Raw genomic sequence first — 60,948 nt, 5'->3', positions numbered from 1 at the left:
AACTAATCGCAACGAAAAAATTTGCCATCTTACCCCACTGCCTTCTTTTCGTCCTTTTGTTGTGATAGAAAGACCTTTGTTGGGCCTACGCCAGGTCATACTTGATACTGTTCTCGCCTTTCCAGCTGGGTTGGGCTTAAATGCAAATCCAATCCCATCCGAATAAAACCCAATCTCCTTAGTCCAGTACACGGCCGGCAGATTTAACTGTTGCCTAGCAAACTTCGTGCGAATGGATTTGTCTTTCACGCTTAAAAGTCCTTTTTTCCTTGATTGACAATACTTGTAACCATGTTTCTGCAAACAACGTCGTATGTCTCTGTTACTTATCTTCCAGCCGAGTCCTGCTGTCTCTTGAACTTTCTTCGAGGAGAACTGTACCCCATTCCGTCGCAATTGTGCCACAGTCCTGACAATTATTCGTTCCATACGGATAGACACCTTTCGAGGGCGACCTTGGTTTTCTTTCCGTGGATCGAACGGGGCAGCGGCATCCATAGGTTTTTTTGCATGCCTGTAAATGGTCCGCTTTGCAAACTGTTTTCCATAACGCTTGACAAGCTCATATCAACTCAGACCGTTCTCCTGATGCAATATCCTCAACTTCATGGAAGTTTGTAGGTCCATTTTTTGATACTTACCCCGACTGTTTTTTGGAGACATTTTGATTTTGCGCTGGTTTTATGTTTATATATATCTTTCTTTTTTGACTCAATATACATGTACCCTTTCATTCTTGAAAAGGTATATATATATATTTTTTGCGCGTAGTGATTTTCACCCAAAACATTTTGCGCGTTGCTTCTGTACTAAATTTTGCGCGCAAATAATTTTTTTTCGCACAACTGCGTCAAAATTAATACCCACAAAAATTAGTAACAATAACGTATTCATCTAACTACAATTTTTCACGGAATATTATAATGTCTCGCGATTATCGAAAAATGCCCCATTCGCCTCGTCATCTATTGTTTTAGCATTTCTATCGTTTCCAATTTTAGCATGGCACAAAAGAAACAATGCTGGTACATACTTCAAAACATATATATAGTATCCACCTTTGAATTAATTTAAAAATTTAGTCAAAAAAAATTACTGCAAAAAATTGCCGAAAGAATTCTAAGTCTAAAATTTCAGAGACAATCCCGGTCAAAATATATTGGCAGTAAGCTACAAAAAGTGCAGTATAATCCTTTCTTACCCCCTCTCCCCCATTATCAATGTTTGGAAACGCGTTAGCACAACTTTTGAACATTGATACTGGGGGAAAGGGGGCTTTGTACTTATCAAGCTCTTGCTACACATGAAGAAAGGGTTTACTGCCATTATTTTTGACCGGGATTGTAGGTGATAATAATACAAACTTTGCAACACTCCTGTACCGTGTTGCAACACGGTACATGAGTGTTTCTTATATAGAGCAAATAAATTTAGAAGTTATTGCTGCTACAGCTGATGGTGCTTCACCAAACCGTCGTTTTTTAGAATGCACAACTTATTATGTCGGTAGTCAGAGAAAAATGTAGTGTATCGTTCCATTAACCTATATGCTACAGATAAATGTTTTATATATTTTTTTGCTGATGTACCCCGTCTCATTAAAACAGCTCGCAATTGTCTGTCCAACTCTGATTCTGGTAGAGCAACACGGTACATGTGGAACAGTGGGTTTTTTGTACTTTGGAGTCACATATCTCAGTTATATCATGAAGATCTTGAAAGTGACTTAAAGTTAGTTCACAAGTTGACAAATGATCACATAAATTTGACACCTTATTCTAAAATGAGAGTCCGTTTGGCTGCACCAGTACTAAGTGAAACAGTTGGAAATGTAATTAATGAGTTTGGTCCACCTGAAGCAGATGGCAATGCACCATTTTGCATTATGATGGATAAGTTTTTTGACTGCCTTAATGTTAAAAACACTGTTGACCATGAATTGAATATAAAACCATTTTCAAGACCATATGAATCTATCGATGATATCAGTTTCACCTGGCTGGACGATTTTCTCTCTTATTTCCAATTATGGAAGGAATCGCATAAAGAACGCAATGATCATCCTTATACTGCACAGGCAAGATCGAATATCTTCATCTCTTGGCAGACGTATGAAGGATTACAAATGACTGTACATTCCTTTAAAAAAGTCTGTAAATTCTTACTTGAGCATGGCGTACGTTATATTTTGTCAGAAACATTTTGCCAGAATTATTTCAAAAATTATTTTGGCAGACAACGTGCTATTGGATTACGCCGATAGTTATTGATGATAGTCCATTGCCAAAAAGAAAGAAAAACTCTCAATAGATGCTACATCCTGGACATGGATTAAAACTGTCAAACTGGCTATTTTTATAGCCACAATTTTTTAAAAAAATATTACACTGGCTATCAATATTTTTGGTCACATTATTCAGTCCCCTTTATACTGGGACTGGAGGGTTCTAGCAGAAAACAAAGTTTTGTAGGCACACATTGTATTTACTTCACCTGGATCTTTTTGCAACTCTACAAATTGAAAAATATTTCGAAAAAAACTTACTGAAAAAACTTAATAAATTTTGTATTGCTCACTGAGAATATTTGGCGTTATCGACAAAACCTGTGAATAAATGTCGTTCCTAATTTTTGCACTCTAAGACAGGTTATGCAAGAATTTGTCATTGATTTCTTAACAATAATAAAGTTTAAATAAACAATGTAAAGAAATATGTCAGGCATATAGAATAAAACACATAAGTTAAAGCCAAAACATGTTTTTTTGAAAATTTGTGGCTATAAAAATAGCCTTTTTGAGAGGTTTTTAGTCCATGTCTAGGGCCTTATTAACAGTCACGAGTCATATGTTTTCTTTTTAGAAGAGCTGAGATAAGAATATTTTAACCGTAATAAGTCAGCAAGGGGGCTTGACTACACTCAGTCTTGTCTTTGGAGAGTGACGACTCCACTTATTACCCCAGTCAAAAATAAAACAAAATAAAATAAAAATTAAGTTAGCAAGGGGGTTTGATCATACTAGGTCTTTTCTTTGGAGAGTGACGACTCCACTTATTACCCCAGTTAAAAAAAAAAAACGATTAGCAGAGGGGTTTGATCACACATGATCTTGTCTTTGGAGAGTAACGACGCCACTTATTACCTGAGTTAAAAACAAAGAATAGCACAGTTGAACAGAAAAAGGTCAAAGTTTACTTTAGGAAGATAGGGATGTCTGGTTTCTGCTGATGACCGTCCGCGGACGTCTTCGTGGTGACCCAGCTAGACTACTTAGGTTCAGAAATATGGGTCGAAACCTACCTGCCCTTGGTTAAAGTTCTGTTCATCTTTTCAAATGTGTTGTGTCCTTTTTATTTTTTTTATATATTTTTTAATTAATTCCTTGTAAAAAGGGAGAATTGTGCTTTTAGAGGCATTTTCTCTAGAGGAATACAACCTCTAGCTTATTTCCAAAGACCTAACAGGTTGAGTTTATCATTGCGGTGGCTTGTCACCTCTTTGTAAATTATTTTCTTTCTTCCCAGTTCTTTAGTATTAGCTGTTTTCTTTAGTTCAACTCTCAAAGCACGTTTTTTGAATTCTGTTTAGCAGCCCTGTGTTTTTCACGAATATCCTTAGCATATGAAAGGTGCGAACTTTAGTAAGCAATGTAAACATATGCTCCAACAAGTTTAAACTAATTTCTTTATCAACTTGTGGCTCCACTTCATAACAGAATAAACTTTTGAGCTCTTTTTTTTTGAAATTTCTGTGGCCTGTAGGTTTTTGGGTGTATCTTTACCAATGCCTGATAAATGGGTCAACATATGATTTACCACTTCTGCAAGCAAAATATTCCTAAATTGTGTTTCTTCAAATTTTGATGGTAGGATATTTTCCTTCAACATGCCATAAAAATACATGTAAAAATCTGCGGCATCCCCATAATATTTTCAATCATTGGTCTGAACTTGTTCCATAGTTGAAAAGCATCTAATATTTTCAGGCAAACACAAATCTTTAAAGCATGAATCAGCACATATATTTACTATTAATTTTAAAGTTAAGGGGTGAAATTTCTTCAAACATTGTTCTTCCTTTGACAGCTGTGGTATGGAAATAGTAGAGTCACAAGAATTTGTTGTGACAGTTGCTCATGTATGTTTAACATTGCAGTGCCTATAAAGACCACGTTGTGATTTACAATTTATGTCGCAATGTTGACAACGATAAACAGCTTTATTTTTTTTCGTTATCCATTACTTCCAATTTCTTGGGGGAATTTGATCGACGATCGCTGTACCCATTCGGATAGCTCTGTTTCTGAAGTCTTATCGTTTTGTAATTCTCTTTTTGAAAAAGTGCAACTTCTAGAAGACACTATCTACAATGAAGCAGCCCAAGTTTTTGGTCACCCTGTTTACAACGGTGGCAAAAACCTGTCAGGGAAGAATCGTCGAACAATTTTTTCCATTAATTTAATAAAAGAAAAGAATCACATCTTAGGCAAATAAAGGTTTCTTGCAACCTAATTCAAAGGATGGAGGTGAAAGCTAAAATTACACTTTTGAGCCGAAGTGAACGGGCTAGGAAAAAGCGCCGAAAATTCAAGAAAGCTCAGGACTCCTTTAGGAACAACCCTTACAAAGCAGGAAAGGATCTGCTTGACCCAAAGTGTTATTCTATTTTAAGGGTTGATCAAGAAACACTTGATAACCATAAAGCTTCATCTGTGAAAGACGATCTTTACGAAGTTCCCCTAGGCAATTTACACGGGCTACCACCAAACCCTCCTATTTCACAACCCTTTCCGGCATCTGCTTTTAAATATAAAGATTTTTTAAAGATTCTTGCAACCCGACGAAATGCTTATTCACCAGGCATCAATGCTATACCCTATAAAGTATACAAGAAGTGTCCTAAAGTAAATTCTGTATTGTTTAATATGTTTAAGACTTCTTTTAAAAATTGTGTTGTTCACATTCAATGGCGTTGTGCTAGTGAAATTGATATCCCTAAATCAAAAACTCCTATGGAGTCTAATATTAAAGATATCGGTCTATCGCCTTAATAAATGTAGCAGGCAAGCTTTTATTCAGTCTTGTATCAAGACGGTTAGAAGCCCACATAATTAATAACAACAAATTTATCAATACGTTACTCCAAAAAGGTTGTATGGAAAAGGTTCCAGGTTGCTGGGAACACATGTCGATGGTTTGGGCTGCTCTTAAAGAAGCCCGAGTTAACAAGTCAGACCTCGCCACAATATGGCTGGATATTGCAAATGCATTTCCTTCAATTCCACACAATTTAATATTTTTTGCACTGGAGAGATATGGAGTTGTTCCACGCTGGATATCGTTCATCAAGACTTACTTCGGAATTGATAGGTAATCTGTTAGTTGTCCTCACCAAGCAACTGGCACAGGCACATGCGTGGCATTTTCGCTGGGTGCACACTTTCGATCATTTTGTTTCTCGCTGGTATCAACATCATCCTTAAATACACTCCTATCTGATGCCTGCAATTATGTTACTTCTAAGAAGGTATCCCTAACAGTAATTAGAGCTTTTATGGACGATATCAACCTCATGTCATCCTGTGTTTCGGGAACTCAAGAACTCCTAAACCGATATACTACTGGTTTGGACCGTAAGGCGCAAAGTCAATCGGGGAACTGGAGAATAAGTTAACAACTGGGCTTACAATAATAAATAGTTCTTGTTTCAAAGGCACTCAGAAACTCTGGATTCTACAAAATTTACTTATCCCTAGAATCCAATGGCCACTGCTTATTTACGAAGTTCCCATATCTCGGGCTTCAAGGTTGGAACAAAAGACATTTGCTTTTATCAGAAAATGGCTTTCAATTCACCCATCCGCTACTAACATCTGTCTGTACAGCTCCTGTTCGCCTTGTCCCCTGCCAATCAAAAGTCTGCCATCACTACTAAAGTCCTCCAAAATTAGTGGCCATCTGGTTTTAAGAGACTCTAAAGACCCACTAGTCTCACATAGTGCCCCCTCCTTAAAATCGGGTAAATGGAAGGTTAATGACGCAGTTACAACGGCAGAGACAGAAGTGACAGTTCGATCCATGATAGGTACTCCCCAACTAGGTAGAGCTGGCCTAGACATCCAAAGATGTTTGAAGGTTCCCACTTCCAAACAGTCCTACGCTTACAGAAAGTTGATATCAAACACAGCCAGAGATATAGACGAGGAAGCTAACATGAGTAGGACCATGCAGTTCCAAGTACAAGGGCAGTGGACCAGATGGGAGAATTACATCCGAAATGACCTGTCCTGGAAATCCATTCTTGCTATGCCACCAAACTTGCCTTCTTTCTGTCTAGCTTCTACTTATGACGTTTTACTGTCACCCAGCAACTTAAATCGTTGGAACATTTGCACTGAATACAGTTGTTCCTTGTGTGGAAAACTTTTATGCATCACAGCACGTCTTAGGTTCTTGCAAGGTTGCCCTTACTCAAGGCCAATTCCCTTTCCGACATGATTCTGTTCTTTGTGAGCCTCAAAAAATTGTGCCAGAACTTAAACCATCTCCGAAAAGTAAATTGTTTAAGATACCATTTGTTAAAGCAGGTACATACACCTCTGGGAAAAGATCAAAACCAACAGGTCTATTCCATCACGCCAGTGACTTGGTGATACTGTCTGACTTAAACAATAGCTTTGTGCTCCCTGGTCACATAGCTGTTACATCACTAAGATCAGACATTGTAATGTATTCCAACTGTTCCAAAATTGCTATTCTCCTAGAACTTACCTGTCCTTGTGAGGAGAATATGGAGTCCTAGCACTGTACCAAACTTTCTAAGTACTCCTCTTTAGTCGAAGTAAAACGTAGAAACGGTTGGTCTCCACATCTTTACGCTGTTGAAGTAGGTGCTGGAGGTTACTGTTCTAGGTCCCTTACATGTTGTTTAAAGACTCTCGGTTTTTCCAACAAATCTGGATTCATAACTGCACGCAAACTTGGTGACATATGCATGAAAACATCATTTTGCATCTGGTTTGGTGGAGATTCCCTGCAATGGTCCCAAGAATGCAGTCCAACAACATCCACAACCTCAAACGATCGTATGTTCCAAGTGCCTTCTTTGGCATCCAACGCTTTTGTCGATAACGGTCCGTATCCAGCCACATCATTGCCAAAGCCCGCAGTTGCCTTAAAGATCAAATCCAAGCAGAAAGCTAACAACGCCCATGCCGGTTTGATAAACAAGGGTAACACATGCTATGCAAACTCTATCCTTCAAGTGTTAACTGTCCTTCCAAGTCTTTTGTCTCAACTGCCATCAGAGTCCTCTTTGTTATCGCCACTAGTGAAGTCAATAGACTTCATCATTGCGGTGGCTTGCCACCTCTTTGTAAATTATTTTCTTTTCTAAATATGTCCCTTTTACATCGCTCCCGTTCGGCTACTGATCCTTCCAATTTCTTGCGGGCTTTGCAAGGGGGATTGATCATACTAGGTCTTGTCTTTGGAGAGTGACGACTCCACTTATTACCCCAGTTAAAAAAAAATAAAAAAATAAAAAAACATTAGCAGGGGGGGTTTGATCACACATGATCTTGTCTTTGGAGAGTAACGACTCCACTTATTACCTGAGTTAAAAACAAAGAATAGCACAGTTGAACAGAAAGTGGTCAAAGTTTATTTTAGGAAGATAGGGATGTCTAGTTTCTGCTGATGATCGTCCGCGGACCTCTTCGAGGTGACCCAGCTAGACATCCAGGGTACTTAGGGTCGAAACCTACCTGCCCTTGGTTAAAGTTCTGTTCATCTTTTCAAATGTGTTGTGTCCTTTTTATTTTTTTTATTTTTTTTAATTAATTCCTTGTAAAAAGGGAGAAATGTGCTTTTAGAGGCATGTTCTCTAGAGGAGTACAACCTCTAGCTTATTTCCAAAGACCTAACAGGTTGAGTTCATCATTGCGGTGGCTTGCCACCTCTTTGTAAATTATTTTCTTTTCTCTCACTGTTAGATTAACAACAACAACATCTTGTAACACTTGTTTGTGTTCCTCTTCTAAAGAAGATAAGGAGACAATTCTTACTTTACCAACATGCAAGTCAATAGGGGACTCTTCCAAGGCAATTTCGCAGTCGCAACAGCTTGTAGGTGACGACAGGTGGTTTTGCCCCCAGTGTTCATCACACCAGAAGAACACAACTGAAACACAAATTTCCAGTTGTGGCGATATCCTTGTTGGTCAGTTACTTAGGTATGCGTCAGTTAATGGTTCTTCTTTCAAAGATACAAGATCGGTGAACTGTCTGCCTACGAAACACCAGGAGCTAATCGTGCTTTCTCACCCTACTGATGAAATTTCCTTTAGCAACAAGTACAGATTAGTCGCCACCATTAACCATTCAGGTATCTTAAAAGCAGGACATTACTGGGCGTTTTTTAAAGATCAACGAAACACTTGGCTTAAGTGCAACGACTGCTGCGTTTCAGAAGTCAATTCATCTAACTCGAATAATTCATCCTGTTACATACTCATTTTACAGCTAAAACGTTTTGCCAGTGCCAACGGCCTTGTGTCAAAAATTGCCTCTCGTATTACTGCTTACCCTGGTACCCTTTCCATACCTTTTACCGTAGATTGAGAAGTAAAATTTCGTAAAAAATTTTCAATTAAGGGCTATTATCAACCATTGCGGCAACTTAAATAATGGTCACTACACAACCATAGCCTTCGACCACATGGTTCACAGGTGGATACATTGCAACGATAGAGCAGTAATTTTCTGTGATGACCGCCTTATTAACAGTCACGAGTCATACGTTTTCTTTTTAGAAGAGCTGAGGTAAGAATATTTTAGCCAGAATGAGTCAGCAAGAGGGCTTGGCTATACTCAGTCTTGTCTTTGGAGAGTGACGACTCCACTTATTACCCAAGTCAAAAATAAAAATAAAAACAAAATCAAATAAAAATTAAGTTAGCAAGGGGGTTTGATCATACTAGGTCTTGTCTTTGGAGAGTGACGACTCCACTTATTACCCCAGTTAAAAAAAAATAAAAAAATAAAAAAACATTAGCAGGGGGGTTTGATCACACATGATCTTGTCTTTGGAGAGTAACCACTCCACTTATTACCTGAGTTAAAAACAAAGAATAGCACAGTTGAACAGAAAGTGGTCAAAGTTTATTTTAGGAAGATAGGGATGTCTAGTTTCTGCTGATGATCGTCCGCGGACCTCTTCGAGGTGACCCAGCTAGACATCCAGGGTACTTAGGTTCAGAAATATGGGTCGAAACCTACCTGCCCTTGGTTAAAGTTCTGTTCATCTTTTCAAATGTGTTGTGTCCTTTTTATTTTTTTTCTATTTTTTTAATTAATTCCTTGTAAAAAGGGAGAATTGTGCTTTTAGAGGCATGTTCTCTAGAGGAGAACAACCTCTAGCTTATTTCCAAAGACCTAACAGGTTGTGTTCATCATTGCGGTGGTTTGCCACCTCTTTGTAAATTATTTTCTTCTTCTTTTAGCAGGACTTTCCCTAGAAAGAAATTTCCCTAGCGGTTCTAATTTACCCCAGCTAATCCTTGGCCGGTTAGTTTACCGTGATATAGGAGTTTGGTCACTCCCTTCTCTCTCTTGAGATCCTGTAAGAAACATAGCAAGGGGGCTAGACTTTTTGTCTTGTATTTTTGGGTTTGACGGTCCCACTTGTTACCCCAGTCCAGTTGGGAGGCAGAGTTTGCGCACTTTGCCTTCAGGATTGACGATCCTGCTGCCCTGAGTCTTTGATATTCTTGTCTTGTCTTCGTGGTTTGACGCCCACGCACATCACCCCAGTCATGACAGGCTGGCACTGTCATTAGGTTGACCAACGCAGCAATGATCTGTGTAAGGCAGAGTGTTGGGCGCCCTTAACACGTGTAAAGCTACAGCCAGGTTCACAAGTCCTGGCGCACAGATCGTTACCTACTTTAGTTTACATTTGTTCCATTAAAAATTATTCTCAGATTTATCCGTTTAAAGATAGTTTCTTCATAATAAGTTTTATTTATTTTACGTGTGCCTATTAATTCAGTTTGAATTGCCTAATAGTTTTGTTTGTTATTTTTTTATGTTCTTTTATTAGTGTTTTGTGCTTTGCCAATGTTTTACGCGTCCTGTTTAATGGTCAATGTATTTTTTCTGAGAGAATCCTTGTTAAAAGGGAGGGTTTTGCTATTATGCAGAATCTTTGGAGAGTTACAACCTCTATAATATATAACCAGCCGTCATTAGACAAGCTATATCACAACGATTTCATATCTGATCTTCGTAGTGTTACGCCCACGCATATTACCCCAGTTACGACAGGCTGGTACTGTCATTAGGCAGGTCCACAGCAACAATTGTCTGTGTAACTCTGAGTGCTGGAGCTTCGTAACACGTGGAAAGCTACAGTCAGGGTCACAAGTCCTGACGCACAGATAGTTGTGTGCTTTAACTTACACACATTCGTTAAGAATAATTTCAAATTTATCCGTTTAAGAATATTCACGTTATAATAAGTTCTATTTATCTCATGTGTACCTATTTAATTCATTTTGAATTGCTTTAATATTTGTTGTTTTGTGTTGTGTTCTGTCGCTGTTGTACTTTTGTGCTTGTTACGGTCAATGTTTTTATAAAAATCCCTGCACAAAGGTGATGCCGTAAAAACCATTGCAGCAATTGGGACATGTTGTAATGGTAGATAAGATTGTGCAAACATTTTTAAACAGAACGAACCGACATGCGTGATGTGTTCGACGTTTACTTTGCAAACATGGTTTCAGTTGTTGTGTACAAGCTGTAAATTGGCTTTTTTAGCACTACAGTATTGAAAGCCTTTCGTATTAATTTCTTGTTCATACAGTGCATATGCATAACCTTCAAAATGCGAAGTCATACTTGTTCGTCGACCAGGATGTTGTTTTGGCGAGTTTTACACTTTCTTGTGATAATATGCTTATTTGGATATAGCTGTGCATAGCCTTTTCTTCAAATCGTCATAATCTCTGTTTTTACAGTGCTCTAACTACTTTTGTAATGGTTTCTGTGGCTTAAAGTTTTCTTTGACATCAAGCTTCGCAGTTGATAAAAAACTCTAACTTGCCGTATGATGCATTCGCTTTCTCCCACAATCTTTTTGAAATAGAAATTATGTCGTGTTGGTGTAGGTGTTGATTAATTGATATTATGGGAAGTTCATATGCCTTTTTGAAAAACCTAGAGACCTCAATCTCCTTCTTTCTGAAGTGCATATAATCGATTACCGTCAGAGTTTCGATGAAAGTTACCAGTCAATTCAATGTTTTTCTAGTTTTTATAACAATCTGGATTTCGTGTTTAGTCCAGTTCAGAATGTGATATGTTGGTGTTAGGACATGTAAAGCGAATGAATTGTGAGCAATGTATTTGTTATGTTCGCTAAGTTCACTACACCATATTTTTCGAACTCTCTTTAAGTACTTACTTTGGATTCTGTTTTTGTTGAGTGAGCCTTTGTACGAAACATTCTAAACAACAACTAGATACTTGTTCGTCATATTTTCTGCTATCGGTTGGATCTTGACACTGTTTATTTCCATTATTTCATTTATGCATTCTTATTTTCCACGTTCAAATAAGTTTTATACAACTTGTAGACAACAGACATGACATGACAGTTTCTCAGTCTTCAAAAACTATAACTGTTTTAGAAGGCATTTCATTTAAACTCTAATACTTTGGTCCCATCCTCTCTTTGCTTCACTATAGTGTTTAATATTACAAATCGATAGGATAATACCAAATGTAAAAATGTAAAATCTTTAGAGAGTATAGCCTCTACATGGCAACAACCATTTGTCTTAAGACAAGTATATCATTACAGCTTGGTTTTCTATCACCTCGTCATCGTTATATGCATGTATTCTTAACTGTACTGACTTGTCATAGTTGTAACTGACAATTTCAAATTCACTCCTACAGTAAATCAAATTGATTTACTATAGTTTCCAAGATCAGATAACATAACATGTTCTTCAGTATTCAATAACTTTTGCTATTCCAGAAAGTAATTCATTTCATAAAATCTAATACTTTGGCCATACACTTTATATATTTCACAATAGTGTTAAATCTTCAAAATCAATAAACTAATACCAAATAATATCTTCATATTTTCAAATGTATTAAATGTACTGACTTTCCACAGTTGTATCTAACTTTTCTAAAGGCCCGTTTCCACTCCAATTTTCCGTGGACAGGAAAAAGTTCCACGGAATTTTTTCTACCGGCATTTCCACAACGCGGGAAAATCAGAAAACGAAATCGAAAATAAAAATTACTGCAATAAATAGACGCTTGCTTTTACTAATTTTGCTGCGATGAAGATTATCTAGAGCAAGGCAAAGCAAGCGATGTTGGGTTCGTAAAATACTTTCCGAACGTACTTTCAAAGGTGAATATCATGTGCTCATTCAAGAAATGAAATTGTTTGACCATGAGTACTTTTTTAAACAATTTCGCATGTCACCAACCCGGTTTGAGCATTTGTTGTCACTGATTGCTCCAATTATTACGAAATGTTCATTGCGCAGGGAGGCAATTAGTCCGTCAGAAAGACTTTGTTTAACATTACCCTATCTAGTGACTGGTGATTCTCAAGTATCCATTGCATGTAGTTATCGCGTAAGTCCGACATCAATTACTCGCATAGTTGCAGAAACGTGCGAAGCTCTTTGGACGATGTTATTGAGAGAAGGCTACTTGAAATGTCCTACAACGAGTGAAGAGTGGAAAAAAATATCCCAAAAGTTCGAAGAATTATGGAACTTTTTAAACTGCGTAGGTGCAATTGATGGTAAACACGTTATGATGCAAGCACCTGCATCATCTGGCTCTACTTTTTTTAATTATAAAAAGCATCACAGCATAGTTCTGTTAGCTGTATGTAATGCCACTTACGAATTTACGCTAGTGGACGTAGGTCAGTCAGGACGGAATAGCGATGGAGGAGTGTTTTTAAATAGTGACCTTGGAACGGCAATAAACGATCAAACGTTGGGCATTCCTAATGCAAGAATACTTCGTGGAACTCAAGAGAATTTCCCATATGTTTTTGTGGGTGATGAAGCATTTCCCCTCAAGCGATTTATGATGAAACCATATGCTAGAAGCAATCTTAATAGCAAAAAAAGAATATGTAACTACCGCTTTTCTCGAGCACGGAGGGTTATAGAGAATTGTTTTGGAATATGCGCTTCAAGATTTCGAATCTTCCGTCGACCAATAATAAGAAAAATAGAGACTGTTGTGAAAATAACAAAAGCTGTGGTGGCTCTCCATAATTATTTAATGAAACACGAATCGGCTAGTTATTGCCCCTCAGGTTACCCTGATGTAGAGGCGACAAATGGTATAACACCTGGAGAATGGCGAAGTGAAACAACAGATTGTAATGGCTTATTACCTATCGCTAACCAAGGTTCTAATAATTTTAGTAGGTCAGCAGCACAGATACGAGATCAATTTTGCAGATACTTTAATTCTCCGGCTGGTTCATTAAGTTGGCAATGGGATATAGTAAATACAACTGCAGATATGTGATAACTTTGTAATATATACATAATAAGTCTATATATATTGTATATGATGTAACTTGTTCTTCCTCTGTCAAGTTATAAAACAATTCACTTATCTTCATTTTCGCATATTGTTGTTTTCGGTTTGATAACTCCTTCGAAGTATGTACAAAACTAAGTAAAAACGAAGTTTCAGAATCATTTTCAGCTTTTGAAGGAGTAACTTCCTTATTGTTGTCATCACTTAATGCTTTTATTAACAAAGCATCAACACTTATTTGTAAATCTGCTTTTCTTTTGGCAGATTTCCTTCTTAATGGCTCAACGTTCTCCTGCAAATCATCGTCAACAGTTTGACTTTCAATAGATATGGGTAAATTTGATGCAGTTTTTCGAAGCAGTGAAACGTCTTTCAGGAAATCCAGCTCAGCAAAAAAATTGCAAGTGGGCAGCTTTTTGTTGCCTGCCCCTGAACGTGTCATCTTCTCTCTTCGTTGAAGGCACTTCCGATAGTTGTCACGCAACTTCTCCCATTCCTTTTTCAGATATTCCACTTAAATAAAATAAATTTCTTAAGATATATATCTCGGGCAACTTACGTCGTCTTTAATTTTTTCGGGAGAAGCACGTGTATACCGCGTTTCTTTAAATTATTTCCCACGTTTTGCTGTTTGACGTGTTCTTTTGACGTGCTGATTTTGTGGGAGGATACATCGCTGACATGCCATTATTTTTAATCAATATCTTATATTAAATAATTATAAACTTTACAAGTGACAAGAAAATAGCTAGCTAAACAGCAAAACAAAGTTCTCCGTTTCTCAGACTGATATAGTACAGGCGATTGTGCGTAGTATAATCGAGTTTCAATATATTGAAACATAAAAATTTTAGAAAATCTCTCAGTTGACAAGTTGGCTCGTTGCATTTGATATCTCGAGACAATCAACATCTACTTTTATCAACCTTCGTTTTGTATTTCTTGATCCTCGAATACAGAGTATTGCTGAACGCAGTAAACAAAATGATAATTTCGTCCGAAGCCAGTTTGTAACGGTACTTTGTTCTAGATTTCTTTTTTCCGCTACTTTATGCGACAGAGTGGAGATAAAATGTTCTGTCTCTCGACTGGACCCCCCATATGGTGTGAAAATCAGCGGTGTAAATGATCCGTGTTCTACTTCTAGCACTCTTTGTCCATATGCACGTTTCTTGATGTTTTCATTCGATTTGAATGCATTAGGCAGTTTCTGATTGAGGTATGTCAAAGCGAATGGGTTAAATACCCTTACGTCAAAAAATGCTCGTTGACCTCGTTGCCAGAATCCTCTAACGCTAATGTCGAGTCTAGCTTCATCTGTGGAGTTTGCAGAATTGCTTAATTTTTCTCCAGTCAGCTGTTGTAAATGCGGTTCTGTTTCTACATCATTGGAAATCTCTTCAGATATTTTTGCCAAAGTATCTCTTAATTCGTCGTGACGTTGATGAATATAGCCACCCTTGACACATGACATAGCAAGGTCAATCGTGAAGCGTTTTCCACAGACACAAATTGTTGGTAGGAACTTCAAATCCCACCGATATCTCATTCGTATGGCATCATAAAACTCTCTTTTGTTGAGTGCATAATTCTCAGATTTTATTGGGAGTGCTGACAACCAAGTTGAAGCACCTTTCCTTGTCGCCAAATCATTTGCTCGTAATTGCTCATTCGTCATGCGTTGGCGAATTTCTTTCAGCTTTTCGTTGTGCAACATTTGTTTCTGTGTAAGGATTTTGCTTTTGATATTATTGTGTAACTGTTTGTCAAGTTTATAAGACGTTTGCTGTAGTTTAATTCTTTCTGCTAGTTGTTTTGTCATTTCAACAGAATTTTCATGTTCTCTCTTTGATGATTCGACTAATATCACAATTCCCATACCACCATAGCGAATTGGTAAACTCAGTAATATTCTCTCGTTTTCGGTACATTTATGTCCCTCTGTCAATGCTGGGATCAATGTATTGTCGATAACATCGTCCAGTACTTTGATATACTTGCTCATATCCCCAAGTGTCCGGATAAAATAGTTAAATTTGTGTTGAAATCCATTTATGTAAGCAGCATAGGCAGCGTGTGGTTGAAAAAGTGCAATTGTAGCTAACTTCTTTATCTGAACAATCCATTCATTTACCAACCCAATGATGTACTTTTCTTTCTCATCTTGTGTACCTATAAAGCTGCCAAAATATTTATTTCCAACTGTAGTGATGTTTATCTTCGTGTCACTGAAGACATCATCAGCTACTAATTTATGTTCATCCTTTACTATTAACCATGATTTTGTTGCTTTAGGATAATAGCCGAATAATGGACCATAATGCTCAACTTTATCCCACCATTTTCTTAATTCAAATATTTTTCCGGCACCTCCCAGATCATCAGCATAAGCGCAGTGAGTTATGTTCAACTTTCTATCTTCCACGTCATTCTTCAACAGCGGGAGAAGAGGAACAATTCCAACTGCATAAGCTGGCATAGCGAACGGGTCACCTTGAGTTGTTCCTTCTGCCGATAATATTTCTTTCCCACCCATAACAAACAGCCTCGATGGTGAGCTATAACAATTTTGTATATACGTAGACATAGCTGGACATATGTATCGGATATTATGAAGTAGCACTTTCCGATTAAGTGAGTTAAAAGCATTCGTAGCATCTACTAAAAGTAATGCGTCTGTTCCTTCTTCTTCAAAAATTGTTGTCATGGCATGAGCAGCTGCCTCACATCCAGAAGGTAGACCAGCACATAATTGGAGAGAACCAGCGCTTTCAAGTATTTCCGGTTTGATTACTGATATTATGGACTTTCCAATCACCCTTCGAAGAACCTCCCCCACACCGATAGGCCGCACACCAGGTTTCTTATCTAGTGGTATTAACCTACAAGCGATGTATGCTTCCAGTGAATTGCCTTCTGTGTGATCAAATGCAGTTGTACAAAGATTTTTCGCGAACCGAGCCAAAGATGATCTCAATTCCACGCCGATCTTTCCAAAATTCTTTGACACTAATATACGTCTCCAGCCATCTGAATTCATTCCTGACGGTCCTGCTAAACCTTTTGTACGAAGTGCGGCTTTTAATATTGTTGTTTCATCTATGTTGTTGTAAATAGCAGGATCGATAAATGGGATTTCCCCTTTGAGAAGCACAGATTCATCAGCGTCAACAGGATTTGGATGTTTCAACCTCAGTTCTTGGAGTGTCTCATCAGTTAGATCCAGTACTCCACCAGACATCTTATCATCCAATAATCTTAGTGCAGCATGTATCTGTCCTTGAAGCATTAGTTTTGCGAAATTTTTAGCGCACTGCTCTGGAGTATTCAGGGAATTTGGTTTTGGGATTTTAGATTGTATAGTCCTCGATTCTCTCATCAAATCATCGAATCTTCCTTCCACCCAGAGATTTAATCTACGGTTAAGACATTCAGAGTGATCCTTCGCTTTGGACTTGTATGATGGTTTTTGTAGTAGAAGCATCGGCATCGTCATAACTGCTTTGATAGAAATCCCCTTTAATAAATCTACTTGTTGGTTCCAGATCTCTATGAGTCTTATTGTTTCAGTAATATATCTCTTCCCTGCTGCACCTGTTGGTAGTAAAAACAATTTTCTTCTCCAGTGCACAACTTCGTCGTACGTGGCATTGAAGATTTGTATCACGTCATCTAACATATGATCACCCCAAATCTTGATTTGTGCTTGATTTCTATTTATAACAGTGGTTTCGTAATGATTTTCCAAAGTTTTGACACCTGAGCTTTGCGTTGTTGACTTCAATTTAATGTTTTCCTTTTTTGAAGTTTCCGTTAAAGACACCCCTGCAATGACTTCTTTAATTTTCCTTGTATTTTCTGGGTTTTTTATCACCAGGTTTCGTTTACAGGCTTTCAAATGCAATTTAAGTCCAGAGGAACTCTTGCATTTCTTCTCACAATGCGTGCAATTGTAGTTTTCAAACCATTTTGTGTTGGGTATAGCAGTGTTTCCAGAAGATTGATTTCCTTTTTCAACCATAGAATTTTCACCCAAACTTATTTTTCTTTCCTCAGAATCATTGTCTTGTGGTGGTGGTTGATCATTATAAAATAATCGTTTAATCATTCCATCCATGCTGTTTCAGTACAATCGATAGACGCAAAACAAATACACTAAAACTAATTTCTCTCCTACCTCAAAGGACCCCGATAAGGAGACTGCCTTTATAATGCGCCTTCTTTAAATCTTAAATTTGATACCAAACACTCTTCGCAAACACCAACTGTCAGATAAGAATAAATTTTAAATTTACTGGGGTACCTAAGAGGTCCCCGATGAGGAGGGTGCCCTTTTAAAGCAAATCTTTAAACAAAACAAATCTTTAATTGCGTAAAGTCTTTTCAGCGTTGTGTTGGATGTAAGCCGTGTGTCAATTATACCATGAATTCCAGTTTAAACAGCAGTCAACAATGTCAAGAAGTAAGTGATTATTAATTTGTTAATCTTTTGAAACCCGTTTCGTGTCTTAACACAAGTTTCGCGTAGATGTGTTTACTAATTAATTACTTTTGGTTTTTTGTTTATGTTTTCGTGCCGCCATCTTTAACGGTTGTCTGTTTGCCATTATTTTTAAAGTGTGGGAAGAGAGGAGGGCAAGAAGGCAGCCATCTTCTTTACGAATGTCTTTTTGACAGAAATGTTTGGGACGTATTTGTAACAGAACACAGAAAAAAGCTATAGGTAAAATTATATACATATATATATTTTACTAAGAACTCCCAAAAGTGTTTACCTGGTTAGCTAAAGTTTAAATTTTTACCATCATGGTTTGACAGCTAGCTAGCTATACCTATAGCTATAGCTATATAAACAGCAATATAAACAGTAATAAATAACAGTCAGTCAAAAAATACAAACTCTTTATGTAGGTCTTAGATCACTGCAGATTACAGATTAGCTAGCTAAATAGTCGTGGGTGCAAATCCCGCCTCTGTACAAAAGATTAGCTTAATTATTAGAAAAGCAGTTTAGCTAGCTAGTATTCTCTTGCATTAGTAGGGTACGGATATATGCACCACATAATGAACCGTAATGAGTGAAAGTTTTTGAGTGCTTTAGAAAAGATTTTGTTATTTTATTTTTAAACTGATCTGAACTTGTTTCATGGGCGTACGTCTAAAAGTCCCTTAGTGGTTGTTAAAAACAATATATCTTTAATTTTCTAAATCAAGGATAGCTAGCTGATAAAGTATATACAAAAGTTATATTTAATAAAAGCTGTTGAAAATAATATGTTTATACTCACAAGTTTTAATGTTTATGTTTTAACGGGAGTATTGCACAGGTTTAAAAAATCGACAGGCAATTAAAATGCTGACTTAGAAAAACTTATTTCTTGTGTAAAGTTAAAACAAGACCAGACTTGTGAGATTTGACCTTTTTTATAAATATTGTCCTCAAAATCTCTAGAATATAATATTTAAAATATAAACATTGTTTAACAATATATATATTCTGAAAAAACAAACACTTTATATCTTCCTCCATTGATCTAAAAGTTTCTGAGCAATGTTATTTATTTTATATTTTTCCCTGCAGGTGTCATTTAACCGCAAGTCATTTATACTTGGCACCTTCAAATTTTTGTCTACAAACTGTTTTTCCCAAGTTTGAATACAAACTTGTGCTTCCTGTTGAGCATCCATAATCAATTTGCGGAAATGAAAAATTAAATCTTTACACCTTTTTCTTGAGTTTTCGCTTTTTGTATTTTTAAATAAGACATGATGTTTATCAAACTCTTGCAATTTTACTGAGTGTCCAATAACATGTGCAATCATCTTACCAACGCTAGACACAAGCAAATCGCTGTTCTGTGTAACAACCATTTTTGTTACTAACTTGGAAGAATGATTTTCCTTTACCTGTATAAATTTTTCAAAATCGACGGCTTTATCATCCATGTCAAGTATTCCAGGTTGTCCTCTAGTGAAACTTCAGTAACTTCATTGTTATCTTCGCTTCCTGGTAAGTCAGCCCTGTTTGTTTCGCACATCTCTACATTTGCTTCCATATTTGTTTTGTCTTCTACCATTGTTTCCTTATTTATTTTGCATATGGAATCCTGAAATGTTTTGCACTTTAAAAAGTCACCATTGATATCAAATAAATTAATTTGTTCAATTGGTAACTCAATGTTACCTTCCACACATCTTTCCCAGCAAATTTTAATATGCCTTGCTATGGATGGAAGGTTGTCCCTTTTGAAGTGGCTCATTAGCGGTCCTTCATCCCTGACATTATCATCCTCCTCTCCATCATGAAATATTACTCGTTTTTTATCTTCATCCATGTGCCACCAAACACCAGCACCACAAACTAGAAAGTCTGCCAGTCTTTCTAAATGAGCTTGATATTTCCGTGTTGGTAGATTTATATCAAAACTGCTTCTTTTCCCTCCATCTAAAATTTAACACGAGACTTTGTGCTCATTAATTTCGTATAGGAAAAAAATGTGGATAATTGTTGTATATACACTATTTATGAAGGTTACAAATTTGAAGAACGTGTTTCAGATTCTTTTTTCAATTAAAGAAATTTTTCTGGATTTCATGATTTCGCAAAACAATTTAGCTTATTAAAATCTCACGATCGAAACTTTTTATTGACTGATTTGGGAAATTAAAAAAATAGCTTTTATGATATATATTACGCCTAATTAAAACTTACCAACAATAGACTTGTAAAACATTGATATTTTAGAAGTGCTGGAAGATGTTTTTCTTCTAGCATTCTTCATATTGAATTTTTGCTCTTCTTGAATGCGAACGATACTATTATCACGTATAGACTCCAACGTTCTTGATGATGTTCCCAAGCTGATTTGATTTATTTTACTGAACAACTGCTCTTCATTTTCTGAATGTAAGGAGCTTGGAGCAACAATTCTTGACACCTCAGGCAGGTGAGCGGTCAGGGAATGAAAATATATGGCATAGAGTTTTTCTTTTGTTATTGTTTTCAGGTTATTTCCAAGTACAGACTGACATAACATTGCATGCTGAAAGGTCACATTATGTATGCGTAGAATAAATTTTGGTGATCTTTTTTGTGACTTCATGTAGGCTAAACGTACTATCTCCATCAAAGTGTACAAAAGGTCTTCAATTTTGTTCCTGCAATTGTTTTTCATTGCTTAAACCGCTATTGTTGACATTCGGTAGTCTGATCCTCTGATTTTATCTTTATAACCATATGTGGCATCCAAGGATTGTTGGAATATTTTATACTCCTTAGGTATTAAAATCTCAGGCAGGACATCCCACACATTTTTTATATGCCCCTTGCAGTCATGTAGTGGTTCAATTGGCATAACTTCGTATTCTTCAAGATTCAATGAAGCCATGGTATCATGCTCATTACCATAACAAAGAGCTGGGGCACGTGAGATTCCTTAACATAAAGAAAATAGTAAATATATGAATGACTCACTCAATTAAATAAATAAAACGGTTTCACATATATATATATGTGTTATGAATTTCACAACAAAATGAGTAAATTAACAAATAATTAATTAAATTTACTGACCTGCCAAATGATTTTTCAACAATAGTTCAAGATCTTTTTTATGTAGTTTTTCGTACGTTGATATGTTACGATCAAGATTTCTGTAATTAACTTCTAAGCTCAAAGCATCAACTTTGAGTTGTTGAAATGGGGATATCGCCTTGCATAATCTTCCAGCTGGTCCGGCAATAACCTACATAATGAGTACAAACGTTAAGAAATAATCATAAGGAATTAAGTTAATGCTAAATTAGTTTAGTTGATATTTAAGATTTTCCTGTGTTTTGCATTGCTTATTCAAAGTATATAGTGTATTATTTTAACTTGTATATAAATTGTAAATGGTGTACCTTTTGTCTTCTGTCTTCTAAAGACATTATATTATTGCTGTAAACATGTGCAATATCATTAAATCTGCTTTTCTTACATCCGCAAATGCATGGATGATTTCCTCCATGCAAATTGCCACTTTCATATTGTATCTCTGGATGGTCACCTATGTATAAATCAAACTAATTATACATTTTTCATTCTAAAAATAGCATTAAGGGACTAATTTTTGTAAATAAAATTTTTTGATATTGCAACTTAAAATAAGTTGTTCCTAAAATTTTTTGATTGCTAATGCAAACTGTGGTGCTCCGAATCATTATCATTTTTGCAATGTTTGCGAAATTCAGCTCACACAAAATTGTATTTTTTCTAGAAATTGTTACACATTATACTTAAAGAAACAAAAAAATAATTTAATTTTTAAACTTCAATTTAAAAATGAAAATTATAAATATCAATATGATATACACAGTCTTCTAATTGTTTGGAAATTTTTATTCTAGCTAGTTACTTCTCTTAAGATACCTGTATTTTGACTTATTTTCCCCCATTTAAATGCACTGTAGTAAAATAACACCCACCATGAAAAAACCTCATCACATCCACCAATCTTATGCCATTGACAATAATTTCCTCCGACATGGCTCTTATGTCACTAAGTCTTGTCTCTACATAGGACAGCTTTTCAGCAATACTATCTTTAGCAAATCCAACTATGTATATTGATGGACATTCCACCAATTCTTGTACGTTATATGAAATGCCTTGTAAACAAATGTTAAATAAAGAAACATTTAAAATGCGTTTAAGAAGAAGCACAGTTTGATTTTAAGGTGTTCAATATTTTTGTTAGATTTATTTTAGAAACAAAATGTCAATTCTGAATGTTTATTTTACAAAGTTCTAGCATAATCTCAGCCTAATGTTTTTCATAAGACATTGAATTTAAAATATATATAAAACAACAATTTGTGTATTACCTATTTTAACAAACATTTCTTCATCAGTATAAAATATTTCATCATCATACACAACTTTGACAGTCAGCAGTAAATGTCCAGCATTGAGAATTGATGCATGGTCTGACCACAGTATAAGATATCTTGTTAAAGTTGAATATTTATTTCTCAATATACCCATTTGTTCATGTTCTAGAAAGATTTTCTTGCGTATTTCGCTCATTGAAATGCATCTACCAGAAACTGTAAACTCCTCTATTGATATTTGACCATTTTTCATTACTATCTTTTTATACTTTTTTGGTTAAATTAAAGACCCAAGTAAGATCTCTCCTGTTTCAATTTTTTTTAAAACTTCCTTCTTTATCTTTTCAAATGTGGGAGGCATTGGTACTGAAACACCACTACCATCTGTAAAGTATATATATACATCTTTTTGGTACAGTATTATACATTTTACAATTTATAGAACAGTAGTATTACAGATTATAAAGTTCATAGAACAGTAGTAGAACAAAAGTAGTATATATACATTAGAATATTTAAAACTACAAATTTGTGTGATAAAAATACAAAATTTATTAAAAAAAAGCTTTCAAAAATTGGAAAATCAGGAAAAAGCTGTTGTAATGTGTAAAACATTATTCTTTAGATTCTTACCTGGAAATTTTTCGTATTTACGACGCATTATCCGTGTGTTAATGGATATTGTAAGTACTGTTTACAGAATATTATATTCGTAACTACCTTTGAACCATCTTCCATATGCTTTACTTCTTCTAACAGTGCATTTTTGTCAAAATTAATTTTATTCGTGTCTGGACTATGCCTCTTTTTCTTCATTGGTGTATCATCTGTTTGAGATTGCAGTGATTGTTTTCTTCCTAAAAAGATGGTTATTTGTTTGTTTGTTTGTTTGTTTGTTTGTTTAATTTGGTTTGTTTATTATTATGTTTTAAACATTTTTTAGTTCTTTTATTCCTGCTAAAAAGTGTGTAACGTTTGTTTTTGTACAAAAATTGTAAAAAATCATACAGCCCAGTATAGTTCTAACTTGTTCTAAAATTAGTTTTACATATGTTGGAAACAGTTGCTGTACATATATTTATAGATGTATATATATATATATATATATAAAATATGTATTTATAACATTGCTCTAATATTGGATAAAAAATAAATAAATTTGTTCTTACCAATCATTCTTTCAACTGCTTTTTCTTTATTCTCAAGATACTGAATGGATCTTGATTTTTTGTAGGTAGATTTGGACTGTCTGATTCCCAAAATCGTATCCATGACTTTGCCTTGACCAAAACATTTTTTTTCCAGGCATTTTTTAATTTTTGTATTTTTTTGCCTTAACTCTCTTTTCTTTTCGCAATTTGTTTTTACTTCCGCAACGTTAGCTGATTTCACTTTCGTCAAAATTTTAGTAAACGGTGTATCAAATATTTTATCCCATTTGTCATTGACACTGTCAAGAACAAACTCGGCTGCTCCTTTCATATATGAAATGTCATTTTTTGTGTGCGGAATTTCGAGAGTAATATTTATTGGTGTATCTGGTGTATTTGTGATATCAGCTAAGGGTGTTTTTAACCGATTAGGTTTTTTGCGTCTGTGTGTTGTTGAAATTGGAAATGTATTTATATCGGCTTTAAGTGAACTGCATCCTACACATTCGTGCGTTGTATGATATTTTTGCTTGTAACTGTCCAGCTTTAACCACTTTTCTCTTAAAAACTCCTCCAGGTACTTACACCTTTTTTTGCCCATCCATTTAAATTTTCTGACAAATGCATTAAGCTCGCCGGCCTTTCTGTTAAAGTATTCCTTAGTTCTTGATTGATGCGGAAACATAGCCAAAAAATTATTAAAACGTACATCTTTGTTGCGATAACTAATACTTTGAGTACTGCGTATTACTTCAGCTCTCATAAACGCACATTGAAAAAAAGTTCCCATACTGCAGTAATTGTTCGGCAAAAATAATGTTTATATATTTTCAATTTTCGCGCTTCTGCTAACATTACGGAAAAACTCGACGTATTCTGTCGACACTGTCGTCAAATGTTGACGAAAATGCCCTATTTTGACGAAATATTTGAAAAACTGTCGGAAATCAGTGTTCTCACTATGCGCGGGCAACCTGTAAATATTTTATCTGTCACAATTCGTGCCTGATATGTCAGTGACTAGCAAAAAAGCTGTTAAAAGTTTCCGGGAGCCGTATTTTTGAATAAATTCAATTAAACGAACCGACAAGGAAACTTGAAATCGACGCTGTGACGTCATTTTTTAGTTTATAATATTTTAACAGCTTTTTTTAAGAACAGTCCATCAAAAGCTACGTTTTAGCCTAAAAACCGACATGAAAAGTTCTTTCCCCATAGTGAGATCACTACATTGGCCTGTTAGGGACTGTCCGTAAGTTGCCCGAGATAGCTACTATTTGCAAAAATAAAACCCACGAAAAAATTAAGAAATATCATTAATTCGTGGAAATTTGAAAGTACATGTATGGCTAGACATCTAAAACTGAAAAATATTTTTTAGTTTTGTACAAACTAAGCAAAAAAGGTAGCTAGTAGCTAAGCCTCCCAATCTTTTTGAAATTTCCTCCCAGGACCTTATTTTTCTGTCTTTGTCTTTGTATTCTGTTGAGTACACTTTCCATATGCACGAGTACTCTGGCATTAGGTTTACTAACCTTTCATGAACAGAGAGTTCTTCACGTTCTTCTTCACAAGTAGATTTATCAGCAAGATCTTGCTGCTGTTCTGAGTCATCAGCATTCTCTTGGGCACTTGGAACTGAAGGACTTGCAATGCCAGAAACAATGCCAGGACTTATAATGCCAGAAAAGCGTTGTTGAAAACAAGATACAGGTGATGGAAGGGGAGATGTACCTGTGGCACTAGCTGCTGGTGCTGAAGGGATCATCACAGCAGAACGAACAGGATATCGCACACGTATCTGCGGTGTTCTTGGTTGTCCAATGCTACAAATTCTCTGTTGTCGCTTCACATGCTCAAAAAATAACTTGTTTCTTATAATCATTTCGTCTTCCCTTGAAGTTTCATCACTACTAGTGTTGTTTGCTATTTTTTTGTTTGTTTACTCTACATTCAGCAATTTCAGCTACCATTTTTGTCCAATTTAAGTCGATTTGATTGGTTGAAAATATTTTTTCCGCCGTAAAGAAAAAAAAAGTTGAAAATTTTCAACTTTTATTTTTGTTTCAACTTTTCCAGCGGCAAAAAAGAACCACCTCTGTTTTGATATACTGCGCATGTGCAATTCGGAATTTTTTCTTTTCCGAGGAAAATTTTCCTGAGTGGAAACGGGCCTTAAGTCACAAAATTGACTTAGTTGTATAAAGAACTCCATTCCAGCGAATGAACAAAACACGACAAAGCAAATTATATTGTATCATGGCCAGTTAAATTATACAATAATTATACATGTTTTATGCAATAAATTATTTAAGACTTTGTTTTTATAATTTTAATTAACAGTGAATAAAAAACTATACCTTTCTTAAATGGCAACATCACACCTTTTTTTGAAGTCATACAACTTTACTTTTTTACGATTTTTTTTTATTTCATTCCAATCTTTGACATACACTATACCAATCATTCTTGAATCGATGGACATTCTGCACTTTTGCTAACCCACGTAGACCCCGACTCCTAAGGTGCGGAAATCCTTAATGGATCACCCCCAGTCACACGATTTGGACAATGTAGGACAGATGGAAGCTGCATCTATTGAAAAGAAATGATGCTTAGTTTTTAAATCTGTTCTGAGAACTCTTTTGAGGTCTCTGGCGCCTTGGTTCAGAAATATGAGTGGAGACTTTTGCAACCTTCACAGAAGTCCTGGCCCAACCTTTGGCTATTTGCCCAATTTTTGTTCATGGCAATTAAATTCTTGGAAAAAGAAAGAATTATTTTATTTTATCTGAACTTGTTCTTTGAAGGACCAAAACCTCTAGTTTAAAACTTCATTTGCATAAAAACAAGAAATCTTCGATACAATTTTACAAATAGATAACGCTGATAGATTTTTTTTAAATTTATAGGGCTGTCAGCATAGTAAGACAGAATTTTAACAAGATTTAACTTTATATCGTTCAGTAAACGTTATAGAATAAGAATTATAGCTGGTTAACTCGGCGACCAAAAATAAACTTTATCCATTATTATTATATACCCGTAAGCAAAAACAGCCATTGAATAAATAATCGTATTCCACCCGTATTATTCAATGCTTGTGACGTAATAATAGTTTTGACAAAACATTCGTAAACGCATGTTTTGATTTTATCCTTTCCGCCTCATTAATTTTTATCGTAATTAACTGTGATTGGTTGTTTCTTAGTGGTCCGTTTTCTGATTGGTCGATTTCCAAACACGTGAAATGGCGGGAACTTTTTTGTCGAGAAAATTCTTTTTACAAAAACATCAAAACAAAGAAATCGAAACAAAAATGAATCGCTTCGGGGACTGTCGATTTCACAAAAAAATGTTTCGATCTACACTATAAAATGAAACGAAAACAAAACAAACACAAAACAAAATAAGTAATATTAATTATAACAATCTCTTTTGGGTATATAATAAAACATATATACAATAGGTAAACATAGGTTATTGGATTTATTAACCCTCCGTGATATTATATTCAACTCCGCTGCGCGTCGTTGAATATAAATCACCTCGGGTTAATAAATCTCAATAACCTATGTTTACCTATTGTATATCTACTTAATAACCTATGTTTACCTATTGTATATCTACTTAAAATTTTACAAATACATTTAATAACAGCAGTAAGAGAGAGATTTTTTGTAACGTTTTATTATAAATTAATACATCGTAGTTAAAGTATTACCTGGCATAACATTCTATAGCACAAAATAGTGACCCTGTATTAAAGAAGTCTTAATTCCGAAAGGGATTTATATCATTGAGATTTGCGTGAAACGTGTCTGAATATGTACGTTTTAATCTAGTTTTTTTTCGTACATGTATTCTTATAGAAGTATTAAATTACTTATACCACATAATAAATATCCGCATTTTTACTTATTCAACAAAATTACAATCTGCATTTCTTACCAGCCTAGACTTTCGTTAATTCTCAACATGTATTATCTCACCATTGATTCTTGAGGCCAGCGCAAACTGATCAAATGTTTCATCAAACATTATATTTCTATGTTTGATGGAATGTTGGAAGAAAATAGAATGTATGATAGAATCGAATTTTTAGTTTACCTACTTTAACACGTCAATGGTATAGTCATAAAAAGGAAGGATATTTCTACGTTTATTATACATGTCAATTTGTTACGCCAAGGATCAGGACAGTAGGTCTAAATCACATGTAACTTATTCAACTTTCGCCGTAAAATCTTTATACTTGTACATATTTTTTAAAAAGTTTCTTTATTTTAAAAATAGTAAATAAAAAAGGTAATGTACATTTAGATGAAAAAAGTAATATATACACAGTTACACATGTTAATATTAGTTATACAGCTACGTTTGCACTGTTACTTATTGACTGTACGTTTTCATCGTTGTTCAGACTATTCTGATTATCAAATTCTAAGCAATGAATGTTATGTTCCCTTTCTGAGGGTTCTCCATAGACTATAACAATACGAAGCGCAGCATCACATTTTTGGATTAAATCTGTTGTTGATTCTTCACGCCCAGAAGACTTCTGAAAATCTGACCATTCTCGTCTGCCTCCTCATCTGACATCGCTCAGGCATTAAGGTTTTTGGTACTGTTCAAGGTTCTTTGGCCTTGTTTAATTTATTTTGAATTAAGGATATTCACTTTATAATAAGATTTAATTATTTTATGTACTCCTTGATTCAGTTTGAATCGGTTGTTTTTATTGTTTCTCATTGTAGCTGTTGTTCATCATTGTTTTGTATAATGTCTTCTGTGAACAAGTATTTGTATTCGAAGTTTGATCTTTTTTGTTCTTGTGTACTGTATTACTTTTATGTTAATCAAAGTGGTCAATGCAAATTTCGCCAAATCCTTGCAACAAGGAAGATTTTGGATTAATTCGGAATCTTTAGAGGGTACAACCTCTACATAGACGTAACCAACTGTCCTTAGACAAGTATTATCAGTACAGCTTGCTGTTTTGTCACTTCATCATCAATTGATTATCCTCCTTGTGTTTTTTTGTACCTTATGTTAGTCTATAAGGTCAATGTATATTTTGTCCATTGTTCCTTGTAATAAAGAAAATGAGTTGCGGCGTGACGTACGTGCGCAGGCAAAAATATAAAGAACAGACTGCAACGACTGAAGATATGAAGTAAAAAAACAAAGAAGCTAAAATTAGGAGGTAGTATTGAGAAAACAACCATTTCAGTGCATTTTTTTGTGAAATCTCTAGAGGGTTGCAACCTCTAACTATAGTAGAACCAGCTGTCATTAGACAAGAAATATCATTACAGCTAGCTGTTTTGTCACCTCATCATCAATTCTACAAATCTAAAAAAATAACGTAAATAGCATTATGTGATCCTTCTTTTGTTTCAAGTTATGATGCGTGCGCATATACGAAACTTTGTAAACATTTGCAACACATCTGTAAGTAAAAGGTGTAAATCGATATTTCGTGCTTTTTCCTAAGTAAGAATCAGTCTCAACGCTCCTTAGTGGTTATTGTCACTCATTACTGCTGTTTTTGGAGCACTAAGGAGTACTAAGGCTTAGTGCTGTTATCAAAAATCCTTGATAGAAGCATTAAAATTATAGTGCTCGTTTCATTGTTTTCTTCTGAAGTCAAAGGTGCTGACATTCGTGCAGAAGAATGTTGTGCAGAACATGATTTCCAAATGACGAAATAGAGTGTGAATAGACTTTTTCATAAATTATTGCGCAATAGTATGCCTCGTATTGAAAACGAGACAAGCGGTGCTAAACCTTTTTGTAAACAAAATGTCGGAGGGGAGTACGAAGAAAAAACATAAAAGATCTCAAGTAAATCAATGTGCTGCCTGGGGATGCAATAATGGTAGCCTGATTGAATTTGAAAATGAATTAATATCTATAACCCAGGACAAAATGAAGAAAATGTTATTCTTTACAATAATCAAGATGTCAAAATTTTAGTGATAGAAGTAGACCATTTATGCTGTCCCTCTTGAAAGTTTTTAAATTACCCTTGTTAGAATGCGAAGAAACTTTGATGTTTGCCATTTATCATATTTGTTTGAAGTGTCTGGATATACTGTAACAAATACTTTTCAAACGTGGGTAAATTATATATGTATGTTAAGCTAGGAACAATATGCATTTGGCCTTCCCGCAGTCAAGTTCAAGAAAGTATGCCAGCTAGTATGAAAGAAAGATTTGCAAACGTACGATGCATTATAGATTGTGTAGAGTTTAAAATTGCAGTGCCTTCATCTTTATATTTACACAAAATGATGTACTCAGAATACAAAAGTCACACCACCGTTAAAGTACTTGTTGGCATTGCTCCTGGTGGAAGTTTCACATTTATATCGAGTGCCTACCCCGGTAGCATCTCAGATAAAGATATTGTTGTCAAAAGTGGTTATTATTTCCAGAACTTTGGCAGGCAGGAGATGCTATTATGGCTGATCGAGGTTTTTTGATAGAGGACTATGTAACACCTCTTAGTGTGGAATTAATTATGCCATCATTTTTGAAAGGACGCGAGCAATTTTCAGAGTCTGAAGTAGTCAAAAGTCAACAAATAGCATCAGAAAGAATTCATGTGGAAAAAATGATTCAACGACTCAAATGTTTTCGAATATTCGATCGAGTTATTCCAGTAAACATGTTGAACTCCCTGAATCAAATTATTTCGGTATGTGGTATTCTCACAAATTTTCAAGACCCTATTTTAAAGTAAACAAACAGCTTTAGACTGAAGCAATGTTTTAAATCAAAAATATTTACAAAAAGAGTGATATATATATACATTACAAATATATACAGGTCTTATTTTACATCAATTTGTCCTGATCTTTCTTTATGATTTGTGGTAGCATATATGTAAAGAAAACCGTAAAATGTTTTTTTGTAGTTCTTGCCAGTATTTCATGTCAAATGGCACTCTGTCGATTACAAGACCTTTTGAGGTATAAAAAATGAAATCACACCATGTTTGACATGTGATAGCATTTGTATCTGATTGTAATCTGTGTGATCTTTATTTATTTTGATATTTTCTGTATTGTTGTCATAGAGAATGCAAGGGTTTTTCGCCACGGAACAAACTAACGTTGAATCTATGTCTCTGTACAAGTGACTGCATTTTACCTTAAGGATGGCACAAAAGCCATTGCAGTTAACTCTTCCATCTGGTGTAGCTCCAAGCACATAATTATTTTGATCTATTGTTAAACCATTATTTTCCCCAACAACTTGGAAATCTGAAATCTTCATGTATCTTTCATTTTTTATAGTTTTCGTGTTCCTAACAACCACTTTTTTCCATTAAAACGTAAAATTTTTCTTGCTAGCTAGCTTAAAAGTTTAAGGTTACTTACTAACCATATTGTTTTTGAAATAATCATCAAAATCTGGTATCTTCAACTCGTGTTTTTTAAAATCCATATTGAGCTAAAATTTAGCTATTAAAATAATTGTTTTTTACAAATTTAGATATAATATTTCTGAAATAAAGCTTGTCACAAACACTCTCACAGATCTTGTCTTCAAACTTAGAATGCCAGCGCTTATTTATGTCAAAAGATGCGTAACTTTATAAAGATAAAGCCTTTTATTAAGGAGTTAAGGTACTGTAAAGGAAAAAACTCACTTGATCAGTAGTCTCAGAAAAACCCTTATAATTTATCAATACTTTTACATTTTTTTATTTTTTTTTTGTTTCTGAATGCTTGATGAAAGACTTTTTTCATGGTGCTATTTTCGTGAGATGTTAATTTTCCAAAAAGAAAATATAATGAATTAAACACACACCATTTTTTTTTCACCGTACGTTTTAAAATGGCTTCTTTTTCCGAACGCGTCGTCGCAGACGTCTCGTTTTTGCACTATTACATCCAGCATAAATTAAATTCAAAAAGGTTCCCGTTTTTTTTTTGTAACAACGTCGTTATGAAATTATTTGTAATTATATGTAATCATTCCAAAAAATGCATATTTTTTTCTTTCTGTGGTCATAATTCGCTAATCAGTAATTTTTACAAAAAAATCCGGGAACCTTTTGTGCATAATTTATTCAGCTTTACATTACCGAAAATTTCAATGAGCCAATAGGAAGCTTTCGGAAAAGAGACCACAAACGTAAAGGCATATATGCGAAAATTTACTAACGAGATATTTGTTTTTAAAGATTTTCGTAGGTGTTTTGAAAATGTGTGAACTGAGTATGCAGACAGATGATGGAAGTGTGAACTTTTTCTTTATGCTGAATATGCGTGCACGCGTTCAGAATTATTAACAGACAGAAGTCAGGGTTACAAGAGAAAGCTTATATGCATACTCCTTAACTTTGATTTTTTTTAATGAAATTTAAGCACCGCTTGCCTTGCCTTGTTTCCGTGCTATGAAGAAAAGTTACGCAATCATTTATGATAAGGTCTATTTGTTCTATTCGGAGTGTACAGCTATACGGAGTACGGCTCCGCATAGGCATGCGTATACGGAGTATAACTTCGTATAGCGACATGTTTACTCCGTATAGACGGAAATATTTAACTATCTCAAAGCCGCGAGCGACGCAGACAGCTTTGAAAGTATAATGCCGAGATTGGTTTGGCTAGACATTGGAGAATGTAGCATGGAGCGTCGAAGTCTAAACTAAGCATTCTTATTAAAAATTTACTCTGAGATATTCCATTTTAGAAAATTGTGCCTAAAACAAGCAAATAATTCGTGTAAGAAGAAAAACGTCTAAAATATGAAACAAGCATGCAGAGTACCAATTACCGTAGATAACAGTTCCAGCTAATAAAAGTTCGAGTTAACCGGTGTTCGAGTTACCGGCAGTTCTACTGTATGATGTAGTTTACTATTTGCGTTTTGTATGAAGTTTATTTTTATGGCTTCCATTATATTCATTCTAAGCTTTATAACTTTGTTTTGTATGTTTCTATATGCAATAAAACTAACCATACAATCAATGACTTTTTCTTATGTAACTTTAGAATTGTGTACTTTTATACCAGCTATTGTAAACCTTAACTCATTAACAATACATCGAATTCTGTTCCTACCAAACATGTCACACTCCGCATACTTAGCATGGCACACTCCGTATACTAAGCTTGTCACACTCCGTATAGCATACTTCGTATATTAAGCATGTCACACTCCTATACTAAGCATCTCACATTCCATATACTAAGCCTGTGACACTCAGTATAGTAAGCATATCACGCTCCATATAGCATACTTCGTATATGAAGCATGTCACAGTCCGTATGGCATACTCTGTATAGAATACTCCGTATGGCATAGTCCGTATGGCATACTCCTTATAGCAAATTCAGCATACTCCCCATAGCGAATTCTGCATAACATACTCTCGGTATCTCACAATCTGTATGCCATAATCCTTTTTTTGCAATCAAACTAATGTTCCCACACTCCGTATAACTACAATATACCTCGTATGTTTACGATGGCGTGCTTGTCTTTTTACCTTGGTGATTATTTTTTATTTTTTTTTCGGAAATAGTTTTAAACAGTCATATATTGCAATATTTCCACTTTAAGAACATTCGTTGGCAGACTCCGTATAGCTAAACCAAACTCCGTATAGCAGCTATACTGAGTATTACTCCGTATAGAAACCACACTCCGTACGTCACATATTGTGCTACGTTTCATGCTCAAAAGAGTTAAGTATTTTTCTCTTATAGTGTGAATCACTTAAAACAGATGCTCATTTTCCAGTGCTTTTTAGTGTTCAATTTCTATCGCTCTTTAGTGCTCTTTAGTGCCAGGTGGGAACCAAGCCTAAAATTTGCATTGATAGCAGTGCCACAATAAAAAAAAAACAGTTAACATTTCATATGTTAGTGCTAACTCTAATCATGCGTCTGTTTTTTTTTTTTGCTTTGTGTTTTACTCCTTTGTTCTTCACTTTTTAGCGATAATTTGTACTTTCTTTTTTTCACTTTTAAAATATCTCCTTACTGCTCCTAAAGAAAGTACACAATTTAAGTTCATATAATGTAGTTGCTATCTAGATCATTAGTAACATTTTGGAAGTTGAGAAAAGTGTAAATATCTATTAATAAACCTGTATATAAATTATCACATACTTCTCTGAACTGTTTTGTATTCTAAGCACTCACTGTCTTGTAAACCCTGATGTATATTGTTTATTACTGCCACATATTCTTTATCTTTAAACCAGAAAAAGTAGTGATCAATAACGTTTGAAATGTTTTATGAGCTCCAGATTTGTGACAAAGAAAGTGTGATACTTAAGCTTTTGTGTAATTTAACCACCTTTCTTCTGATATTGCAGATAGAAATCCCTGATCATTTTCTGTGTAAATAAACACGTGAATGAATGATTTTTCATATTTAATTTCCAAATTGAAGTATATACAATATAAAACAAGCTAACTTAGAGCTCCACAGTGGTAGTAATTTTTTGTTGCCTCCGGATGTTTTTTAAATTAATATTTCATCTTTGAGCGTCTGTTTTTCCAATTTTAGCTCATATACTTCGTTTCTGTAAGCCAATTTTACATCCTTTAGCCGTTTCCTGACAAGTTTACGATTACTTGGTCAACGCCCTTGGCGTTTATACTAAAGAAGCTAATGAAGAGTCGAAAGTGTTAAAAGCCCACAATAAATTTATTAGTTGATGGGTTATACCTGTATTTTTTTAAAAAGGACAAAACTTGGCCATTATATTTTACTGAAGGTGGATGTTTTGCCTCCTTAAGGAAACCTTGCGTACCCTGGACAGCAGCTCTACCTCCTCGAACAACTGCAAGTGTTTTTCAGTCTAAATACAATCCTGACGACGCAATATTTATTAGTTGTGGCTCTACGCCTTGCCAATATGAATTATTTTATTTGACCTGTGTTAAATTAAAAAGAGTCCCAAAGGTTCGTGGTTTTCCCAAAAAGATAAAAAACAAAATGTACCTTAACGCTGTCAGTGACATGGCTTTAAACGTCAACCCGGCTTTGTTTTTTGTAGTCACATCTTTTCTTGGTCGTCTGGTGGTAGGACACTTCACTGTTTTAAACAGTAGGAAACCCAAGCTTGATTCCTGTTCAAAACCTTTTTAATTGCATCACATGATTCTTGTACTTTAAGGAAAGAATGTGGTTGCAAAAGTTGTTTCCACGTTTTACAGGAAATTTGCGAATGTTTGTTTATTCCTGTAAGTCAATATTGAACGACAAAGGTTTTTTACACAAACACTTCCTCCCCCTAAAGCATTCCGTATGATGTTTTTACTTTCATTGAAAATGTCTCATTTTCTTGCAGTTCCCACTATATATAAAATTTATATAAAATACATGAAACTTCATGTATTTTTTTTAAAAAAATCAATAAAAAAAGAATAAACTTGAATAAAAAAGCTCATTATTTTGGAAACATTGTATACGGTTCGTAAACAAAAGTTTACACAAAATGTAAATCAGATTGGTTTTTGAGAAGCACATTTAAATCAACAAAAATAATTTCATTCAGCATATCGCATATTGCCAATACCCATTAATCTTCCACAAAAAGGTTATAAAACACATCAAAATTTAGAAAAATCAGTCATTTCAGTGTATACAGTTCTCGCCCGTTAGATTACATAATATAAAACCAAAAACAGTTTCAGTTAGAACATTAAGTATTTTTTTATCATCAGCAAACATTTATATATCCCTACAAAATTTTGTAAAATTCTCAAGAAAAACAAAAACGTGAAACCATAGAATTTTCTTCCAACAAAAATGACATCACATACAGTTAGTTCTCTCCAACAATAGTTTATATTACGAAATATAAAAACATCATCTTATAGAACAGCTTACAGTGAAGTCCGATTCTACAAAAAATTGTTCTTTCAGTACATATTGCATGTGGTTTATTTCCACAAAATTTTAAAAAAACAGCATTTTGCAACACAAACAATATTAAACTGACTTAATCATACCATCCTCTTATAATGTTTTTTAACCCAGTCATCATAAACTCACTAAGCTTCCTATCGAATGTAAAAAAAACCCTTCAAAAAGCCTGGCATATTACATGTAGACTGACAAAAGTTTAACGGGATGTCAGAAAAAAAACAATAAAAATAACTTAACACACACACTTTAAATTCTATAAAATTCGTTTCACTTGTCATATTGTGGGGCCCTTTGTAAAGCTCACAGGTAATGTGAAAAAATTACACTCTATGAGCATAACAATGAGTTACACCATCCTAAAAGTTCAAGAAAGATTTTGTAGCTAGCTTGTTACTTCATAATTCGTGTTCAAAAAAGAAGAGATAGGTTAGAGCAATAGCTAAAATCTTGGGGATGGGAGCCTTGAAGCTAACATTAGCTATCAGATAACAGTAGCTAAGACACCCAGTTAAATATACTTAAACTGGGGAGACTTAACTGGGTCTATAGCTAGCTATTCATGCTTAGTAAAAGACATTATAAAGAGAAGAAGAAGTATTTATTCCATAGTAATAGCATACATAAGGTAAAAGTCAAATAAATATCAAATTCACGAAGAAAATTAGGCTATCACTGTAAGGAGACCAGCATTATTAGCCTACGGCTATGACAAAATGCTGGCCACCCTTAATATACAAAAACAAAACAACAAAACAAACAAATAAAAACATATGCAAAACGCAGTAACATATTAAAAGAAAACAAATGATGACAAACTCAGCAGTGCAATGAGAAAAAGAACTGGATCAGAGTAGAAGTTAGTTTAGGAGAGGTGAGAGAGACTAGTTGAGTTGAAGGAAAGGAGTTTTGTACAAAATTCCATGAATAAATGGACTGACTTCGAATAGAGTTCAAGCCGAAAGATTTAGTTAACACAGTGGGGGGATTTATCAAACCAAGAATAGATCCACGAGTCCGGTAAGAGTGGGAAAAGTCAACTAAGTATCAAGAAGTGCCTCTGGGAGTTTTCCAAGTGTAAATTGTACAGAAAAATTACATTTTTCATGTGGACCAAATCAGCAAGTTTTAAAATATTAAGATTAGAGACAAGAGGGGTAGAAGTTATTCTGCATTGCGCAAAAGAAATTAGTCTAACTGCACAACGTTGTAAACAGTAAATACGATCAATATAGTGATGACCAGGTTGACCCCAAATTTCATTGCAGTAACGAAGATGGCTACTAAAGATAGCATGGTACACAGTTTTCAGAACACTTTGTGGAACAAGGTGTCGGAGTTTAGCTATAGCTCCATTAGCCCTCTTGAGTTCAACCGCAATCGCATTGATGTGAGATTGCCAGTTAAGATCAGAATCTAAGAGAATACCAAGGTACTTAATGCAGTTACTGGGGAAGAGTTTCTTGCCGTTGATAAATAATTTGAAGTTATATTTTGTTGGTTTAAGCTTGTGCTTAAACAGGATATATTCCGTTTTACTTGCATTTAGAGAGATTTTGTTGGCGTTGAGCCATTGCAAAAGAAATTTTAGGTCCATGTTGATTCTTTTAGAAAGAGATTTTAAAGACTTATCAAAACATATTAGGTTGGTATCATCAGCAAAGTGATGAACCATGGAAAATGTTATGGCACAATTTAAATCATTTATATAAATAAGAAAGAGAAGAGGGCCTAAAACAGATCCTTGTGGTACACCATGTGTAACAAGTTTGTACTCAGATTCAGTTCCATTAATTGATACAAATTGTTGTCTGCTAGATAAATAAGAACGAAACAGATTAAGAGGAGTTCCTCTGACACCTTAATGAAAAAGTTTTTTCAGGAGAATTTCGTGATCAACAGTGTCAAAGGCCTTCTAGAGATCAACAAAAACACCACAAGCAAACTGGCATCCATTATTTTTTGGCATTTATTTTGAAGAGCTTGTGCAGTGGAGTGTTTTTGTCTGAGTCCAAATTGTTAAAAGTACAAAATTCGGTGTTGTGATAAAAACTGCTACACGTTTGTAGATCAGTTTTTCAAAGATTTTGTCAATATTAGATAGTAGAGAGATTGGTCTATAATTTGTACAATCAAGTTTGGACCCTTTTTTAAAAACAAGAATAACTTTGGCAATTTTTAAATTGGATGGAAATACATCCGAAGAGAAAGAGAGATTAATCAGGAGTGATAGAGGTTTGGCAAATTCAGATTTCAGAAGAGATAGCACTGTTAGATGTATTATGTTATCTATTAGGGTGCTGGAGGAATTAGTTATTCTAGTAGGAAGAGTTATATGAGGAAGCAAGGAAAAAGAGGATGTTGTATCTAAGAAATTTTTAACAGATTTATCAAGGTTACAATTTAATAAGTTGATGTTAAAATCCCCTAAAAGAATCAACATTTTCTTTTCTGTGGATACAGTTTCTAATAAAGGGGACAAATATAGTGTATTGAATTCATCCACTGACATGCTAGGATGTCTGTAGATGCACCCAACAACTACATTCCTCCCCTTGTTTTGAGATATTTCCACAAAAATAGATTCAATTTCTTTGCTTTTGAATACAAGTTGATTTAGTTCGTTACGACAAGTATAATTAAGTGACGATGAAATATACAAAAGTGCACCTCCTTTATCAGAATCAGAAACAGTGTGTTCAATGGAATAATCACATAAGGAGAGGTTTTCAGAGATATTATGACTAGATAGTTTAGTCTCAGTAATACCAATGATACTGAAGTCAAACCCAAGTTGGCCGAGTAGGAGCTTTAGTTCATCAAAATGGGGAGAAAGGGATGCAATATTTAGGTGGAAAGCTGAAAAAGTTTTGTTACAAAAATTATTAGAGACAAATTCATCAATATCATAATACTTACAGTTGACCTCCCCCTCAAAAGATTGATCCCAAATTTCAGTTGAAAGAGAATTTAACTGTGAAAAAAAGGTCTCAACAGATTATTTGGAACAAGAGATGGGATTCTTTTGTTAATATTAGAAGGGGCATCTTCACGTAGCGACATTCGATACAGTGCCAATCATCAGTGGAATTTTGTAGGGAGATATAATCACTGTTAGCAAGGCCATTACATTACAACCATACATACAACCATATTACAGCCATTACATTACAACCATTAGGTTGTAATGTAATGGCCATTACAACGAATATGGATCCATTTGTTACAACAATCACATTGTACAGCTTTGTGATTAGAACTTACAGAATTGCCACAAATACCACAAGGGTACTGTGGCATTTATAGGCTATAGGACCTTATAATATAAAATAATAAATATCAAGACAAAACAAAAAACAACAAGAACAACAAAACAAACGAGCAGAGTAATAACACAAACAATCTATCTAGAAATTTAACACTAGTGTCTTTTAGTTGGGGAAAGAGACACAGACTAAATTTCTAGAAAGTTGTAAACACAAAATGGTATAGCTAGCTAAACCACATGATTATACACTTAGGATAGATCATAATGTACAATAATAGAAAAACTAAAATGAACTATCAAAGGAACTGACAAAAGAAGAAAGAGTAAGACCATAGAAATATATATCGCAAAGAAAACAAGAAGATTCACATACTGAGACACAAGTCGCAGCAAGGTACGCCATTATTGATGATGAGGCGAAGGAACTTGTTGGAATTCAAAACGGCAAAAATGCACAAAGTAGTCAATAAAACTAGGAAAAAGGCGCGAAAAAAAGGCGCGAAAAAGGGGCGTGTAACGGGTTTATACAATTATCAAAATATCACTTACAAATTATCAATATCTACTTCCTTGAATAAGTTTTTGAGATCTTGGATGTGAGTTATTGGAGTAATATCTCCAAATTCAGTAACTTTAATCCGAACTTTCCCATTACTTACGCGGAAAGACTTTAACTGCTTCTGTTGCCATATTTTTTTCCACTTGTTCCAGATATTTTTATAGTAGGAACACAGGCTTTCGTTGATGTATATTTTAGTACCAGCAGGTAGATCAAAAAATCTGCCATCTATATTCTTAAATTTGGACCTGTTGTATAGTGATTCCAAGCAATCTTTTCTTCGGGAAAATTTTACTATAACCCTGTCACGTTTCTTTAGGCGGTGACAGGCCTCAATATTATCTGGAGTTATGTCGACGTCTATTTTTTTAAAATGTGACATACTTTTTCCTCAATGTAATCGTCACCAACCGATTCATCAATTCCAGTAACTTCGACACATTCACGTCGGCTGTACTGTTCATTACTAAAACATCGCCGTTCCAGTGTCGTAATTCTTGTAGCCAGTGCTTCATTGACTGAACGTGATACAGCAATTTCTGTCAAATTTCTCTTGAAGTTTGAGCGTAAAAGCTATGATTTCATCCTTCGTCATTCTATTAAGTGTTGCTCTATTTAACGCCATTGCGGTTTAGTATTAAAAATTAAAAATAAAAAATAAAAATAAAAATTAGATTGAAAAAAAACCGCCATTGTGTTTTCAACTTAATCAGCCAACTCGGAACATACGTCCGAACGCTTCCGTGGCTGAGCTGAAATGAGAAACAATAGTAATGTAAAACAAACCAAAGTTTTCTGTTTGTCCAGCAAATTAGTCTGTTAGCCAGCTAACAGCTTTCTCTAGCATTTTAAATGTTGGTACAAACACATTAGTTACGCACCAGGGGATACATTAATTATGCAACAAAATTGTAAACAAATATGGCTCGCTTTTTTATTATTAAAAATACACGATAAAAACTTTAAGAATTTGGAGCTTTAATGGATTTTTTTGAGAATGCGATTCTGCTTAAGAATTTCAAGTGTACTACATAAAAAAAGTAACACGCAGCTTCAGCGACATAAAAACGGAACGTCTAAATATATCAAAGTTCTTACTTTTTCTGAATTCCAATCCACTTGAAACTCTAGTATGCATTTTCTACTTCTAACTTTACAATACTACTTCCTAGCTCCACTCTTCACCTCCGAAGTAACTTCTTGTGGCTTTCAACTTTATTTTTCTACTTCTACTTCTTTACTTAGAGTTTTCTTTCTCTGAATCACTTTTTGCACTTTCTTCAAGACGAAGGGACCTTTCTTTTGTGCCTTTTTCGGTGTCGAGGGACACCATTTTTGGAAAGTTAACCCTTAAATTTATTTCAGCAAATCAAAGTAAGTCGTTTTCATCACGAGACGTAAAAAAAGTAAACCCGCCAACAAAATAGACATATTTTTTTCGGTAACATCAAAGATTTTTAAGGCGACATCAAAAAAGTATAAGCATATCAACTTTGCCTGCCACAGAGACACGGAACTGGCGTATTATTATATAGATTATGTACCAATATATTCTAGCAATTTAAGACAATATCACTATATCACTATCCCCTAACCTCACGTTATTTCACACATCACAAGAAACTGCTTTTTGAAGACCAAGTATAACTATCCTAAAGTATTTGTTGTTTCAGGTTTTTTTAGAGAAGTAGAAAATACCTTAAAAATTTACCACGATAATACTAGTCTGTTAAAAACTTTAATTAATCAAATTGCAACGCATGCAATTCTCTACTTTCGTCACCTTCTCTGCATCATAGTTCCGATGCAACCATTCTGCTGATTTTTGCTTCCTTCGCTTCGGTGTGTTGTTCTAATACGCTTCCTGGAAATTAAAAAAGTATAAAGCACTCCCTCAATAAAGTTTATGTATATAGTCCTTGCTCTTATGTTATGAAGTGACATATTTTTCTGTGTTAAGGATTTAACATGGATGTCGTTAACTTCTAAGGAGATTTTATGAAAATTTATAGAGCATTGACCCTGTTTTATACTTTTAATAAGCTTTTTAGCGAGATTCCTGCCAATTTATCAATTTACTTTTCAAAACATCTCATTATTGAGCGAGTTAGAAATTAAAAGTAGCTCTCTTGTTTCTGAAAATGTGTTTCTTGTAAAAAAACAACATGTGTTTCAAACTTATATAACTGTAACACAATTCTGCCGCCTTAAGATACATGTTATCACTTAAAGATACGGAGCGTCATATCTGCCAAAAAAAGCACCACTACTTTCACTGTTTCTTTATGACGTCCTGCGGATCTGTAGGACGTCCTACGGGTGTCTAGGACGTCCTGCAAACTTCTAGCACGTCCTAAAAATCTCTAGGACGTCCTGCAGCCCTCTAGGACGTCCTAAATACCTCCAGGACGTCCTAAATACCTCTAGGACGTCCTGAAGATCTCTAGGACGTCCTAAATACCTCTAGGACGTCCTGAAGATCTCTAGGACGTCCTAAATACCTCTAGGACGTCCTGTAGACCTCTAGGACGTCCTTAAGATCTCTAGGACGTCCTGTCACGTGGAACCAGGTTTAAAGTATAGCATTTTAGCTTTCGACCAAAGGGGATATTATCGGCAGTGAGTTTTGTCTGTTATGTCGACATTAAATGTGGATTTTGACTAATGTAAAAGAATTTAAGAAGAAGGGACTTGCAAGGAACGGATTGTGTTGAGTGGCTTTTCATGATTTTTCCCGTTTCTTTTCTTCATTCAGTAAATGTATCATTTGTATTTTCTTTATCTTTAGACTTGGGAAAAAGGTATGGATAGTTCAGGTATTGGGAACTCCAAAAGAGACATTATCACTCATTTTTTTCGTTGTGGATATCAGTATAAAGACATTTTAGAACTCTTGCGCCGGTACCACGATATTTTAATAAGTATGAGAACTTTGCATCGCTTTTTAAAGGAATATGGCCTAAAGCAAAAGTGTGCTGATGTATCAACATCCACGATATTAGACAAGGTCTGACAAGAGATTCAGGAAGTTGGAGAAAACCGTGGATACCGTAGTATATATCAGCATTTGTTAGAAAAAGGAATACAAATACCAACCAGGTTAGTTAGAGCAGCTTTAAAAGAGCTAGACCCATCTGGTGTTGAAAGGAGAACAAAGCATCGATTGAAAAGAAAGGTATATAGAACAAATGGTCCGAACGATGTCTGGCACATTGACGGGAACGATAAATTGAAACCCATCGGTTTTTGTATCCACGGTGGAATCGACGGTTTCAGTCTTAAAATTATTTGGCTAGCTGTTTCAGACACAAACAAGAACCCATTTATTATAGCTCACTATTATACTAGTGCAGTGAAGACTTTATGTGCCGTGCCAAAATTAATTAGAGGGGATAGGGGGACAGAAAATGTGAATGTATGTGGCATCCAACGATTCCTTCGAAGAAATCATCATGATTCATGGAGTGGTTGGAACAGTTTCAAGTACGGAAAATCTGTATCAAATCAACGAATAGAGCAGTGGTGGTCATATTTGAAAAGAAATACCACTCAGTCTTGGATAGATTATTTTAAAGACCTGCGAGACCAGGGACTATATGACGACAGCAATAACATTCATGTTGAAGCATTGAAGTTTTGTTACTACGGTCTCATTCAGTTACATTTAGATCAAGTTAAACATACTTGGAATCACCACAAGATAAGAAGCACAAAATATTCAGAAAGCCCATCTGGAGACCTGACTTAATGTTTTTTCTACCACACAACTACAATGCCATAGATTGTGCATTCGTATTCAATGCAGACGAGCTCGAATTGGCTGAATCCATGTATTCAAAAAAACCTCGAGCTATTCCTTGTCAGAATGAGTTTATAGAACTATCAAATATTTTGATGGAAGAGCAGAATTTGCAGCATCCGCGTTCACGCGAAGAGGCTGAACATATTTATTTATACCTTGTATCGACAATAGAAATGTTGTAATTTTAAATTTTATTTATAAAATTTGTGTGAGATAGAAATGAAAAATACGTACAATTTTATATCTTAAAAAACTGTATTTCAGTAGTAAAAAGAACAAAAACAAAATGATACAATATAAATCACGTCAGAACTTAACAAACATATATTTAACAAAACACAACTGAGTCTTATTAAACCACGTAACCTTATTGTGTACTTTTGAATCTTGTCGGTGATGACTCAACCAAAAGAAATGTCACAAGTTAAAGCGGTCATAGCCAAAAAAGGAAAGCAAATGTTGAAAAATTTCTTCGAAACCAACAAGAATAATCTATCGTTATAAAATCATACACATTCAAAAATAAAACAAAAATAAAATATACTTCCAAAAATACGCTGTTTCATTTTGCTAAAACTATTTCCTTTCAAAATAAGGTAAAAATACTACACAATGTTTCTTCACAGTGCTTTTACACAGTTGCAAAGGGAAAATAGCATACTGAATGAAAGCATGGTTTACAATACTTCCAATTATTTCCAACTCCTCTTCATCAACACAGTCATCAAGTGGTACTTTTTCCATAACACCGTATATTTTCTCAAAAAGTTTTTTATAAAACTCAGCATAACAATCCTTTGTAACACCATCTCCATAAGCTTCCTCGCCACTAAATCTAAATGTAGCTTTATGTGAAATAGTTTCACGCTTTTTGTAAATATCAATTAACTCTTGGTACACATTATCTCTGGAAATATCAAAATACAAAGTAGAGTTATTTAGCTTTGATAGTTCATTTGCACGAAAGTCTTGCAGGCTATCAAACTCTTTTTTAGATTCACCAGATTTGTATTCCAACAACATTTCTGACTGAAGATTCCTATTTTCAACAAGATTATCATTCACATAATTCTTTTGTTCAGCAACAGTTGGTGGAACAACATCGTCATCATCTGATACAGTGATTGTAGCATAACCACGAAACCCAACTGTTCCACCTGGTGTCATAGGTGTTGGTGTTTCCTCTTCATTAACATTAAATATGCCAGAGAATACTTTTTTTTCTGGAGAAACTTTGTGTTGATCAAAATTAATTAGGGTAAAATGTTCTGGCTGTAAAGATAGTCCTCCAACCCAATCATACACCTGAGTAAATTTAGCAGTATCATGAAATAGACGTGCTTTATTTCCTATAACAGGATGGCGTATGGATATTGTGACATGTGCCTCACTAAGATCAGGTTCTGGCATGACTCGATTCTTTCTTATGTTCATATTGTCAATTAACCGAGGTTCTTTTACTGCTACAGTATCCTCTATTTCTTCAGTTTCATTTAACAATGATTGTGGTTGTTTATTTTCGTTTTTAACATCACTTTTCTTTTTATCGGCCTCTAGTGACGTATTATAAGCTTCATCAATTTCATCTCTCAATCTTTTGCGTTCTACGGATGAACCTAACAGAATAGGACGGTTATTATCTTCATCACCAACTAAATTAATATTAGCAACTTTATGAGTATTGAAAGGACTTTCAAATAAAACATCGTCGTCTTGGTCATCCTCAAAGATATTGCTCTTTAACTTTGTGAACAAACTGGACAAAATGGATTTCTTTTTTATTTTGAGATAAATGCGAATATGTTTCAGATTATGTTCTTTAACATAACTCTCTAATGTCAAATCATCACTTAACTTGTCACCAGAGAAACTACCAACATATGTTTCAAACAGTGACAATGAACCCAAAACTGGATTGTTATCCTTTGGAAAAAAGGTTTTATGCAATTGTTCTTTTATACCACTCATAGTAATGTCCCGAGGTAAGGAAAGTTTTCTGGATCCACCAGTACATTTCACATAAGAATATTTTTTTAATCTCTCATTAAAGTTCTGCAAACCAACATTTACAGTAAATGAAAGTTTATTTGGTTTCTCCATTGCATGACCATTTCTAATGGCAGCAGCTAATTCAGCCTTAACTTTATCTTTTTCACAGTCAGATAATTTGGCTTTACCAAGTTTTGTATAAGCTCTGACGGCAAGGATATCTCCTAATGCTGTCAAACCCATTGATTTCATCACTTCGTCAGTGGATGCATTAATAGCTTCACCATCCATCTGAAACAGACAATAGAAATAATAATAAAATGTTTGGATATATTATTATCTATCTATCTACCAAGTGGTAAGAAAATAAAATTAATAGTAACTAATACCTTGTTGGTTCTCAAAGTATCTACTGTAGGATTGTCCACACCTCTTTTAATCAGAAATTGGCAGATCTATAAAATAACAAAAAAGTGGGGGATCAGACAGGACAGTTTAGCTAGCTAAACTTTTCAGTTTTGATAGCTATGCAGCTAGCTACGAAGTAAATCACAAGATTTGGATATCTCAATACGGAAATGACACACTTTATATCCTTAATTACTTACTTCTTCGACTGACACTGTTGCCATAATCAATACAGTCCTTTCTGCGTCCGTGTCAAAGGAAAGCAATATCTTGTTAAAATCAATTTGTCACAATGTCATTATTCGAAATCGCAGCCATTAGAGCAAATACGACATTAGTATTAAAAAATATAAGCTTAAAAAATCTTCTTTGCTTCTAATATTATTAGTTATACGTAGACGCCACAAAACCATGTGGTTATTCCCTAAGACGTCCTAGAGCCCCGTAGGACGTCCTAGATATTCCTAGGACGTCCTAGAGAACCTGTAGGACGTCGTAGAGACCGTTAGGACGTCCTAGAGAACCTGTAGGACGTCCTAGAGCTCCGTAGGACGTTCTAGATATTCCTAGAACGTCCTAGAGAATCTGTAGGACGTCCTAGATATTCTTAGGGCGTCTTAGATTCACTTAGGACGTCCTAGAGCCCCGTACGACGTCCTAGAGTCCCGTAGGTCATCCTAGACACCCTGTAGGACGTCCTAGAGCCCCGTAGGACGTCCTAAAGTCCCGTAGGTCATCCTAGACACCCTGTAGGAAGTCCTAGAGGACTGCAGGACGTCCTAGAGATTTTTAGGACGTGCTAGAAGTTTGCAGGACGTCTTAGACACCCGTAGGACGTCCTACAGATCTGCAGGACGTCATAAAGAAACTGTGAAAGTAGTGGTGCGATTTTTGGCAAATATGACGCTCCGTATAAAGATATAATAAACCAGTATACAAAAAAAAAAAAACATGCCTCTCCATCTTAAGGGATCAAAAAAGTGTTTAAAAATAACATGCTCGCCATTGCGTATGGAATTGATTCAACAGTGACTGTGACGATCGTAAATGTTTTTAACAGTGTTATAAAAGGAAAATTTTTTTGACTGCATATATTTTGTTATCTATGCAATGTTCTCAGCTTGTGTTGTGTGAACTTCTCGCTATGTTTACACTTTTGCAACATGATCCGAACAAAAACATTTAAAAATGACAAGTTCCTTTCACAAATGAAAACCACTCATGAAATTTTTCTTGTTGTGTTAATGTTTATTTAAATTAAATATTATTATTCGAAGAGAATTTATAACAGATAAAAGAGATCGTATGTATCATTTATTTTAATTTTGTTTACGTTCTTTCCTGTACTGAAAAGATAGAAGATTAACAAGAAAAAGATCTAAAAAATGCAGCCGACGATGGAATGTTAAAAAAACATCATATTTAATTATTACACCTCATATATTGTAAATTTAGAAGAATCATGCTGTCTCACTTCGAAGTTGTTGTGGGCGTGCTTTTAGTTGCTTCTTCTGGAGAGATTATAGAACTTGGAAAGACACTATTCAAGTGCAGAGACAAGCCCTCTACACAGTACATCTTCCTATGTAATATAGTTCTTATCATGTTTACTCAGACAGTATTCAGTACATCCACCTTATTTGCATCTGCTTTTTTCAAGGAGAAAATATTACATGGTAGCAACTGTGAAATTGATGGCTTCAGTGCAGCGTGCTGCGCATTTGCGATGATTATGCAGATGACTTTGCTCTGCTTACAATATGTTCAATCGCCTTCCTTTGAGGGAAAATATAAACAGACGTTTTCGGCCGTGTTTAGTTGGATTTGGGGAATCATTTGGGCTGGTTTCCCATTTTTTGGTATTGCGAAATGGGTGCCCCATGGGGAGAATGAGTTTTGTTGTTTAAATTTTTCTAGTAAGCGTCAAGAAGATCGGTTTTATTTTTTCGCTCTATTTGTGTTCACTTTCATTATTCCTGTCTTTTTTATGGTATTGTGTTATTACAAGTGCAATTTTATAAAGGCAAAGGAAAATGTTGGTAAAATTGCTGAATTGACTTTTCTTTTAAATAACGTGTTTTCTGTGGCATTGGTATTAATTGTGTTTTGGTTACCGTACGGTGCGACATCTGTTTTGTACATTAATGGTTATGGGAACTTGGTTAGCTCTGGTGTAGATACATTCTCCATGTTTTGTGGTATATTTTCGTACATTGTCGTAGCATTTACAATCACAAGTAGCATTAAAGCACACTTGAGTGAAGAAAAAGTGGGGAAAATAACGCATGAGCAACCGAAAAGGTATTCTTTATTAATAGGTTTTTAGTTTTTTTAGAAATTGTATTCCAATTTTCTTCTCATATGCCCCGGAGTTTATAAAACGGGGGCGGAAAAAGTACATAAAGATAGATTGCGAGGTGGCTGAAAAAGTAAGAACAGTTTTCCGAATATCTTCATGAAAGGGTAAAATCGACTGTCCATAGACACAGTAGTTAAATTATGTGAGAGGAAAGACGTGGATGTCAAACAAAATATATATTTTGCTGGAAATTAACATGCAACTGACGGAAATTGAAGCCAATTAGGAAGAAATCATGATAAAGAAATCAAAGTACATATAAATTCTGTGAATTGATTTCATTACCATTTTGTTTGCCTTGTCCCTTTTCTTGTTTTCTTGATTCTTATGTAATTATAATCTTGTTTTCTTGGTTCTATTATCTGTTTACATGATTTTGTGCGAGAAAGTTTCAAAACTTTTGATCACGTTACTTTGTTTTGAATGAACAGGTTTTTTGTTAATGGGTTTTAAATCACCTTTTCTTCATGTGGATAACGCCATTTTTTTGACTATTTTTAGAAAGAGAAAGAAAAATGTCAAGAAAACTTGATTGTCGGAGCTATCTCGTTAATATATCGACCAGAGGTATAAGAAGATTTTAATTTTAAGAGAATGATAATAATCATAAAAAAGACGAACTTATATTCACTTCGTTTTTATAATCATTTCACAAATATTTTTAATTTTGGAAAAAACAGGTGTACTTTTTTATTTCATGTATAAATCGGTTTGCATTTCGTGACCTTTGTTGTGAATGTTTTATCGTCTAGTAATTATAATACTCGCTATCTGTTGTGAACCGCTTCAAAAACTAAGAGTTTTGTAATATTACGCAGTTATAATTGCATCTACAATTCTTTAATTACGTAAGGCGCGAAGCGCCGCAATGTAATTGGGATTTTATGAAAATAATCGAAGTACGATCTAAGATTGGTTATTTGGGACTATTCGCGCATAATATAGAAAACCAGACGAACACGGAGTCCGCAGTGGGTGTACAATAATATAATAAACAAAATTTGTGAGAATGCAACCATCGGATATCTAATTATTTTCCATAAAAAATATATATACAAAGAGGACGAGCATCACTTGTACAAATTTTTGTTGGCTAAAACGGAATATATAAAAAGTAAATAATTGGTAACGAACTACCCTTGTCGCTGAGCGGTGGGTGGGAAAATTTTATTTTACAGATGTTTTGACCATATAGCAAATGTCCAAGAAGCAAATTTCATGACATCTGCTTGCTGAAGTCAGAAACAACATTGTTGTCTTTTTTAAATTCATCTCCCTATCAGAAAGACAAGTGTTGTTTGGTAAAGCTGTTCAGTATCCCATATACAAACATATTTTGGTTTTGTTGTTCCTCATTAAAAATACCTGACATCAATGAACAAACTTGTGGACTATTGGTGTATTATCCACTTTTCTGTGATAAGCTGAAATAGCATATCTGTGACCATTGACAACCGCATATTAACTTTTGTTCATACAAAAAAGCAAAAAAATCTAGAACATATCTCACATCACATTCATAGAGATTAATTTTTTGTTTATCACACCAGCATACCCATTTTCTCCACGCCGATTCATAATTAGCTAAAGCGCCTTTTCTTTTGGCCTTAAGGATAAGGTCTGAAGCTCGCGTTGAAATGCCTTCTGCAAGTAGGCTATTCCTGAAATTTTCAAACCACTAGAGACAATGTTTTGTTTGCACTACTTTGCTTTTTTACTACTTTCCCTGTCAGTGAGAATTGGTGGAATGCTTAGGTTATGCCCCATACCTTTCAATTCTGTTGAAATGCATCCGTCGCCTGACTCCGAGTCTGGCTTCCAGGCTTTATACAGTGGAATTTGATTACATGCCTTTAAAGCAAACAGATCCACTGATGGGTTTCCTAACCTTTTTCAAATCTGATGGAACACCTGGGAAGACAGTAGCCATTCGCTAGACTCTTGAAAATTTATTGAAGCTTAATCTGCTTTGATATTCTACTTCCCTGGAAGATATTTGGTAGCAATCGTGATCTCTTAGGTACACTTTTTTATTCGAAAGCGTCTGGCTCGTAGCCGGCCGAGGGTTCCACCAAAGTCCCTAAATATTCTTGCTTGGTTAACGTAATTCTGTCCAGTGGTTGGCAATTTGATTTCTTTGCTGTAGAAGTAGGGACAAAAGGTTATTGCGCGAGAACAGCCACATCGTGTCTGAAAAGGTTAGGTTTATCCAACAAAATGGCATATTCCACCTCAAAAAACCTTGAAAAAATTAGTATGACAGCTTCTTTCTGTGTATGGATCCCAAGACTCCTTAATTAAGGCACCGGGAACGAGAAAGACTTTTCCACCCAAGTCTGTTGCATCTGGTCAAAGTAACCCAGCTCCAGTAAAAGAAATGCCCAAGGGTCATTTATCAGGTCCACACACTGCGGCCTCTCTCAAAATCAACAAAGGCAATACGTGCTATGCCAATGTTATTTTGCAAGCACTAAGTACTATCCCATCGATATGGTCCCAGAGTGATTCGGAGTCGTCCCGTTTGTCACCAATTATGAGGGCGATTGCTCTTAACATGACCATGCTAAACCGTTCTTTGACCCCCGTTGATCCTTCAAACTTTCTCAAGGCCATGGAACGTAAGATACACTCTTCTGGAAATTCAACTTTCCAATACAATTCTCAGCAAGATGTAGCAGAGATGTTACTTCTTGTCTTTAATGAATTGAAAGGGTTTTCGGTCATTGTGTCTCAGAAGATCTCGACAGAAGTATCGGTGTCAGTTAGCTGTAACACCTGTCTCTGTTCTTCAGTTACTGTTGAAAATGAGGACACCCTAACACTGTTACCGTCTTCCAGCTTCCAATTGTCAGTTAGTACATTTTTAGATTCTGAAAATCTGGAGTATGAAAATAAATGGTTTTGCCCACAATGTTTCCTGCACCAAGAGAGCACTAGGGAAACATGGATTACAAGGAATGGCGAAATTTTAACCTAGCACCTGAAAAGGTTTGCAAGAGATAGAGAACATCTGGTTAAGGACAATAAATTTTTTGAAAGTTTTTCCTCTTCTAATCCTTTTCTCAATATCCCGATATCTAGTGACTCGGACACATCTTTTATTCAAAAGTATCCTTTGGTAGCTGTGATAAATCACTCTAGAACATTGAATGCGTGCCACTGTTGGGCCCATATTAAAGATTAGACCACAAACTCTTGGTACCTCTGCAATGATAAGGGAATAACTAAAGTTGATCCAAGAACGCTCAACAACACTACATCATATGTTTTCTTTTATACCCGCTACTAGTTTTTTTTTTTTTTTTTTACTCTTTTTAAAATACCTTCGCTGTTGCTTTATGCTTGTACTTCCAGGGTCATGGGGGAGAAAAATGTAAAGCCAAGCGGTTTTGTATTACCTCAGCTGGTTCATACAAGCCATTTTACCGCAAATACCCAGAGGATAAAGAGTTTAGCTCAATCTTCTCTGTTAACTTATAAGAAGCTTAGCAAGGGGTTTGCTTTTAGATTGTATTTGGGTGTAACGACCCCAATTTTTACTCCATTTCAGTAAGGTGCCCAAGTTTACAAACTTGATCTTCAGGCTTGACAACCCTGCTGTCCTTAGTCAAAATATCGACAGGCTGGTCCTGTCGTGACAACCTCCTGTGTAAGGCTTAGTGTTAAGGCCCTGTGACACATGTTGAAAGCTACAGCCAGATCTGGCGCACAGGAGGGTTTTATTTAATTCTTTTTTATATAATATATTTTTGACATATACATTTTTTCTATTTGTGTTCGATCTGTAACCAGTCCGTTTATGTTGTTAGCTCTGTCTTGCGTTGTATTGTTTGTGATAGAAGAATTTTTTTTCTCTTTACGATTTTCTTAAAGAATGGTTTTAGGTCCAAGTTGGGCAGTACTCATGCTTGTAAGAAGCAAGAAAGTGTATTCAGCACCTTCTTCTGGGAACCGAATCCCAGTTTTGACAACCACCGTCCCCGTAGACAAGATACTTCAGTGCAGCTTGCTGTATTGTAAACCTTTTTCATCATGACAAATTATATTTTTAATCATACATTTTCCATGTTTTCGGTCCCGATTTTCAATCTGGACACTAACGTAGAGAGACATATTAGATAAGCCTCGCATTTATGCGCGATCGCGTTAAAAATATGGCGAACCTATGTAGCTACACAAGGAGAAAACTCTCAAATTTCAAAATGAATTTTTTTTGAAATTTTTTACTAAAAAAAAGTAATTAACATATGCGGTATATCCGAAAAGAAATTATTTATTCTTTTCAAAAACATGCAAGAGGGTGAATCCGTTACATTTGCGTCTATCATCTGGCGAACAATTTATAATATTTAACTTTTGGTGATCAATTTCATGTGGATTTCAGTCATATAAATTTTTCAAGCACTAATTTCTTCTGTTATAAACGTAATTCTTTCGCCTGATTATTTAAAAGTATTGAAAGATATAGGGGCGAGAACTTTGGGAATTTCTTCAAACGCCATTTTATGTGTGAAAGCATAGAAATTCAATTTAAATTGCAACAATTCTGACTCTTATTTATTCATTTTTTATTAGAGTAGACAAAAGCGGATTTTCGCAGCAGTTCATTTTATTCCAGCCTCAGTTTACTTTTTGAAGAAGTGTTACACAGACTGCTTGTTAGATTTTTCCTGTGCATTTAGTAGTTAATTAGGGTTCGGCCCAAATCTTAGTAGACTTTGGAAAGGCGAATGCTGTGACAAATTAATAGGAGATAAGGATTTTTAAAGGTTGGTGATTTGGTTTAGGCATATTTAACCCTGTTGTGGATGGGGAGGGTGACAGTGGCAACTTTGAGTTATAATATATTCCGAAATACTTATTAAATTGTTACGAAGCTTCGTGACTAGTAATGAAAACTTTTGATTATATTTTTTATGTTTTTACAATAAAATAATAATTAGATTAAAGTCAGCCGGTTGAATCAACATGGAGAAGACGTTGCATGTGACGTTGATTAGACGTTGATTTTCCGTTAAAATAAGTTTTTTGACGTCTTTTTTTGACGTCTATTTAACATTACACAGCAACGTTGAAACAACGTCATGCAACGTCTAATCAACGTCGTTTTCATGCTATTTAGAAATGCTCTCGCAACCGTTAATCAATTTCTTCTCAACGTTGAAACAATATGTTATCAACGTCGTTTCTATGTTGTTTAGGACCGTTCACGCAACCGTTATTTACCTTCTTTTTAACGTTGAAACAACGTCCTGCAATAATCAATTATCGTTGTTTCTATGTTGATCACACATTTCTTAGCAACTGTGATTCAACTTTTTTTTCATTGCTTAAGCAACAACTTCATAGATTTGGTCAAATCAATCAAAAATGTTCACCTTAAAAGTTTAGTTTCCTTTATGTTCCACTGTATCTATATTAAATTTCATACCATTTGAGAAGTTACAAGGGAGGAGGGAGGCGGTGTACAATCTACGAAGCATAAATATTAATACGTGTAACTTGGTAGTAAGTGGTTAACAATAACAGAATGTCAATAGATAATAAGAAAATGCACCTGTTCCGATTTCTAACTATATCTATAATTTTAACTTGATTTGTGTCTTTAAAACTACCAACAATTTTTTGTTATATTTAATTAAAAACAATGTTTACACATCTATCATTTTTATTTACGTTGTTTTTGAATAAAAGCTACAAAGGATAGAATATTTTTGTGCTTCTAAACAGGTAAGGAAACAATTTTTAGATATTTAACACTCACTGAAGTTTCTGTTTACATTATATCCGATAGTAACACAAGAATTTAGTCTGCGGTTCGAAAATGAGTTCTCAAATTGGTTGAAAACAATGTGCGACCCGTTGATTTCTCCACGGTCGAACGCTTACTGTGACGTAATATTTGATTCTAACATAACAAAAACGTAATCCGAAAAGAGGTTTGAAAATGATTCCAGAATAAACTGCTGTAATATCCATTTAAGGAAAAAGCTCCAGATCACCGTAACGGATAGCCATTTTTAAAAACTTTCAGGAAAGGTGGAAGACAACACTATAAATAAAATGAAAAACTGTTTCACTGATTATATCCCAAAAAGTTCTCTCTTGTGGAAATGTTGTTTCTATGAATGCATCTTTGACTATCATGATGATTCGGTGTTTATTCATTTACCTTTAATCACATTTGCACCTAATGCATCCGTTCTTTCTTTGCTCATACAATACCGTGTACGAAATTAAAATCTGGACTTGAATTTCACCTGATGGAATAATTAATTACCAGATGTGACGCGCTTACCCCATACACTTAGCTAAAAGCGTTTCGAATCTGTTAAAGTCGCTCATTTTATAGCGAAACAGATAATTTATATAATGAATATAATTCTAAACAAAATCTGCTCACCTTACCATAAAATGTAGGGTAAGAAATTATAAATCTTGAATTCGGAGTCTTTACTTACGAACTTAGTAGGAACACTGAATTGAAAAAAAAACTTGGCCTCCAAATAGTGCACATGCAAGGAGAAAGAGAAGCCAAAAATTACATTGGACCCTATTTTATACAATTACCCTTATTATGCCGAAAACGCCATTTTTAATGTTAATAAAGAGATAAACTAGGTCGTAGACATGAATAATCAACGGGTTCACCTGTCCTTTATATGTCGTTTTTCGTGTTTTTGTAACACGACTTCTTCTTGCGCAAAGATGTACGCGTAAAGAATACGAGCATTAATAAGATGAGCATCAGTGTTGAAGCGCTTTAAGCTACCGCCTTGAACGCTTGAATGAAAGGCAGCCTCTTAAACTAAAGCTTAATCTCTTAAACTTGATAAACAGAACATTAGAAAGCTATTTTTTATCTGCACTGTAGAGTCCGATGAGTTTTATAATGCTTTTCTTAATATTCAGCATTTATATCTTTTTCAATTTTCACATTTAATGGCGAAAAGAAAATGTAGAAGTAGTCACTTCCTCTGGCGCCAAAAAGCAGAAGTGGTCACTTCGCCTGGCGCCAATTAAAATGAAAAGCAGCAGAATATTTACAAATTCGAAAGGCTAGGATAATTTGAACTAAAATTGGTAGGATGTATGCTGTACTAGGACTGTTTGGGTTACGTTTTTTTGATACTATTTACAATATAATAATAATGTAATAATAATGTAATAATATAATATTCTAGGAACAAGTTCTCGTTATTATGCATAGAAACAACATGGCGATTGAAAGATCAACACATGTTAATGCCTTGGAGAAGAAGAGTGGGTATGATTTGCCCGTTTATGGACTGGATAACGGTCAGTTTTATGCAATCCATATACCAGCACTGGTATGTGTATTTTTAAGCTTAGTCGCAGCTGTATTGACCATATGTTTTTCATTCAAACATCAAAGAATATCAACATTTTTCACTTGGACAAAAAGTGAACGGTTTGTTGTGTATCTTGCCATATGTGATGCCTTGTTTAATATTTTTCATTCTATGGATCATTTGCATATAGTCATCACTAAGGATCATATTTACCCTAAAGCTCTTTGTCAGTTTAATGCTATCATGTCAGTCGAGTTTGTTCCAGCCCAGGGATTGATGGTAAATATAGTCGCTATTAACGCTTTTGTTTTGATTTACATTCGTAAAAAAACTCGATTTTGGACGTTATGATTGGAAGTTATTGCTATGGATGTTCTGCCTGCCATTTGTCTTCGGTGTAGTGGCACTTGCAACCGGATCATTAGGACCGAATGGAACGTTGTAAGTATTGCCCTAATTTGTAGCTTGACAAATTACAAATAGTATTCCAGTTCTTCCAGATTAAAAACTCAGCATAAGAATTTCTATCTCAGTTACATTAAGTCAGGTTCAAAAAATAAATCTCATGTTCTCTGTAATTGGGATCTTTTTTTAAATGTTGGAAATATCTGTGATCTATATTATAATACCCGTACACATCTGTCCGTCTGTCTGTCACGCGAAATGGTAGCTTAGCTGCGCAAGTACCGAAACGCACACAATGCGGTATAAAAAGGACGGGCGATCCCGTGGATTTTTTACGGACCAACGCCTAGTATAAATAGCTTGTGATAAAAAGTTCTTTAAAATGTAATTTTGAACTGAACATAATATCCAAGTAAGCCAAATAATTTTATGTTTGTTTAAAAAAAGTAGCTTTTTAATAAATGTTAGTAAAAGAGCCACACAAGGTTGGTTAGATGTAATACAATTGTTTATGAAGCAGTATTTTTTTGGTTCTACTTATGAAGCTACAAAGACATGCACTTTTTTAACCTAAATTAACCTTTTTGCCATCATCAACGATAAAAGAGCCTTTTTTAATTCAAGTAATGTAATCTGAGTTATGAAATATTTTAAAAAACCTCTTTATTGTTTTTTTCAGCTGCTACATCGATCCTGTGAAAGGAAAATATGCAAACTTATTTTTCACCACAGTGCCGTTGCTATTAATTCTCAGTATGAATGTCGTACTGTATCTTCTAACATGGTATCGTATTCGAAAGGAGGAACCAAGGTTTAAGGACTTATCTGGACAGAGTTCCAATGTTGTTCGTTCATCACACAGGGCAGCCAAAAATATGTCATTGTTTGTAGCCGCTTATTTTATACAATGGTGGGCCACGGCTTTGTATGGAGTGTGGCAATTACTGGGAGATGTCCCACTGGTATTGTTTCAGTTCGTCACGACATTTTCAAACATTGGGGGGATCTTGAATGGAATTGTTTATGTTGTTATCAGAAAGAGAAAAAGCGACATTAATAATTAAACACGACCATATTTATAAGCCACATTGTACACAGTGCTCGTTTGGAAAATGTAGCCTAAACTGTGGGTTAGACCTCTTCTAATGTTTTGCTAGTCAATCCATCTGCCACTGAGTTAGGAATAAGCTTAATTATTGTATCTATCTAGCAAATAAATAAAAGAAAGTTGTTTCTATATTTTACAATAAATTAATACAATAAATTCCTTTTAACGTAATACAAAACCGTAAGTACTAAATTGTGGGTGACTCTTAACCCAAATTGATTATAGCGTAGTTTAAATAAAAACTTCCGATAGGTTAATTTTTAATGACACTTTCCAGTTTCAATCGTAAAAGTACCAAATACATCCGCACCATATTTATACAAACTGAAATACATCGGGAAAATTAGAACTTGTACGCACTCCTGCAATCCAATTAATATATGGTTTTCAACATTGTATTTTCGCATTCTATTTATCTCCAGATGGTTTATGAGAACCGAAAAATGTTAATAAAATGTTTAAAATGAATAAATTGGTTTTATTATTAAAAATTTGATTTTGAAGAAACTGTGCGTTTTTTGTCAAATTCTTCATTTTCATCACCGACTCTATTAAAAGTTGCACAGGTCTGTATGACAACAGGTGACCTAAGAATAAAATAAGAAAATAAGTTCTTTACAAAATACAAGTCTTCCAGTTTAACTGGACTTTGTCCGAAATGTAGCGGGTGCAAATAGTCTTTTGGCAGAGAAAAATACATGTGTACATCATGAACTTCCTTAATCATTTTTAAGACAATTATACGGTTTGAAATTTTAGCAGTTATAATGTTTGAAGTGCAGGGAATACAACAACGAGAAGACATGTTAGAAAATGATTGTGAATTGTTGTAATTGTTGAATTGTCAGAGATCCATACTGATAGCAATCACACTTATAACAACATGTTTTCTTACATCACAGTCATGCCGATCCCCACATTTCTTTTCACAAGTTTTCAAATCTTTCTCGCACAAATATCCTTTCACAGTATAGCGACCTTGAGTTTTTGTCAAAATCATGCAAGTGTCGCCATAGCATTTTTCAGGTTTAATATTTAAACCAGTAATTTCTCCGAACCAACATAGCATTCCAGCCCGCAAGCTAAATAAAGTTAAAGATTTTACTAAATTCTATACAGCTACATAAAGCTGTTTCACGCATTCATTTGAAATACAGGATATATTGTTAATAAAAAGCCGTACAATAGCATTTGAAATAAAAGTTATAGAATTTTAAGAAACTTCCATATAGCGTTTTTATCACCACAGAGTCTGGAACATAAAGCTTATAACAATATATGAGCTCACAATTACTACCTGCGGAAATGATCAATACTAACATCAACAGTAGTATACTCCACTTTATTCTCGCCATTTCAAAATACTTTTAAAAATGTTGAATTTTTTTCGCCGTATATATAACCTAATCAAGTATCAAAACGTGCACTCTCGTTGATAGCTGTTATTGTGCAGACGTTGACTTGTTTCACTTGACGAGTCGAAGCAGTTTATAGATATGATTTTTAGCACTGCTTCGGTTTTAAGAGGTGTCTGTTTACGTAAAGTAAAGTCAATAATTTTATTTATCTTGTGCATTTTTCTCTTTGTTCCTTTTTTTCATGAATCGCATCATTTAATTTTGCCCTTTTTAATTTTTCAAAATATAAAAGCGCTTGGGATTGATGGGACCAGTGGTCAGCAAAGCACACAGAGGTGAAAGCGTGTCCAGCGGATCCTCTTTTTGTCGCGACGTAATTTGACGATCTTATCGTAGAGGGCAAAAAACACATTTACGGCAGATTTTTGCGGTATTCGTTGGGGTCACATAAAAACAGATTTGAATCACTTACAGATAAACCTATTGTTAAATCAAAGTCGGTATAGGAAGAAAAATCCACAACGAAATCTATTACATTTAAGGTGGCATTAACCCTTTTTTAGCTGTCCAATTAGCTGAATTATTTACTCAGTGTTTTATACCATTTTTTTACTATTTCATAGAAATATAGGCCTTAATACATAATAAAATGATTTTAACTTAACACTATAATTGCTGAGTCAGCAGAAATTTCTTTTTGAAATTGTACCAAAAACAAGAAAAAAATCGGCTTCTACGAGGTCTAACTTTTTACAATCTCGTTATTTTTCATCAGCTTCTGTTTTTTAAATTAACCTCGGGTTGACCCTGTTAAAACAGTGTGCGGATTTTTTTTGTTCATTCTTATTTTTTTAACAATAGCCTTTTGTTTTTTTCAAAAGATTATTTGTTAGCATCCACTGCTGCATCGAACACTGTTAAAAGAAAAATATTCCGAATAAAAAGATTTCCGCACACCGTATCATGGCTGTATGATTCACCAAGCATGTCTGAAAATTTTAAAGTAAAACGAAAATGCTATCAAAAGTTAAAGCTCGTGCAGTGTGGCGTAATGAAGATCGTCTTAAATTTCTACATAATGCGCCATCTTTGTTGTTATTAACGTTTCTCTTTAATAATTACGTCACTTCTTTCTGTACAGTTTCGCAAGCACTAGACTTAAGGCTGAAATACACTATCATTTTTCAATGATCATTTTCCAATGATACATTCCAATGACATTAAAAATGACAAATTTTGGCGCAAATACACTATCATTAAAAACATGAAACTTGAGCATGTTTTCTTTGCAACATGGACTCTGAAGAAGAAATAGCGGCTGCTGTTGTTGTGTATATGTTATCAAAAAAGAGAGCTAAACATGCAAAGAAATGTATGGGTAAAGCCGTATAGGCGAAATGAACTTGGCATCCACAATACTCTCATGTATGAACTGCGTGTAGAGGAAATTGCAGAGTATACGCGATTTTTAAGAATGCCGCCGAATATTTTTGAGGAGCTCCTAAATCTCATAGAAGTTGACATTGAGAAAAAAACAACGCATTTGCGAGACCCAATTCCTGCTAAAGTCAAAGTAGCTGCAACTTTGAAGTTTTTCTCATGTGAGATAAATTACACCGAATTACAGTATTTATTTCGCGTTCACAAAAGTATTTTGTCACAGTTCATCGCTGAAGTTTGCGAAGCTATTTACATGCGATTAAAAGAAAAATACCTCAAGGTAAATATATATTTCGTTCAGTAATTTATCAAACGTACTTAACTAGCAGTCACACATTAATACCCTGCACTTTGTGAGCCCTCACTTTCTGGGTTGAGATCTGACAAACTTTCTCGACTCTAATAAGTGTTTTGATATATGTTCACTGGGTGTCGGTACATATTCTGTAAAACAGGAGACACAAAGGGTGGGTAATTTTGTGTGGCATGTGTTGAAGAGTTCTTTGGCATCGGAGATTGAATGGGCGGTGTTCTGAAAGAGGTTACGGCGAGTAATCTCATCTGAACAACTACAGAAATGATGCGAAAGATATCGGGGATAAATTTTGTGCGTACTTTAACTCCACCGGTGCTGTTCCATGGCAAGAAAAATTTGTCTGAAATTTATACCCACCATCGAAGAAGTTGTTTTTCTTGGGACGATGGAGTCACGTAGGAATAGCAAGGACTGAAAGTATGGCCATTAACTTTCGTAAACATCATCTCGTCCTGCTCCACATTTGTTGCTGTTGTTTATTTTCTTCAATTCTGCGCTAAAATAACTTCGTAGTGTATTCATTTTACTCCTCACTAATTTCTCTAAAAAGAAAAACAGATCATAAAAATATACATGTTTTTCTTTTCTCATCCAAACCATTCGAAATAACACAAACCTTCCATTCCTAGTCTGCCTTTGAATATCTCATAACTTTTTGCCTTCTCGTTTCTGTCCTTATAAAACGGGGATTTAACATCCCACAAACTGGGCTGGCTTCTCCAAATCTCAAAAAAAATTTCGGTCGCTTCTTGCGTCTTCATTCTCGGGTGAATTACTTGTTCAAATCTTTGTTTTTATCTATATTTACGCCTAAACTACATCGCGTGCAACAAACACGTGTGCGAAAACAATGGATTCGATTTAAAACAATAGAAAAAAAATGTCATTGAAAAATTAAAAGTTGAACATGTTCAACTTTTCATTTTTAAGGATCATTGGAAATGAGAGTGTAAAAAATGACATTTTCTTCTGTATACACTGTCATTTTTCAATGATAATTGGAAAATGATCATTGAAAAATGATAGTGTATTTCAGCCTTTAAACTGTATTCGGCAGAACTAATTAATTATTCATGAATTTTAAAGAGGAATTGTTGAGGCT

The 60,948-nt window shown here is 34.8% G+C and overlaps 7 protein-coding genes across 7 annotated transcripts; 5 read left to right on the top strand and 2 right to left on the bottom strand.

Annotated features, from left to right (window-relative positions):
• Nucleotides 1-12,461: 12,461 nt before the first annotated feature.
• LOC130648138 (uncharacterized) lies at nt 12,462-13,583 on the top strand. The gene has a single exon (XM_057454169.1). It carries the CDS (start codon nt 12,462-12,464, stop codon nt 13,581-13,583), a length of 1,122 nt encoding a protein of 373 aa, XP_057310152.1.
• A 5,918-nt stretch (nt 13,584-19,501) lies between these two features.
• On the bottom strand, nt 19,502-21,314 carry LOC130648136 (uncharacterized). The gene is made up of 3 exons (XM_057454168.1): nt 21,172-21,314; nt 20,311-21,033; nt 19,502-20,043 (listed from the first exon to the last, which is right to left on the bottom strand). The coding sequence occupies exons 2-3, from the start codon at nt 20,771-20,773 to the stop codon at nt 19,502-19,504; spliced, it is 1,005 nt and encodes a 334-aa protein (XP_057310151.1). The 5' UTR covers nt 20,774-21,033; nt 21,172-21,314.
• Nucleotides 21,315-29,373: 8,059 nt separating this feature from the next.
• Nucleotides 29,374-30,368, top strand: LOC130648135 (uncharacterized). The gene is made up of 4 exons (XM_057454167.1): nt 29,374-29,438; nt 29,659-29,756; nt 29,864-30,010; nt 30,061-30,368. The coding sequence occupies exons 1-4, from the start codon at nt 29,374-29,376 to the stop codon at nt 30,366-30,368; spliced, it is 618 nt and encodes a 205-aa protein (XP_057310150.1).
• A 12,971-nt stretch (nt 30,369-43,339) lies between these two features.
• LOC130647347 (uncharacterized) lies at nt 43,340-46,750 on the bottom strand. The gene is made up of 3 exons (XM_057453172.1): nt 45,748-46,750; nt 45,529-45,594; nt 43,340-45,430 (listed from the first exon to the last, which is right to left on the bottom strand). The coding sequence occupies exons 1-3, from the start codon at nt 45,769-45,771 to the stop codon at nt 43,727-43,729; spliced, it is 1,794 nt and encodes a 597-aa protein (XP_057309155.1). The 5' UTR covers nt 45,772-46,750; the 3' UTR covers nt 43,340-43,726.
• Nucleotides 46,751-46,884: 134 nt separating this feature from the next.
• On the top strand, nt 46,885-48,630 carry LOC130647348 (opsin-3-like). Its single transcript, XM_057453173.1, has 2 exons — nt 46,885-47,848; nt 48,408-48,630. Exons 1-2 carry the CDS (start codon nt 47,010-47,012, stop codon nt 48,436-48,438), a joined length of 870 nt encoding a protein of 289 aa, XP_057309156.1. The 5' UTR covers nt 46,885-47,009; the 3' UTR covers nt 48,439-48,630.
• A 4,866-nt stretch (nt 48,631-53,496) lies between these two features.
• Nucleotides 53,497-57,790, top strand: LOC130647890 (uncharacterized). The gene is made up of 3 exons (XM_057453896.1): nt 53,497-53,636; nt 55,091-55,660; nt 56,304-57,790. The coding sequence occupies exons 2-3, from the start codon at nt 55,590-55,592 to the stop codon at nt 56,686-56,688; spliced, it is 456 nt and encodes a 151-aa protein (XP_057309879.1). The 5' UTR covers nt 53,497-53,636; nt 55,091-55,589; the 3' UTR covers nt 56,689-57,790.
• Nucleotides 55,124-55,570, top strand: LOC130648134 (uncharacterized). The gene has a single exon (XM_057454166.1). It carries the CDS (start codon nt 55,124-55,126, stop codon nt 55,568-55,570), a length of 447 nt encoding a protein of 148 aa, XP_057310149.1.
• Nucleotides 57,791-60,948: the final 3,158 nt, after the last annotated feature.

The sequence above is a fragment of the Hydractinia symbiolongicarpus genome, chromosome 6, assembly GCF_029227915.1.
Source record: "Hydractinia symbiolongicarpus strain clone_291-10 chromosome 6, HSymV2.1, whole genome shotgun sequence".
NCBI lineage: Eukaryota > Metazoa > Cnidaria > Hydrozoa > Anthoathecata > Hydractiniidae > Hydractinia > Hydractinia symbiolongicarpus.
The sequence above is the reverse complement of the archived record's forward strand: the minus strand, read 5'-3'. Positions and strand labels throughout refer to the sequence as shown.

Coding starts and splice junctions, on each gene's coding strand:
- LOC130648134 (XM_057454166.1), top strand. CDS start 55,124: ATGGCGATTGAAAGATCAACACATGTTAATGCCTTGGAGAAGAAGAGT.
- LOC130647348 (XM_057453173.1), top strand. CDS start 47,010: ATGCTGTCTCACTTCGAAGTTGTTGTGGGCGTGCTTTTAGTTGCTTCT. Junction 47,849..48,407: donor ACGCATGAGCAACCGAAAAG/GTATTCTTTATT, acceptor GACTATTTTTAG/AAAGAGAAAGAAAAATGTCA.
- LOC130647347 (XM_057453172.1), bottom strand. CDS start 45,771: ATGGCAACAGTGTCAGTCGAAGAA. Junction 45,595..45,747: donor CAACAGTGTCAGTCGAAGAA/GTAAGTAATTAA, acceptor GTTATTTTATAG/ATCTGCCAATTTCTGATTAA. Junction 45,431..45,528: donor ATACTTTGAGAACCAACAAG/GTATTAGTTACT, acceptor TGTCTGTTTCAG/ATGGATGGTGAAGCTATTAA.
- LOC130648135 (XM_057454167.1), top strand. CDS start 29,374: ATGCCTCGTATTGAAAACGAGACAAGCGGTGCTAAACCTTTTTGTAAA. Junction 29,439..29,658: donor AAACAAAATGTCGGAGGGGA/GTACGAAGAAAA, acceptor TACCCTTGTTAG/AATGCGAAGAAACTTTGATG. Junction 30,011..30,060: donor TATATCGAGTGCCTACCCCG/GTAGCATCTCAG, acceptor TATTATTTCCAG/AACTTTGGCAGGCAGGAGAT.
- LOC130647890 (XM_057453896.1), top strand. CDS start 55,590: ATGTTCTGCCTGCCATTTGTCTTCGGTGTAGTGGCACTTGCAACCGGA. Junction 55,661..56,303: donor TTAGGACCGAATGGAACGTT/GTAAGTATTGCC, acceptor TGTTTTTTTCAG/CTGCTACATCGATCCTGTGA.
- LOC130648138 (XM_057454169.1), top strand. CDS start 12,462: ATGAAATTGTTTGACCATGAGTACTTTTTTAAACAATTTCGCATGTCA.
- LOC130648136 (XM_057454168.1), bottom strand. CDS start 20,773: ATGAAAAACAATTGCAGGAACAAAATTGAAGACCTTTTGTACACTTTG. Junction 20,044..20,310: donor GTTTTACAAGTCTATTGTTG/GTAAGTTTTAAT, acceptor GTTAAATTTTAG/ATGGAGGGAAAAGAAGCAGT.